The sequence below is a fragment of the Abramis brama genome, assembly GCF_963993115.1.
Source record: "Abramis brama genome assembly, chromosome: 1".
Taxonomy (NCBI): Eukaryota; Metazoa; Chordata; class Actinopteri; order Cypriniformes; family Leuciscidae; genus Abramis; species Abramis brama.
Genome location: NC_139963.1, coordinates 54,920,164 through 54,992,252, shown reverse-complemented (window position 1 = coordinate 54,992,252; position 72,089 = coordinate 54,920,164). Strand labels below are relative to the sequence as shown.

At 37.3% G+C, this 72,089-nt stretch overlaps 4 protein-coding genes and 1 long non-coding RNA gene across 6 annotated transcripts; 4 read left to right on the top strand and 1 right to left on the bottom strand.

Moving 5' to 3' along the window:
* Nucleotides 1-24,021: 24,021 nt before the first annotated feature.
* Nucleotides 24,022-29,240, top strand: LOC311081720 (uncharacterized protein; the record flags this gene model as incomplete). The annotated part of the gene is made up of 11 exons (XM_084112332.1): nucleotides 24,022-25,440; nucleotides 25,600-25,726; nucleotides 26,049-26,126; nucleotides 26,332-26,721; nucleotides 27,192-27,290; nucleotides 27,527-27,759; nucleotides 27,879-28,057; nucleotides 28,218-28,311; nucleotides 28,417-28,526; nucleotides 28,861-28,986; nucleotides 29,129-29,240. The coding sequence occupies exons 1-11, from the start codon at nucleotides 25,342-25,344 to the stop codon at nucleotides 29,238-29,240; spliced, it is 1,647 nt and encodes a 548-aa protein (XP_083968458.1). The 5' UTR covers nucleotides 24,022-25,341.
* Nucleotides 29,237-31,442, top strand: LOC311081705 (uncharacterized protein; the record flags this gene model as incomplete). Its single annotated transcript, XM_084112329.1, has 7 exons — nucleotides 29,237-29,242; nucleotides 29,576-29,638; nucleotides 29,963-30,017; nucleotides 30,280-30,371; nucleotides 30,778-30,895; nucleotides 31,052-31,153; nucleotides 31,249-31,442. The coding sequence occupies 7 exons, from the start codon at nucleotides 29,237-29,239 to the stop codon at nucleotides 31,440-31,442; spliced, it is 630 nt and encodes a 209-aa protein (XP_083968455.1).
* A 206-nt stretch (nucleotides 31,443-31,648) lies between these two features.
* On the bottom strand, nucleotides 31,649-47,132 carry LOC311079281 (uncharacterized protein). Its single transcript, XM_084108539.1, has 3 exons — nucleotides 46,825-47,132; nucleotides 37,221-37,401; nucleotides 31,649-33,133 (listed from the first exon to the last, which is right to left on the bottom strand). Exons 1-3 carry the CDS (start codon nucleotides 46,828-46,830, stop codon nucleotides 32,337-32,339), a joined length of 984 nt encoding a protein of 327 aa, XP_083964665.1. The 5' UTR covers nucleotides 46,831-47,132; the 3' UTR covers nucleotides 31,649-32,336.
* A 39-nt stretch (nucleotides 47,133-47,171) lies between these two features.
* On the top strand, nucleotides 47,172-51,541 carry LOC311068060 (uncharacterized protein). 2 transcript variants are annotated; one of them, XM_084090260.1, is made up of 7 exons: nucleotides 47,172-47,491; nucleotides 47,665-47,825; nucleotides 48,036-48,132; nucleotides 48,388-48,741; nucleotides 49,300-49,441; nucleotides 49,585-49,709; nucleotides 50,470-51,541. In XM_084090260.1, exons 1-7 carry the CDS (start codon nucleotides 47,486-47,488, stop codon nucleotides 50,797-50,799), a joined length of 1,215 nt encoding a protein of 404 aa, XP_083946386.1. In that variant the 5' UTR covers nucleotides 47,172-47,485; the 3' UTR covers nucleotides 50,800-51,541. The 2 variants fall into 2 exon arrangements, with proteins under 2 accessions (XP_083946386.1, XP_083946387.1); XM_084090261.1 differs by lacking the exon at nucleotides 47,665-47,825.
* Nucleotides 51,542-56,014: 4,473 nt separating this feature from the next.
* On the top strand, nucleotides 56,015-60,251 carry LOC311067211. Its single transcript, XR_014603192.1, has 3 exons — nucleotides 56,015-56,123; nucleotides 59,757-59,853; nucleotides 59,929-60,251. It is a non-coding gene; the product is annotated as an uncharacterized lncRNA (long non-coding RNA).
* The last annotated feature ends 11,838 nt before the right edge of the window (nucleotides 60,252-72,089 follow it).

The following is a 72,089-nucleotide window of genomic DNA, read 5'->3' as shown; positions in this document are numbered from 1 at the left end:
AGCCGACCCCCACCTGCTGTTAGCATTCCATTGACTCCCATTCATTTTGGCGTCACTTTGACAGCGAATAACTTTACATCTGAGGCGTTTAAAGACTCCATTTGTCCATTATTTATTTCTAAAGAAACACGAAAATGTATAAAAGGCTCCATTACCTTTTATCTTACGTTATGGCCCCGTAGAAGCAGTTTTTGTAAAAATAGGCTAGCGATTGCGTCATAACCACGCGACTCTCTGTCGCACAGTAGAGAAATTACTGTATGGACAGGAGGAGAAGCTCGCGGGCAATCGGGGGGATGTGGAGGCAAAATGACAAAATAATTAATCAGAATACTTAGCAAAAGTTTCTCCTGCTCCTAGCTCATGGACACCTCCTACTCACGCTCTCCGTCTCTGCAAGATTCGGAAGGGAATGATTCAGATTCTACTCACACTCACACTCTCCGTCTCTGCAAGATTCGGAAGGGAATGATTCAGATTCTACTCACACTCACACTCTCCGTCTCTGCAAGTTCATGAGGAAGTGAGAGCTTCTAATTGACTTCTCTATTGAATCCAATGGGGTCGCTGTGTCCAGTTTATATACTGTCTATGGGCATAATCCTATGTCACCATGATGGTGTTTTGTATTTGTGTGTATGACACTGTGCAACTTCATTATATTAATTTCTCAGCTTGTGGAAAACTAATGGTGGTGAGCTTTTTATAATACAAAGGTATAAAGCAGATTTTAATACTTAAGTGAAATTTAATAATGGCGTTTATTGTTAATGAAATATAAGGCTTGTCCTGAAAAATTAAAAGGTTATTATTGTATTTTTTGTGGTAAAGTACTGGGAACCAAAGCTGATGTTTTTTCACCGCACACCGCACAAGTCCTGCTAATGTTTATTTATTTATTTTTTGCCATAAATTTAAGTCCAAAGTAAGGTTGCTACCATATTTTTTGCAGTAAAATACTGGCAACCAAGCTGACGTTTTTTTACCATAAATTTCACAGGGGGTTTTTTACATTTTTTTTTTTTTTTGCCCGTAAATTCCTGTTAAACAAAAAAAGGTTGCCACCATATTTTTTTACAGTAAAATACTGGCAACCACAGCTGCCGGTTTTTACCGTAAATTTAACAGGTTTTTTTAACAGTTTGTGTGTGCAGTGCCATCTTTTTTTGATGAATATCAGTTAAATATTACTTTCATTTTATTTAGGCCTGTTTATGGTTTGGAGCATCTCTTTACTTAAATCCTATAAAAGGCTATCTGTATTTTCATTGTATCAATCAAGTCTCAGAAACTGAAAACAGACAGAAACTGGGTAAGGTACTACCCACTAAGCAAAATGATGTCCAAAACACGGCTTTTCAACGTCTTTGTCACAAAAGTCGGACGTTGAAAAGACGTCCACTGAGGAGCCAGAATGAAAGTTTTTATGACGTCTTTTTTTGACGTGTTCTGCACGTCCGATATAGACGTTCATCGAACCTTCGTACAAGCTTAAAACTAGTTCAGATGTGGCCATTGTGGACATATTTTCAGCATCATTTATGGTCTCATTTATACATAATTACTTTGACTATTGCTGTCAGATGATCTTAGTGAGAATTAACAGAGGTTTAGATGTTGATATTTGTTTAAATTTGAAGTGTCACCATTGTGGTGATCAGTGTTTGCTTTAGTTGGGCTCTTGGTCCCCTTTCCTTTTACTTTAGCTTTTATTTGACTGCTTCAACTGTGTGTTTGTAAAACACAATTGTTGTGGCAGAGAAAGCCAATAATAAGTAAGATCAGGTGTTTTCATCTTATTGATGATCATGAAATCATTACAAAACAAGCATCTAATGTTGTCAGATGCTTTGGCATTCATAACCACCAACTTTCTGCAATATTGGTGCCTAAAGCATTAAAATGATCACTTATTTGAAGGTGTATAAAAAGAATGTGCACATGATGTTTTGAGCAAGTGTATCACATAGTCACACACAGACATCAAGATTTTGGATATGAATCACAACAACGGTGACAATCAAAACAAAAAAGCTTGGGAATTAAGGAGGAGTTTTGTACTATGAAAGCTACCCATCATGCATTGCAGCATGAAGGTTTTTTTTTTTTTTTAAATTGTCACCACTGTTGTGAATCATATGCAAAATCTTGATGTCTGTATGTGACTATATGATACATTTGCTCAAAACATCATGTGCACATGCTTTTTATACACCTTCAGATAAGTGATAATTTTAATGCTTTTGGCACCAATAATACAGTTCCACAAGGTTGGTGGTTATTAATGCCAAATATAAACACAAAACTTTAAACACATTATTAGATGCCCATTGAGCTGATAACACCTCATACTTGTTCTAGGCTTTCTTTGCCACAACAATTGTGTTACACAAACACACTGTCACAGCAGCCAAAAAAAAGTTAAAGTAAAAACAAAGGGGACCAAGAGCCCAACTAAAGCAAACACTGATCACCACAATGGTGACACTTCAAATTAAACAAATATCAACGTCTAAACCTCTGTTAATTCTCACTAAGAGCATCTGACAGCAATAGTCAAAGTAATTATGTCTAAATGAGACCATAAATGATGCTGAAAATATCCACAATGGCCACATCTGAACTAGTTTTAACCTTATAAGAAGGTTCGATGAACATCTAGATATCGGATGTGCAGAACACGTCAAAAAAAGACGTCATAAAAACTTTCATTCTGGCTCCTCAGTGGACGTCTTTTCAACGTCCGACTTTTGTGACAAAGACGTTGAAAAGACGTGTTTTGGACATCATTTTGCTTAGTGGGTAACCCTGAACCTACCCCTAAACCCAACCTTAACCCATGTAGTTACCTTATTTTACCCAGTAATTTCTTAGGTAAGTACACAGTAAGTACACATAAGTTCATGTACTATAAAATAAAGACCTAAAATTCAATTGAGTTTTCAATATTTGTTGAATGAACTTCTACGGAGCCCCTAAAGGGACGTGGTTGGTGGAATTTTTTTTAGGTTGGGAGATTTTTTTTTTTTTTTTTAATCTTTTGCGTTCCCTCGCAAAACTTTTGCGTTCCCCCGAGAAACTTTGCGTTCCCACGCAAAACTTGTGCGTTCCCTCGCAAAGTTATTTGCGTTCCCACGCAAAACTTTTGCGTTCCCTCGCAAAGATATTTGCGTTCCCACGCAAAACCTGTTTTGAGCTTGGACAGACACTTCCTGTTGAAATGTCCCGCTGGCAGTGTTTCAGAGCTCCGTACGTTAATGGATCGTTTCATAGTGTTTGAACTTGGACTCAAATATAAAGAAATGCGATCAGTGCTTATAAGGAGTTCAGTGAAGTTGGCAATATTCACATAGGCTATTCGAACTTCCCTATTCTTGAGCTAAACGTTGTTAAAACACAAACGACACCTATTTACAATCACAGTAACCTAGACAACGAGCTACAACCCGATTCTCATCAAAACAAGCTTTATAATATAGGCTAAATTGATCTCTATGAGCAGGCGGCTGAGAGACTAGTTCAAAGGGACCGTCTGCAAAGTGCAATATAACCCAAAAACGACTACAGCATCAACTCACAGTCAAATAGTCATTAACTTCAATGTTACAAACTGTAGTGCCACCCAATTCAGTTTACACATCAATGGTGACCCACTGGTCATACTACACTACTTTTGCACATTTTATATTATGAAAAAATTCAATAACTTCACTGTAACACACCAAATTTAGTTCACACATGACACATCACTGCTCTAATGTTGCAACAGTTAGTTAGGGAAGTAATTACACATAAAAAGTAGGTAAGTAATAATAATAAGTAGGCCTATTCTTTACACAAATGATATTGGTACTGTAGGCTACGCAGCTTTTGCATTATATTTGCTTACTGAATTTGATGGCATTACACTGTACACCAGGGATAGGCAACTCCGGTCCTGGAGGGCCACTGTCCTGCAGAGTTTAGCTCCAACCCTAATTAAACACACCTGAACAAGGCAATCAGTGTTTTCGGGATTACTAGATAGATACAGGCAGGTGAGTTTTTATGAGGGCTGAAGCTAAACTCTGCAGGATAGTGGCCCTCCAGGACCGGAGTTGCCTATCCCTGCTGTACACTGTATGTAAGCCTACACTTCACACAGTGTGAAGTTATTTAATATTTATTTCTAAAAAGATATTGCTTTTATTTCATAATAAATAATCATAAAAATTCTGCATTTTTTATAAGTAATGTAGGCCTAGTATAACCAGCAGGAGAGCAGTGATGTGTGAACTGAATTTGGTGACAATTCTCCACATTTTATATTATTAAACATATTCAGTAGCTTCACTGTGACACACTGTACTAACAGTCCTACAGTGTGTCACAGTGAAGCACAGTGAAGCTACTGAATATGTTTAATAATAGGCTATAAAATGTGCAGAAGGGTTTTGAGATTTGCACTTTACAGACGGACCCTTATTCGTCTGGTTAGAGAAATTAATATTAGCCTATAAAGCTCGTCTTGATGAGAATTGGGTTGTAGCTCGTTGTCTAGGTTACTGTGGTTGTAAATAGGTGTTGTTTGTGTTTTAACAACGTTTAGCTCAAGAATAGGGAAGTTCGAATAGCCTATGTGAACATTGCCAACTTCACTGAACTCCTTATACACTGACCGCATTTCTTTATATTTGAGTCCAAGTTCAAACACTATGAAACGCTCCATTAACGTACGGAGCTCTGAAACACTGCCAGCGGGACATTTCAACAGGAAGTGTCTGTCCGAGCTCAAAACAGGTTTTGCGTGGGAACGCAAAAGATTTAAAAAAAAATAAAATATTCCATCCTAAAAAAAAATCCACCACCACGTCCCTTTAGGGGCTCCGTAAACTTCAAAGTACTCGAGGAAGGAAGTTAATTGTGGGCATTTCTTTAAGTTTCTTTTCATTTTCACTTTCTTAATGAGAACAATGAGAACAAATGTCCTTTCTTGTGTAATGTAGGGTCATTTCTTATCATACAGCACACATTGTCTCAGAATATGCACACATACACAACAAAATCCCCAGTGTTAAATTGACACTCCTCAGTGTACATATGTGTCCACACTACAGTGTTAAAAGTAACTTTATTACTTCATTATTAAAGACACCTGATGATAACAATTTAAGGCAAGTCACCTTTTTTATATAGCACTTTATACGCTTTTTAAGTTTACTTCGACTCATGTTTAAAAGATTAAAACTAACTTTAAAATACTTATGCTTAATAAAATCTTATTTTATATAATCACTTTTTATATGTTTAATTTATCAGCAATGCTTCTTATTTATTAAACTCATTTGTACCATTTCAATATCACACACACATTATGAATGGATGCCATGCAATCTGAAAGCAAAGCCTCTGCCATATCTCTTTTGATCATAAATTCAACGACCTGGGGTCGTTAACCAGATAGAGACAAAAAAGACATCCTGGAAAAACATTCATTCACAACATAGGGGGTCATAAACACACAAACACTCCGGAAACGGAAGGTCAAAAGGTCACAAAGGCACACCTGTTGCTCAAAAAATGCCATAAATATAGGGGAATAAATCATTTTTGATATTGTGTATCTTGTATAGACTACTGACTAGTCTTGTCCTGTCTAAGAAGAGTGAACTAAAACCTACAGAGCAGAGCACCAAATAACAACTGAAGAGGGCAAGCTGTTTTAGGTAAAACAATTATATTTTATCCTTAATCCTAATTATATTTCATTCTGCATTTTTTTATTGGTAACAAGTGTATCCAAGTTTATCTTGAAAACAGCATCTGCTAAATGCCTTCAATGTAAACTTATCTACGTGAGCTGTTTATATTATGCGATGTGTGAAGATTCACACATATCTAGAGATATTCTAGTTACATACAGTGCACACAATTTTAATGTTAGCTACTAGACATAATAATGCTAAGCATTTTGAAGACCACAGAGAGTTTTTTTTTTTTTTATTTATTTTTTAACAAGACCCTTTTTTAATATGATATCCTTTAAATATGACTTTGTACAGGTCCATTTCAATTCCAATAACTGTTCTCAAGAATGTCCAACACCGCACCAGCAGGACCATCTGTGCCTGTTAATGTTCAGCGGGTGCTGAGAGAGGTGCTTCAGAAAAGCCAAACAAAAGCACTTGGGGTGAGACACTTTTCAAAAACCCTAACAATTTTATCAGTATGTGTATCTAAAAAAATGTGTATTGACTTGTTCCCTTGGTGACAAAACAGAAAAGACACCAATTTGAGACTTACCTTAAAAATTATACAGAATGTAAGGTTTATAATTTATACATTTATACTGCTGACAACTGTCATGCACAGCAATTCCCCCCAAACATTTTTATATCCCTGTTTTAAATACACTTTGATACTTTTTTTACTTGGAATAAAAAAAAAAAAAGACTTGTTGTGTTGTTCTTGTTCTACATAGACTGTCCAGTTAATGATAGGTTTGCTGACTTTACTGTTTGGCACTGTTTTAACATCGAATGGAAGCTCTGCCGCTGTCTTAAGTGGTGTTTATTACTGGTCATCTCTCATCGTAAGTCTATTTACACAGTTGTATAATTGTATTGTGTCATATATACACTGTTAACCCTTGCTGTAAAAAAAGGCGTAATTCAGACAGTATCATACCATTTTCCATTAAAACAGTAATATACCGTAGAAAACAAAAATAGCCTACAGGAATATACTGTAAATGAACAGTGCTCAAAATCGACACTCAGAGGCTGTTTTCCCAATCACACCCTATACCCTCATTCACTATTCCCTACATTAGTTCACTAATATAGTCCCCTTGACAGAGTGAATGAAAAGAAGAGAGTGAATTGAGACACTGATGAACACCTGATAAGCAGAATCACTGAAGGACAGAGAAAAAAGAACAGAAAAAAGAGAAACACAAGAACTACAACTGACTTCCAGCTACACTGAGTGTGAAACCAGTTTACAAACCAGTTTACGATTATTTCTTTCATACATGTACAAAAGTTCTTGTTGAGAATTAACAGAGATTTAGTTAATAATAAAATTTGTTGTCACCATGATGGAGATCAGTATTTGCTTTAGTTGGTCTCTTGTCCCTTGACTTCTTACCATTCATCTCCCTCTGACTGCTGTAACAGTGAGTTTATAAAACACATTTGATGTGGCATGAAAAAGTCAAGAGGAAGTTGATCAGATTGTTTTTGTTCTTTAGTGATGATGTCACAATCATCTTGGACATGTCTGATTTTCAGATATTTCCTGTATATATTAATTGAAATGATGGGTATGTCATATTTAGCATAAATCTGTGTAAAATGAAATCAATATTTCTATAATCAGGTCTTCTGAAAAATAACAATCATATAGTTCATTCAATTTTATTTTACTCCTGCTTGGTTCAGACACAGATATCAACAATCAGCATATGAATCTCAACAATGGTGAAAAGTTTCATGTCGCAGTGCATGCTGGGTTCCAGGATAATATAAAACTCCCAGCATGCACTGCTGCATAAATAATAATAATAAAAAAAAGAAATATTGCCACCATTGTTGAGATTAATGTGCTAAATTGTGATATCTCTGTGTTTCTAAAACATAGTGTAGCTCTGGGTTTTTTTTTTGGTTTATGCATGATGTGTTAAAAAAAAAATGAGTCATAGTAATTTATTGCTGTAGTTTCACAGTGGTGGTAATGTAACACTTTTGATCGAGGATAAAACTCTGAATGAATAAGAATTAATTCCTTAGTGAATGAACAGGCAATATGATGATTTTGTCATCATAAGCATTACAACCGCAATCATTCATAAACTGTGTGTGCACAAGTGTGACTTGCAAAAACACAGCTCAAGCAGCAAAAGAAAGATGAATGTTTTAGCATCAGCATCCCAACTAAAGCAAGCACTGATCTCTGTAATGGTCACTTCAAACAAACATTTTCAATAACAACTTCTGTATGACAGAAATAAAGTCATACTGGTTAATAATAAGTGTAATAATGTGTAATGGCTGGAAGTCAGTTGTAGTTCTTGTGTTTCTCTATTTTCTGTTCTAACAGCAGATGTTCATCACTAATGCTCAACAATCACTTACATATTCACTTAATTATCTCACTGCAACACTGTCTCAATGTTACTTTTTACTCTTTGTAGTGTGGATTTCCTGTGGGGTTGAAAGGGTTAACAGTGTAAGATAAAAAGACACACCCACAAAATGTATTTTAACAGTAATAAACTGTAAGTTATAAAACAGGTTTATACTGGCAACACTGTTGCCAGTAGTTTACTGTAAAATGTCGTTTTTTGGGTCACCATTGTGCAGAAGAGTAGAGCCTGTGCTTCAGTCCAGGAGAAGATCTACAAACATTGATGATATGCTGCATGTTGCTTTATTTAACAGGCGGTGACTGTGTAGTTGCTGATCCAGTGGAAATCTCTTTATTTACAAAAGTTTTGTTGTGGTTTCAAATGAAATAAGTTCACAGTAATACTTTGCTCACGTTATTAATGCATTATACATTTTAGTTTAATACATTTAAATGACAGTTGGTCAATTTAAGGTTTCTGCAAGTGAAATTAGTTAACTCGAGTTTTAGTGCATTTTACAGTAACATACTGTAGATTACGGTAAAGAACTGCACAATTAACAGTAAATTACTGGCAACACTGTTGCCAGTATTTTACTGTAAAAAAACCCGGTAAGGTCTAACAGTGTATATATATATATATATATATATTCATGTCTATTATATGTAAGCTAAATGTTCTAATGGAACCCTCATTTTTTGCCGTTCTCCTCTCAGTACATCATTGCTGGCTCACTTTGCATTGCAGCAGAAAACAAACTTAATTCAACATCTAGTGTGTGTTTGGTATGTGTAATTTGTTTTTACCATGTTCCATATTCTTTGTCATTTTCTGCTTTAAGGAAAACTAAAGTTGTTTATGTATTACCTGTTTCCCCCTTGTCTTTAGATGAGAGGTTCATATGGAATGAATACTGCTAGTGCTGTGACCGCAGGGATTGCCATGATTATAATTTTAGTGGATGTGGCTATATATACAAGCAGCCAATGTTCTGTATGTTACTTACTTCGCTACTCAATTTGATGTATTCTTTTTTTTTAAAATAATGTCACTGTGTGGTTACTGGATCTGTCTAAGTAATGCTACAATTACATTTTCAACTTTTTCCATTTTATGTCCACTCTTTTGCCCACCATTTCAGAATTAGCAGTTTAAAGTGGCTACTACAGCTGTGTCTACTATTATTTTATACTACAATTATTGGTTTTAGCAAAGATTGCTAGACCTAGAATTTTGATATAGATTATACGGTTCATACTAGACTACTGTATAATTGTAATTTATGTAGTTGTTTTTATTTGTGTCAATGACTTATAATTATTTTTAAATGATTTTTAATTATAATCTTTTTCTGAAACTTTTCAAGGGCATTGTTGGCGTATTGTTCGTGTTCACCCTTCTCGAGTTTGTTGTTTCTATATATCTGTCAGCATCCACCTGCAATGCCAATGGCTGCTGTACCCCTCAGGTGAGTAGTGTGGTAATAAATAGCATATTAGTAGTATGATAAAAAGGTTTCTACATTGGTACATGGGTATGTTTACATGACAACACTGTTAAAAAAAAACTGAACGTTTTTTTCTTTGTACAGATGACGATGCATTTTTTAACCCCTTACCTGTCACCCCCCTTTTTGAGAATGGACATTAAAATGCACTATTCAAGCTTAAATGGTTGTAATTCAAGAATGCTTTGGAGTATAGACCCAAGTTTGGTCTTGTTTTAAAGGGAAAAAATAGTAGATTATTACTGAAGTGAAAGCACTTAAAAAAAAATTAAAGTATGAAAAAGTTATGGAAGTTTAAATTTACATTAAATCAAATATAATTTATTTAATATTTTTCTTTTATATAAAATATATATTTTACAAAATATGTTTTACAAAAAAAAAATACTATAAAATCAAAGCCATATATCTAACCAAGTTGTGTTCCAAATTTGAAGTTGATATCACAAAAATTGAAGTTCCCATGAGATTTTGTTTAGGCGTATTACCAAAAATAGCCACCGGGTGTCATTGAATTCCATTGAATTTAACTGTATGCATTCTACCATAACAAATTAAAAAATTTCTGTCCAAATATCACTTCTGTCACAAAATATGGAACCTTGAGACTCAGACCTCTCTGACAATATGTGTTTTGTCAAGATTAGAAAATATTTTGATCATAAATTATGAAACATGACGACGCCCAAAAGGGGAGGAGCCTGATAAAATAATTTAGAGTACCGTTTCTATGGTAACACAATGTCCAATTTCAAAACAGTTTTCACAGGATGAATTCTGAGATCATACGCTTTCAAATGATACCTAATTTATGATAACTACTAAAATATGTGATGTAATAAAAAAAGGCAATAAAAAAGATAATATTATATTTTAGAGGATAATATGTATATTATACTTTTTAGAGGATAATATATATATTTATTTATTTTTAGTGACAAATACTAGATTAAATGTTTTATTATGAACTTTTAGCATGAAAACCAAAGTTTCAATTATTAAAAGTGTGTGCGTCGACTTTTTGTGACAAACGCCAGAAACGCCTGTTATGATGTAGATTTTTTGAGGTGCGCTCTTGTCATAAATTCATCTATTTCTGTTCCTGCATAAATTGTAACAAAAAACAGTGCTGAAATATCTATTAAGGAGTCTTAGACCTTTCCAACAATATATAGTTTGTCATGATTAAATTAGGATTTAATTGTAATATAGTGAAGTAAATTTAGGTTGCCCGTATACGGGCAGGTGACAGTTAACGCTACGCTCCTGCGCACATACGCAATCTTTCACAGAGCACGCATGCCAAACGCGCATGCCTATAGACTGAACATGTAATACACGTCACCGTTTTCAAAAATCCGCGATTTTGTTGTTTACACTGAGATGATAATAGTCTATTTTCACAAACTTGCACTTTCAAAAGTTTGTGTTCTAAGGCCTCCAAAATGCTGTTGTTGTGTAAATGAACGGCCAAAACGCATAAAAAGATTTCTGTTTTTAGTTAAAAATGGTGTCTTGTACATAGCCCCTCAGTTCCCTTTTAGTCAGTCACGTTCAATGTACTGACGTGAGAGTCCCAATCCTCTTTGAGTGTAAACAGAATGAGCCAATGCAAATTGGCGTGTAAGATTTGCATCTCGCGCTCTGCAGCGCAGATATAAATAAGGAAGCGGATGCAAGCACCAGTTGTCTTTCACTTAAGAGCCGAACACTTCAACTGTATGCAGTCTCTGAGAGTGGTGAATTCAACGAGTGTGTAGAGCGCTCTTCACACAGCAAAATCCCCAGTGTTAAATTAACACTCCTCAGTGTTTATATATGTGTCCACACTACAGGGTGTTAAAAATTAACACTGAAGCAGTGTTGAAGTTAATGAGTTAATTAAGTTAACACTGAAGCAGTGTTGAAGTTAATGAGATAATTAAGTGATTAATTAAGTGATGATTGGCCATTAGTGGTGACACCTGATGATAACAAGCAGACTCACTGAAGGAAAGAGAAACAAGAACAGAAAAAAGAGAAACACAAGAACTACTGACTTCGAGCCATTATTGCACTTATTATTTGACCAGTTTGACTTTATTTCTGTCATACACCTACACACGGTCTTATTTAGATTTAACAGAAGTTTAGATGGTAATGTTTTATGGAATGTTTCGTTTCATGTCACCGTTATGGTGGTCAGTGGTTGCTTTAGTTGGGCTCTTGACCCTTTACTTTTTAACATTAGTATTTCTCTGGCTGCTCCAACTCTGTGCTTATAGAGCATATGTGTTGTGGCAAGAGAAACTATGATTTGGGCTGTGTTTCCTGAAAACATCGCAAGCCTAATTTGATCGTATAGACCATTTGTTGCAGTTGGTCTGCAATCAAGTAAGGCTTAAGATGCTTTTGGAAATTCAGCCCTGGTTATGATTTGATGATGAAATTACTAGTGACCTGATTCAATGATGTCACCCAGCATTATAAACTGGTTATCTAATTGTTTTATTAATTTCTCACTACAGTAGTTACTTCCAGCAATGTTTTAAAGATCTGAAGGATTTAAAATCACACACTGACATCAAGAATCTACATATGAATCTCAACAATGGTGACAATCAAACAAATGCTTAATGTTGCAGTGCATGATGGGAGCCACCAATCAGAATGCATCAATGGCTGACATCATGCATTGCAGCATGAATAAATTATGCAGCTGAATTGTCCTGTAATTTTCATTGTTTTTTCTGTTGGCTTTTATTTTGCTATTGTTTTGTTCTGACTTTAGTAGCTTGTTTTGTGATGTTCAGAGTTGATCTGTTTGTCGCTGGTTTGTTTATTGTCACCATTGTTGAGACTCATATGCTGATTCTTGATGTCTGTGCGTTTAAACACAATAACTTTTTTGCTCAAAGTATTTTCAATTTTTTTGATATTGCTGTTGGATCTCAAACTGTAAAATCTCAGAGCTACAATCACCAATACTAAAACAAGACATCAAGCATATAGTTAAAAAATTTAGACTCTCACATCAGTGAATCAGGACACTACATGATGATAATGTTTTTATCATCAAAACATATTGTGAGCAGGTCATGTTTTCTCTTGCAGTAACAATTGTGCTTTATAAACACAGAGTTGTAGCAACCAGAGAAAAACTAATTTTAAAAAATGAAAAGTGTCAAGAGCCCAACTAAAGAAAACACTGACCACCATAATGGTAACTTGAAAAGAAAAATCCCATAAAATATTACCGTCTAAACTTCTGTTGACTCTCAAGAACTTCTGTCGATGTATGGCAGAAATAAAGTCAAACTGGTAATAATAAATGCAACAATGTGTAATGACTCAAAGTCAGTAGTTCTTGTGTTTCTCTTTTTTCTGTTCTTGTTTCTCTTTCCGTCAATGATTCTGCTTATTAACATCAGGTGTCACCACTAATGGCCAATCATCACTTAATTAATCACTTAATTATTGCATTAACTTCAACACTGCTTCAGTGTTAACTTAATTATCTCATTAACTTCAACACTGCTTCAGTGTTAATTTTAACACCCTGTAGTGTGGACACATATAAACACTGAGGAGTGTTAATTTAACACTGGGGATTTTGCTGTGCAGGAAGAAACCCCTCCAGGTGTTGGTGTGACAACGCGCAGCAGTGGTCGCAAGCTCACAGATCTCAACTGTTGTTTTCACAACACTTTGGTTGTTTCGAGGGTGTCTTCAAAGAGATTGAGTGAGTCAGTGAGTGCTCACTGTAGCAGGCTGCACCATTCCCTGCCAGTGTTGACGCGGCTATTTCCCCAGTGTGCTTCAGCACTAAGAGAGAGCTAATTCCTGAAAGAGCAATCACAGGTGTAACTGTGTCTTTTTCAACATGTCATTTCACCCGTGTGTTTCTGGATGTGGTCGTTCCCTGGCGCAGGCTGACAGTCACAATCACTATCACGTGCCTGGGCATTCAGCACGCTCTTATGTTCCCTCTGTGGGCAATGTAGAGTCCCCTTACCAATGCCTTGATCTATTTCTTCTTCTGGTCATCCCCAGAAAGGGCTACTTTAACGAATAGCCAAGGTGATTAGAGGATCACAGTGAGGGCTTCCCTCACCCGGTACCCAATCCCTGTGGGCCCCTCACTCCTCTCAAACACTGCAAGCTGTGGAGCTTCCGGCTGACCGTACTGGCTCCTTCCATGAGTGGCCAATTGGCCTTCTTCCCTGAAGTGCGTGAGGAGGTTACCGGGTTGTGGACGGCACCTTTTTCTGCCCGAAACAGAGCTGGTACCTCCTCCCCCCTCACTACCCTTGACGGTGGAGTGGCCAAGGGATACGTGGGTATTCCTCCGGTTAAGCGGCCTGTCCTGATGCAACTGTGTCAGGCGACCGGCACTTCCTGGAGGGATAATCCGCACCATCCATCCAAGGCCTGTAAGTTCTCGTCCATTCTCAAGGGCAAGGCTTACAGAACCTGTGGACAGGCTGCTTCCTCCCTGCATGCCATGGTGCTGCTTCAGGTCCATCAGGCCAAAGCACTCATGGACATGCACAACGGTAGCCCTGACCGTGAGCTCATGGGTGAGCTCCGTGCGGCAACTGACCCCGCTTTCCGGGCGACAAATGTTCCTGCACGTTCAGTTGGTCAGGTGGTGTCCACTTGAGAACGACTAGCAGCAAGAATTGCTTTGATTTCCAAATACCTGCAGTTCTCCCACAAGAAAAAAAGTGTTAGTCTGCTTGGACCCTGATGTGGCGCTAAGTAGGCTACTTTTCCATGTCAACAATCGTTTTTATAAATATGAATGTTGGCATGGATTTTAGTGTATGCACACTCTAGGATCAAATCCGTCTATAGGCATGTTTTATGAGGCCCCAGGACATTCCAGAAGGACATTTCTTTTCATCTAACGTTTAGTGATAAATGCGTTATGCATCTGTGGCATCCTACAGTGTATATATTTGGATTTTGTGTATGGTGTGTCTGTTCCATGAGCAAGGAAGTTTGCCATGACCCCATTTGTTTGTTTGGCAGATATTTGTCATCAGCAACTCCTCCATGCCTCAGCAGTCAGCAGACAATCCCTCACAGCGAAGAGACATAAAGGTGAATGAAGACAACAGAGTTGTGGTCTAGAATTTGCACTGTGATGCTTGTGTGGGATGTGTTGCCTCTCCCAATTATTTCCTGTCCCTTTGCTATACTGTCCTTTAAATAAAAAAAGTTTCGGCTATATTCCAGATTCTGTCCGTCAATGTTTGAACTGCAGCGATTATTATTATTACTAGTGCATGAGCTTCATTTATCTGAGAATCAAACTCATTTCAGCAGCATATAGATGAGATTTATATATCTCAGCATATAGCTGTGATTGTCTCTGAATAGGACTGGTAAGTGGACAGTGAGGAAGAACAAGGAAATGTGCTGGTATCTACTTACATTGAGCAATTTTACTGGCTTTGTATTGGAAGTGACCATGACCATCTTTCTACTCCTAAACATCAATGAAAACATGCAGAAAATCAAGTTTAACACAGAACAGACATATCTCTCACTATAATATGTAGAATAACACAAAAGCTTTCAGTAAATCACAGAACAAACATAATGTTTGATGATTACTCACCGCCGAGCTGTTGCTGAAGCACATAGTAAGCCCTGACATGGGCTTCAATGCACATACCATGCTGCTGTCTAAAATTATGATAACATGGCAAGTGGTATTTTATTGATTCAGATTTAAGTCTATTTAAATCTCACAAAATATCTCTCTCGCTCATAATTTTCATATTCTTTTAAACACAAACTGTGGCTTTTTTCCCTTTACTTTATTTAATTAAAGTTTTTACACAGTTTAATTTAGTTTATTTCAAAATAAATCAGTTTAGCTGGTTTATGTCAAATTTATTTAGGGGAGAGCGGGGCACAAAGTAACGCTTTTTGACTTTCTCAGTTTGTGTAAATCTACTTATGGTATAGTATTTATTTTTTCCCACATTAATTTCCCACATGTCTACTACAATTATGTGGTTCTGTTTTATTAATACATTATATACTTTTTTCTTGATATACCCCGAAAGAATGGAAGTGAAATGTGACAACATGCCCCATCGGTGGGGCACATTGTAACATGACATATGACAGCTTAAAATGTTATCTGATCTAATAAAAAAAATAAAAATACAAAATAAAATAAAATATTTTCTAAAGAAAATACAATTAAAAAATATATAATATTTTTCATATAAAATAATGGCAATTTTTAATAATTAAATATATACTCATTTTTGAGTTTTGACTACGAACACAGGAAAACACAGCTATACAACATAGTTCAAAACAAATAAATAATTAGTCATTTCTGAACATTGACTCTCAGTCTTTATTCACCTTTTTCTCACGTTTTCTCAATAAAATTAATAAAAGTATAGAATATAATAGCATATTTCTAATAGGGGCACATTGTAACGCAGTGTTACAACATGCCCTCGCCTGCACAACTGGGATTTAAACCCTGCTAGTGTCTTCTGCTAGTTAGCAAAGCATTAAATAACTATCTCAACTGTTAAATAACATCTTGGAGATTAAAATAATATCAGATTTGTCTTATTTTAAATAAACAAAAAAAATAGAGATGAAAAATTAACTTAAGTAAGAAATTTACTTTTGCTATGGTTTAAAAAATGTCTATGGATAACTTCCAAAAAAAAAAAAAAAAAAAAATTTGGCGCATTTTTTCTCTTTATAGTGTTGATATGGCAACTAGTAAATACACAAAGTTTCGTCATCCAAGCATGTGCGGAAGTATTCAAAACAAGCGTGTTACAACTAGCCCCGCTAGTATTTTAACTTAACTACTTAGTTAACGTCAGAGAAAGCAACAGATATGAGCTGCATTTTATTAATAATCAGCTAATTTCAAATTCAAAGACTGCAATAGAAGAGAGCGGCAACAGCTGTGTTAAGATCATTTCGTTTCTTTACTTTTAATGATTCTGTTAATGATGATACGACTTACTTTCACTTTGATTTGCAATAGTTTGCACGTTGGATCTATGAATAGATGCTCAGCTGCTCATCTGCAGTAGCGCCATCATATCTGGCTATAACATGACATATAGGGCCCTATCTTGCACCCAGTGCAATTGACTTTGTACACTGATGCATGTATCATTCCTATTTTGCACCCGACGCACAGACTTTTCCCTCCACAGATGCACATCGGTAAATTAGGGAATGAACTTGTTCTCCCGGAGGCGGTTCAGCAAAAAGAGGAGGCGTGTTCCAGCGCAAATGTTCCCTGGTGCTATTTTGCGGTTTCAGAAAACAATTACGCCACAGACCAGGAAAAACCTAGTCTAAAGTCAATGGCGTGTTATTCAGATGTTATTTTAAGGGCACATGCTTGGCCATAATGTAGCGTGTGCACAACGACTTCGATTATCTACTCTACACAGACGCAGCAGTTACACAATACTAATACTAATAATGTAATACAATTTGGGTGGGTTTGTCCCATCCCCATACAATGTCACTTCTCTGTCTTTTACGGCCCTGATGAGAACGTCGGTCTCCTCGACTCTGAACCGCTCCTGGTGTGCATCTGGCAAATCCGCTGTTATAATAGCAATCCGCCATAGAACAAGCGCACCTGCTCTTAAAGGGAATGTGAGATGACGCTCTGATTGGTTTATTTCACGTTACGCCCAAACCGCACCTATGAATAATGAAGCTACTTCAGACCAACCCATTTTAGATTTGCGAGATCCGCCCACAAAGTTACCTGCGTTTCACATTCGATACTTGCGTTTCAGATCGTTAAAATAGGGCCCATAGCCTTTAACACGCTCTCACACATTTATTTTTTTGCATTGTTGGGGGGAGTAAAATTGGAGATGCAAAAACCAGAGGCATTTATACTTGTCCAGTTTTGACTGGAATGCGTCTTAGAGCTCCTCCTGAAGTGGTTTGAGCGATTGGATTTAAATCCGTCTCAAATGCGTTTCGGAGAGCATTTACACCTGGTCTTTTCACAATCGCAATCAAACAGCTCCAGTAAACAGCTCCTAAATGTCCAGCATATCTGAAGATCTTTGCCTTTACTGAAAAACACATAAAATAACACTTAATCCCTAAATTTACTATCATAATGCAGTCCCTTGCATACATGCCCTCCATTTCCTGTCAAGTTTAACTTTAATCCTTATCATCCTTTTTACTAATGACTAATCACTTTACTAATGACAGGCAAGTGTGCTGGATCTAAGCTCTGCAGGACCCCTGCCCTATAGAGCACTATCAGTGTTTTACTGCATCAGTCAAAGGTCTTAAAACTGGAAAATGTGTGAAGGCCGTCTTTTTTGATGAATATCAGTTAAAGATTATTCACTTTACTTTCATTTTTAGTTAGGCCTATATATTGTTTGTGTAGCGGGGCGCTCTCTTCGACACGTAGGGAGCGGCTAAATGCACACTACCTCTGGCTTAAACATGACTACGCCACCCTGTTTACCAGGGAAATATTAATATTATGGATCTAAAATGTTACCCAAGACACACAAGAACGTTATTCATAAAGAAGGGCTAGAGACGTGAATACCAAAAATACAAAAGCTTTATTTAAATACACAATCATTTAAAAGATTTAAGAGCTGGGTCATTCACAATGCAAAAGGAGGCCGAGGCTTAACGGCAGATGCATAAACTCAGTAAGCATAAGGCTTCTATATCACTCTCAGCACCCTGTGTACAAGCATCAGCACACACACTGCAATAAAGTCAAGAAATAGCCCCACAGCACTCTGTGACGAGCCCTCCACCACCACGTAAGGACCTACTAGTGGCCTGCCCTGAAGCCTCGGCTCCTGTAACGAGAGCAGAAATATTACTACAGGTCTCACGATGCAATAACACTCACTCCAAACATACACAAATACTCAACATTTAAATTGGTCAATCAGAAAAACAATACTACAAACAAAAAGAGAAAAATCAAGGTTTTAGTGCCAACGCTGGGTATTACCCTCACTGACCTTCTACCAGCACATTTGAAGTAAATCACAAATCGAATAGATACAGTACAACACTGCAACACACTCAAAAGTAAACCAATCAGAACAGTCAGTAGCACAAAACAATGATAAATAATATACTGGAAAAATGAGAAACAAATAAATACCAAAAAAACAAAACACATACAAAACAGTTTGAGAGTATAATGGGTAAGAGACTCAGCGATCACGGTGACTCATACTGGAGAACGAGCAGGCGTCACACAAGACGCGTCGGCTGCACACACACACACACGTGTGTTGGAAGAAAGTTTGTTATCGAGATAATCTTGAGATATGAAAGCAGCAGCGTCAAATCAGCGTTGCCCACCAGGCGTCTCAGAACATATATTCTCCTTTAAAATACAAACATAAACATATACTTACAATATATAAAAAAATGAGCGCTATACAAAGGGGACGTTTCACGTACCTTTAATTCATAAACCCATCGCCCATCCACGCATACACAGAAACAGGACACAACATCCCCGAAGCACGGGAATGCAAAGGGAGAGCAGCAGCCACTCAAAACTCAAACCGCGGGCCATCCACGCAGCTATGAATCACACAGTCATTACGACAAATCACATACCTGGGTACTAACCAAGCAGCCAACGCACACACATAAGGTTACCTCAAAGCATATGAGACACGGGACTGCAAGAGGCATGTAACGTGAGAGCCGGAGCCGCCAACAGCCGCGGGCCATCCACGCAGCTATAAACAAAACAAGCGTTTACACAAAATCCCACATCTGTTTTTACGACCTAGCTCAAACCATAGACAGTATATAAACTGGACACAGCGACCCCATAGGTTTCAACGGAGAGAAAGTGAAGCACATTAGAAGCCCTCATTTCCTGATTGCCAAGCGTACTGCGCAGACTCAAACTGAACTTGACGACGTGGATGTGACGTGAGCAGCCTGCCTGACAGTTGTAAGTTTTCTAGTAGCTGTGCCAAACGAAATCTGAACCATTCCCTTCCGAATCTTGCAGAGATGGAAAGCGTGAGTAGGATCTGTCCATGAGCTAGGAGCAGGAGCAACGTCATTACTCTCTATGGCCTTCTCCCTTGACTTTATCGGACTTTATGCCTCCACGTCCCCCCGATTGCATGCGAGCTTCTCTTCCTGTCTCTACGGTAATTTCCAGAGAGTCGCGTGGTTATGACGCAATCGTTAGCCTACTTTTACAAAAACTGCTTCTACGGGGGCATAACGTAAGATACAAGGTAATGGAGCCTTTTATACATTGTCGTGTTTCTTTAAAAATAAACCATGGACAAATGGAGTCTTTAAACGCCTCAGATGTAAAGTTATTCGCTGTCAAAGTGACGCCAAAATGAATGGGAGTCAATGGGATGCTAACAGCAGGTGAAGGCTTGTTAGCCAATGGCGGCTCCCGGGGGTACCTTCAAAGTAATATGAAACCCTTACCCACTGGCTCAAACGCACCTACCTCAAAGCGGAAGCGCTGCAGAAACAAGGGGCGGGCCCACGGGCAATGACGCGACGCTCAAACGCCAAGCACACGCAGGACAACCTGATCTCACAGAATTACGTGAAATGAACACGACCCCTTAACCCCGATTTGCGTGGTGGTGGCACGTAATGTGTTACAATTACGTGTCGGCACCACGCAAACAACACCCATACAAAGTCAATGAGGCTCATTTGTCGTGGTGGACACACGGATTCCCTGGTTCAACAGTGGGCAGCGGTAAATGTTGTTTTCTAGTTTACGAAACGTCCTCCTTTTATAATTTATTGTAGTGTATTAGTTCAGTGGCGGTTCTAGAGGGGGGCCAGGGAGGGCCAGGGGGGGCCAGTGCCCCTGTGACAACAAGCTTGGACCCCCTTGTGGCCCCCCTAAATGTGGAGTGTGAAATAATTTTTTACAAAACTATTTTTTGCTATCATTGTTTTTCACATCCGTTATTAGACAGTGGCAACACGGAACACAAATGTAACCCTAGAGGGAATGCTTAAAGGTCCCGTTGCATGCGATTCCATGTTTCAAAGTTTAGTTAGTGTGTAATGTTGTTGTTAGAGTATAAATAATATCTGTAAAATTATAACGCTCAAAGTTCAATGCCAAGCGAGATATTTTATTTAACAGAAGTTGACTACAAAAAACGGCTCGATTGGACTACACCCCTCTACATCCTGCATTAGTGACATCACCAGAACCGTGTTTAGACTAACATCCGCCCACAGGAATGCTCCCTCAACTCTACTGGCTTGCGCACTTCTTATAACTTAGGCTACTGTGTTTACTCAGCTCTTACGGTGATTTTCTGAAGTAAAACTGACGCTTCATCTTTTGTGTGATGTACAATAAACTTTATTAAACTCATCAGTACATGTTTGATCATCATTCGGACCTGGTCCGAAACAGCAGACTTGTAGGCTGTTAATAAATAATGGATACATACAAGCAGATGACAAATACGTTATAATAACCGTAATTAAACTACTAAACCATACCTGTTTCATCTCTATACAGCACTCTGACTTTGTAGGCATTATTGTCCGACTCGAAATGAACGCCGTTAAGCTGCGTTCACACTACACGCGACCAAGCGACGCGATACCATTCATTTTCAATGGGGAGCGGGCGACTTCCGGCGACACGCGCGGTCGCTACCGTTGGCGACTGGATGGGGCGTGTCTGGCGACGCGACAAAGTTGAGAAATGTTTAACTTTATGCAAATGAAGAGCGACTTTCGCGAGCGACAACCAATAGGAGTGAAGTCAGTGGAGCACACGTGATCCGTCACTCTTCAGTGCAGCGTCTGACCGAGGCAAGATGAATGATAAGTTTATTTTAGCAGTCAGAAACTGTCCAATAATTTATGATATATCTCTGTGTACAGTAGTACTCGTCGTGCTGACTTCGAGCCCGAATGGTTTCGTGAACTCAGAAAGACCAGTATTTGCCCATTTTCTGCAGTTAAATAGCCGCGATAGCACAGGGCACTCGCTGTTTCTCATTCATCTTTAATATTATGCATTTTATGTACTGATCCCATTTATATTTATACTTTTCCTTCCAAAATGTTAGCTTGTAGCGGCAAGAAAACAGATTTGTTGTCTACAACACGTAACATTCGTGAATGTCACTCACAAACATTACCTAGGCAACCAGAAGTGAGAACGCCCACTAACGACCTCATCGCCAGCCACTGGCGACATGCAGCGATAAAGTCGCTTGTAGTGTGAACGGGGCTTTACTGAGAGTTTCTGATATTATCATCATTCCGTGAGATGTCCTGACAGACTGAGCGCGAGCTCATGAAGCTCCGCCCCCTGGGTCGTCCAGCAGCAGCTCATTTGCATTTAAAGGGCACACAATGAAACGGCTCGTTTTTCTGAGCCCCAAAAAATGTCAATTTAAACATGCTGTAAAAAATGATCTGTTGGGTATTTTGAGCTCAAACTTCACATACACACTCTGGGGACATCAGAGACTTATTTTACATCTTGTGAAAAGGGGCATATAACGGGACCTTTAAATCGGATCTGCAGGTTTTTTTCTATTCAGAAGTTGGTGGACATTTTGCGCGAATATTATAGTTAAAGCAAAGAAGGAAAGAGGTGACTGTGAGTAAAGTTGTTTGTTAATATGTTGTATTTGTATTAAATGCATTACAGAAGTGTAACGTTAGATCAGCTAATCTTAACCTGGCCGTTTGTTAGTTTGTGGCAGTTTGAAAAAGTATGTGACTATATGATACATTTGCTCAAAACATCATGTGCACATGCTTTTTATACACCTTCAGATAAGTGATAATTTTAATGCTTTTGGCACCAATAATGCAGTTCCACAAGGTTGGTGGTTATTAATGCCAAATATAAACACAAAACTTTAAACACATTATTAGATGCCCATTGAGCTGATAACACCTCATACTTGTTCTAGGCTTTCTTTGCCACAACAATTGTGTTACACAAACACACTGTCACAGCAGCCAAAAAAAAGTTAAAGTAAAAACAAAGGGGACCAAGAGCCCAACTAAAGCAAACACTGATCACCACAATGGTGACACTTCAAATTAAACAAATATCAACGTCTAAACCTCTGTTAATTCTCACTAAGAGCATCTGACAGCAATAGTCAAAGTAATTATGTCTAAATGAGACCATAAATGATGCTGAAAATATGTCCACAATGGCCACATCTGAACTAGTTTTAAGCTTGTACGAAGGTTCGATGAACGTCTATATCGGACGTGCAGAACACGTCAAAAAAAGACGTCATAAAAACTTTCATTCTGGCTCCTCAGTGGACGTCTTTTCAACGTCCGACTTTTGTGACAAAGATGTTGAAAAGACGTGTTTTGGACATCATTTTGCTTAGTGGGTCAGTATTCAAACAGCGCTCGCGCCTCGTCTGGTTACAGCAGGATGCACGGTAAAACTCTCTCCAATATGATATATTCACATTATAATGCATGATCTGTAGATAAAAGGCTGTGGATTTGCATAAATGACTATTTGGTGTATTTGTATTTTATGTTTGTTGCCGTTTTAAAACGACTCGCTACCGTGTGCCTGTTCACACCACAAGGACTATGAATCGGCATCAAACGCACAATAACTGGAATTTAAAACTTCACTATGTGAAGAAACACATTATTAATAAACTGTTGGACAGATATAGGCTACACTAGGATTTGTGCGCTCAACATTTCTTCGCTTTGTGCCGTGAACTTTTAAATGCGCACTTGTGCAGCGCAGCGCTGAACACTGTGACTCCACGTTGCTTTGAGCACATCATTCTGCACCCGCGATGCGCATACGCGCTTTGTGCGCTCTGTTTTGAAGCGTTTCATATTATCATGGTTTTTCCTATATTTTTTTATACCTAGCCTGCACAATACATTTAAAATAAGCATAATTTAATTGTATATTATATTGTATGCACTAAAGCTGGTGAAAACCTATCTCAGGTCCACAATGTCAGATGACAGATTAAGCAATTTAGGTGTTCTAAGTATTGAGTCAAGGAGGGCAAAGGCCTTATCTAGATGAATTTGCTGATCTTTTTGCAAAAAAACACAAACATCGTAGAATACAGTTAATGTGACTGATTCTGAATATGTAATGCAAATCTAAAAAATATAATGAAAATGCAAATACATTGTTGAATGATTGTAAACATGGTATTTTGCCTGTTAATGCCTACAGTGCAGTGCAGAAAATGATATGACAACAATAAGGTATAAATGTAACTGGCCCCTCTAACAGTACAACTGGACCCAGCTTGGCCCCCCCAGTTGAAATGGTCTAGAACCGCCACTGTATTAGTTCCGATTTTTGTTGTCTAAATAACAGTAAATTGTTTGTGATATAACTATCCATTTATAGATGGAGTAGTTTTAAAGAATGGCCCGAGGCTGTGTTAAATAAATTGTTCCCTTTACTTTATTAAACCATTTACGATATTTTATTCTTTTCAATTGTATTGTCTGTCATAGCAGCGAATATTATTAATAATTATTATTATGAATCAGAAGACTTTCAGTCGTTACCACGGCAACGATACGTCACGTTACGCACGCTTCTTACCCATAATCACCGCGCTTTTACCACTCATTTCTCCCGCCACATGACTACAGTAAGTATCTCAACCCAAGGGGTGTTTGTTTGTTAAAAAGCACGCAAAACCTTTGCTGTTATTTCTTTAGTTGTTGCTGGATTTAATCATCCCTGGAGTTTAGGTTGAATTTGTTAGTGTTGCATTATCATTTACACGGCTGCCCGCCGAAGTAGTTACGTTAGCTAGCCAGCCAAATGACAGCTGTCCCGTCCCCGGCACAGTAGGAATGTGGCACTTCCACAACAAAAATCAGTTTAAACTCATGTATTTGTCCATGCGTTGTGAGGACAACAATTAACAACGTGTTGTTGCAGTGGTTAAAGTTTTATTCAAAGTGCAAAGTAAATGTCAGAAGTGTAACTAAGGAGAATTACCGCAATCGGGGATGGACTAGAATAAAAAAGTGGACCGGGAGTCTTTCCAGAGGATTTGACTGCTCAGTGCGACTCAATGTCAATGACCGTTCATACCTGATATAATTAATGCATAATTAACTTGTAATTAACATAATTATCCTGTAACACTTTGGTGCCATACTTTTGTAAGACTTTGCCATTTTAGAAGACACTGAAATCATCATAATTGTTACTTTAGTTATTTGTGACATTGAGAAGAGAGAGCAGTAAGTTAGATATTATGAGAAGCGTTTTATGCAACAGGACAGAAAAAGACCACCTTTTCCATTATTTGTAGGCCTAAATAAAAATAGATTTGTGTTGGTACTTGCTTGTGTCAAGTGAATGTGGTACAAATCTGATATTTGTACAGTAAGGATTGATTTGTATTGTACGTAGTGGTTGTGATTGATACATATTCAATTAATAAGTACAATTACTCTGTCCTAACAATTAAGAAATGCTCATTTACTACAAATGCTATTCTAATAATCTTTTGCTTTTTTCTTGTTTTACAGCTATATTGCAACACTTTGACTCCACCAACACACACATATACACACACGCACACAAATCAAACCAACGGCACTTTTAAGAGCCACTCTCTCTCTTTCTCACTTGTCTCTTTCGATCTCTCTCTCTTTCTCTCTTTCTTCATTTTGTGTATTGTTTTTATATTGTTTGTATTTGTATGTGATGTCCCTCATTTCTGACATGAGGGTCTTTGATGATCCCAATGATGCCAGGATCCACATGGCAGCATTAATTAGTGATGCTTATCTCCATGAGGCCAGGGTAAGGCTTGTCATGATAAGCAAATAGTGCCTAAGTCTTAAAATAATAATTGCTATTGCTTTTATAGATCTGATGTAAATGGTTAGTAAGACCCTTTTATGCAACTACTGAATAATGCTCAATTATAAGTGCTGCTGATATAAGTGCTCTGCAATATAGGCTGCCATGGCCATGGAAACTGCCTTTCGTAAAAAAAAAACGAGGAAAAGCAGGAAGAGATCCCTCACTAATCCACTGGTCACAGGCAGGCGTGAGAAACGTCGGGAAACACACTGCCCTGAATCATGTTTGTTCTTTACTAAAACATGATTACTGTATCTAAGAATAAAGATAATTCATTAAATAGTGTTTTGGTGGTTACACGTATTATAAAATGAGAGTCAGATACCACTTTGACAAAATGGTGTTGCAATGTTTGTGAAAAATGTTCTTCTCACTAATATATAAGATAGTTAAAGAGCATGCGACTGATAATCCTTACTTGTGTTGTGTATTAATAATTTATATAGTTTCCCTCCCTCCAGTCCTTATGGAATATTTTCATTTGGAAATGAATTGGTTTCATGTTATATTGATCAAAGGGTTAAGCAAAATGACTGTCTCTGCAGCTGCTTCTCAATCCAGAAGAAGGGATCCTGTGCATGAGGAAGGCTTTCAGATAGAAGATCAAGAGTTGGCAAGTCTTGGTGAGAATACTGAGTGATACAGTAGTACAGTAGTGTAGTTACACTACACAACAGTTTTTCCAATTTCCACCATTTATTTAAATTAAGCATTATGTTTTGTCTATGCTTCCACTACAGACTCACAGTATAACTGAAATATACTTGTGATCATAATCATGAGTATAGACCTTTTAAGGACAAGTGAATGTATATTTTTGTTTTTTAGAAACAAGACTCCAAGAGTTAAGGGACACCATAACTGCAGTCCAGGTTCCAGAGGGAACAGACAGAATGGTTTCTGCTTGGGAACAAAGGCAGCTTCTCACAGATGTGAGAATGAAAACTGCTAGGCCTATACTTTTGGATGCAAAGCTCTCAGCCGAGAGAGTATTCATCCAAAATTGTCACAGATGCTGTGCTGTAGAAGCTGTGATTAGGTGCCTTGACTGTGTACCACTGGACATGGAGTTCCTCTGTGCTACCTGTGACATGGAGGCCCACAAGAAAAATGTCTTCCATGACAGAGAGGCTGTGTTCCATGGATTTCTTGAGCCCATTCCCCCTACAACTGCTGTGGTGGTGAATGAAAATGGCCAGCCTCAGTTTTGTGAACAAAGTATGTTAAAATTAGCATTATATCAAATTGTCTCATACTTATAGTGTAATTGTCCAAATGTTGTTGTAGATAGTGCACATGTTTATATTTAACAGTGTTTCTAAATGGCTTAGACATTTTTTTTTTTAAATGCTAATCTCATTCTAAGCTTATTCTAAAAACTCTAAAGTGCAAGTGTGAAATTTAATTGCTGAATAACAAAAGTATGATTGGTTTTGACAGTTCTGTCCAGCATATCTTTGACCAGCTAAGTCAATTGCGTCTTAATATTTTTCAAAATGTGCTTAAGCATTTACATGTTGTTTCAACATAATGACAATTACAGGTGGAATAGTGGTGTGGCCAGTTTGGATTAATTGTTGGGTTTTAAAGCACTATTTTAAAAATGAGGTTAGCGTTTTGGGAAATGCATCTAAGGGACTGAGGAGAAGCTGTAAATACACCCTTCATAACTTCTTTCTGTTTTGCAGTATGTCAACTGCCTGTTCCTGCACCAAGGTCAATTTGTGAATGCACTCACGACCTCACAATCACTCCAGGGAAGCTAATTTCTGTCGTCACCATCAATGGTATGTTGTTCTGAAAGCCCTCCTTTTTGTGCAAGTATTATTGTACTAGAACTTTACCACTGTGTGCAACGCAAAGCTTTTTATCACCATGTCATTTTCAGGCAATGCCCAAATGCCATGTCAAATAGCTAATATATCATATATTTGTATCTCTGTATAGAAGGCAATCTGTTGCAATTTGATTACTGAAATTATTTTAGTCTTGACTACAGTACAGTATATTCACTTGTTCACAGGACGATACAATGTCTGCTTGCCTCGGAAATCCTGTCCATCATGCTCTGCAGAATGGACTCCCGAGGTGAAGGACCTGCTTGTTTATCGGTACTGGCCAGCTAGCACCAGCTGCCAGACCCTATACAAGTTTGATGTCTTCACCTCGTTTGAGCATATGAAGGTGACTGCACCAGCCATGTCCAGGCAGGCCTTCCTGAAAATGTTGGAGCACAGATCTGTTCAAGCTGGAATGGTAAATCTGCCTGAATATCATTGAAACATATAACAAACAAAATTATATTACTGTATACCTTATATTTAATTGTGGCCATTGCTTCAAAAAATTCTAACCAATCATTTCTTAATATGCAGACAGGTAGTATCTGTGCTGATACATTTCAGCGGAGCTTTTTTGAGTTTACCTTCTGTGAATACAAAGAAGAGGATATGTGCCAGGTCCATCATTTTGAGTGTCCAGCATGTTCTCCAGAAATGTTGGCTGTCTGCTCTGATGGGAACCGAAAGCATTACCGCTTCAGCAAGTCAAAAGGGTAGGTATAGGTATTTTTCAGAAGTTTATTTTAGACTTGTCTAACACAAATAGTAGTCCTTCGGGTTGTCTTTGAGTGATCATAACTTATATTTTAACAAATAGTAAATGTAGTACTTGTGATTTTTTATTACTGACACATGTTATCTTATCATGGACAGGACTGAGAAGCCACCCATATATGAGGGCTTGTTCCTGGCCAAGGACGAGGAAGTTGCTACCTTTGTTGATCTTGTCAGAGGCAACATGAGAAGTGTATGAACATTTGATTATTATTTTTTTTAATAATAGTTGTTTATACAGATATTTTAGTTTTGTGTTTTTATGCATCTTAAAATGTGTTATAAACTGACTTTATAGACAAATGACAGTGCTGTCTGCGGTATTGCCAAGTTCACCGCTGGCAGAGAGATGTCCAAAAAGTCTGGTGCTCAGATAGATGAGGAGGGCATTCAAGTTGCAGTTTGCAGGTGTGTGTGTGTGTGTGTGTGTGTGTGTGTGTGTGTGTGTGTGTGTGTGTGTGTGTGTGTGTGTGTGTGTGTGTGTGTGTGTGTCTGTGTGTGTGTGTGTGTGTCTGTGTGTGTGATCCTGGAATCTGATATTTGAGTTTTAATGGCAATCCAAGTCTTTCACACGTTTGCTTGCTTGCAGAGTGGTATTTATCTATCCTTTGTAGTAGCCAGCCAAGTATTATATTTATCATATATTTTGTTATAGGCACTCAGTTGACGGAGATGTGTGCTTAAGCCAGGCCTTACTGGGTCAATTGTTTCTTAACCACTAGATTTTCTTCTGATTTATCAGACATGGGTTTCTTTTACGAGGACTGAACCATTACCGTGGAGAAATATTTGCTTACCCGATGTTTCTTCAAAGAGAGATGTCAAAGAAGGCAAATGTTACCTTCTTCTGTATGGATGTTACATGCAGGTAATCCTCATTGTCATATTGCAAATCCTACTCCATGATTAAAATGTCTTGTTTCTCAGCTTTACAGTGATGTTAGTCATTTTAGATTTCAATTAAAAATGGATCTTTGTTACACTCACATGATGCTGCTCCTGCTTTTTAGGTACTGGCCCTACCTTAACAAAGTAGCAGAGGGTTTACCAGAGCTTCTGCCATTGACAGAAATGAGGCCATTCCTGAGCGTCATGCATACCAAAGCCCATACAGCAAAATGAAGGTACATGCAATAACTTTAAGTCTGGTATGGCTGTAGCTATAGGGAAATAATGGGTCGGATAATAGAACGTGCTGTGTGTTATCTTTCACTAACTGCTTTTCAGCTGCTTTTTCATATTTGTAGGACAGAGATTTTGTTTTTCCCCACCAAATAAAAAGCTTGTGTCATGAGATGTTTTAGAGATAATTGTATGCATTAATGTATATATAACATTCAAGCAATCTTCAATGCAAAGGATTAGTTTTACATTTGTGCATGCTATGCCTGATTGGATGATGTTATATCAAAAATTCTGAAGTACTGCTACATAACACTTCTCACTCTGTGTTGCAGGTGAGATGGGGTGGCAGAAGCCAGGATGGAGCAGGAAACACAGTGGGAGAGGAAGTGGAGCAGGTATGGTATTGTTGTCAGTATTTTAACTATGGCTACAAAGAGTCTTAATAGAAACCATAACACCAAAAGGCACTTATTTGTCATCTAAGTAAAACACCTGGTGTGAGGGATAAAGTACATCCTTTATGTATGAGTTAAAATAAAGAACAGGCAGTTCAGTTGTTTTTAGCAATTCAAAATGCATGCATGCATACGGGGTCCCAAATTCCTAGGATAATACAGTACACATGTTTTCTATTAAACCACAGGTTTAAGATCTATGGTGTGTAGGTAATATTTTTATGTAATGGAGACCAAAATTTAATTGTATTATTTTCTTTATAGGTGAACAGCTTTCTCTCCAGGGCAGCACTTGTCACAAAATACATGACAAAGGCTGGTTGGTGTTACACTTACATTACATGCTCTGGTAGCCTAAATAAATAATAATAAATACTTAATAGTGTTTTTACAGGGAATTAAAAAAACAAAGTTTCTCTGTTCTGTTCTTACGAAAGTTATCATTGTATTACTTCAAGGTAATTACCAGTTCAACTAACTTTTAGTGATAGGGTTTAGGCATGTCTGTTGGGTTTCTCTTATTGCCTTTTGAATGTGAAATCTTACTTTTTGGCTTGTGGGTGCCTTATTGTTTTCATCAGGAAGAGTGAACATGCTAACGCGACAGGCCATGGGTTGGAACAGAAGAAAGAGGGACAACCTTCATCAAGTGTTAGCCCACAGATATGTCAAAGTAAGGGTAAATTATAATTGAGATCCTAAGCACTGCCCCTTTCCCTCAATGCACCAACTACAGCTAGATCTGAAACTATTTGTTGATTAATTGTTTAATCATGTTATGGAAAAAAATATTTGACTATTTTGATAATAATCATGTTTTATTTAAGTAACTGAGGGGAGGGTAGTGCTTAGGATTGGTCAGTTATCTTCTAAAATTGTAACCTCACTGTTGTACAGACATTTTTCTCCTATTTACAAGTCTGCTTGCTAGTATACACAGATATTTAATGTGTTATTTAATGTTACACCTGTCCTGATGAATGTCTTGTACCGAAAGCTCAAGTAAAATTGGTGGTTTTTGCATTGTGGTGGTGCATAGAGCTTTTTTCTGACATTTTGTTATTTTTTCTATTTAAAAGATTACAGAGAGGGCAAAGGTGGAAGCTGCCAGCCTTAGCAACATCAAGAAGGAGCACAACCTTGATCAGGAGACAATACAGCAGTGGGTGTGTGATGTTAGACAATGGGCGGTCACAGGTAAAACATGTAAAGTACACTATGTATGTGTGTATATACACACCCACACACACACATCTGTTAATGACTGTACCTTTATACAAATAATAAAAGGTGGCTATATTTTGAAAATGTCACTAATTGTGTCTCGTCAATTGTTTTGTTTCACCTATTTAGAGAGAGTCTACACTCCAGGTTGTACTGAAGAGCTAAGGGCTGACATTGAGAACATCACTGTAACCCTTTTGCGCAAGAAGCAAGATCTGTATCGTCAGCATGGTTTGTTGTCAAATCAAGTTATTTAAATGAATAACACTTAAAAAAACAATAATAATCTGGGATTATGACAGTTTTCTTTTCATTTCGATTTGCAGATAGCAACCAGGCAAGACAAAGAAAGAGAAAGAAAATGACAGAGTTGAAGAAGAAGCTTCGCGAAAAGGTCTTGCAATACAACACCGTAGTGGAAGGAGATCCGATTGACGAGGAGTTGGCTTGCAGTCTGACAGAGGGATACATCCTACCATGGGAGAGACACGAAGATGGTATGATATGTATGAATTGCTAGTTTAGCTTGTTGTTCTTTTAGTTGATTTCCATAGTATAAGCCTATGGCATCACTCTACATTGGCTTTACAAAATTTATTCCATTTTCCACATTTCCATATTTACCATTGTCCTTTTTGTTACTTGTCATGCAACAATACAGGAATGGGATGATACATTGAAATAAAAAATATCATGAATACCAAAATATGGAAATATTAATCACGGAGCATAAACATTGAATGGTGAGATCAACACCATGTTATTCTGCTGTAGTAATCACAAATAAAATGCTTGACCATCACAATTTCACAAGCTCTCAATTTGAATGGAGAATTATATAATTCAAATTATATTATTGTGACTTTTATTCATATTTTGAAATTGTTTATATTCTACAGAAACAATGCTGTCGCTAAAAAGATTTCTCAGAAATAACATAATTCTGTTATACTTATATAATAATATAATAATAAACATTCCTTGTCCACTATTCCATTACTTTCCCCAACCAAAGGCAACACCTTCAGGTTGAAGAGATCTATCTTCGACCAGGTAATGCTGCTGAAACGCTTGGAGGAGGAGCAGAGCATCCTGGTAAAGGAGATGTCTCAGCACATCAAGTACCTTCTGAAGCAAGTGCAAGAAGTGGAGTTACTCAGAGGACAGACATTGGAGCGCATCAAAACCAGCAGTATGTACAAGATCTTTAGATTTTAGTATCATGTATTTATTTATTTATAATATATATAGATAGACAGACAGACAGATAGACAGATAGATAGATAGATAGATAGATAGATAGAGTTGTGATCAGGCACTGAGCTGACCAGCTATTTGGCACCAGTGTGCACAATGTAAAAGTTGTAAATACAGCAAATATAATGACTAAAAAGCTAATGTTGAAGTTGCAAATTCAGCATTGTAAAATGCAAAAATAGTTACAAATGTCATGTTTTGCTTGATGTGTCATCTTTCTGATGGATGGAGCCAGGTGTGCTGGTTGCTGGATGGATGGAGCCAGGTGTGGTGGTGTGTGGCTGGAAAGACCCAGGTGTGCTGGTTGCTGGATGGATGGAGACAGGTGTGCTGGTTGCTGGATGGATGGAGCCAGGTGTGCTGGTTGCTGGATGGATGGAGCCAGGTGTGCTGGTTGCTGGATGGATGGAGCCAGGTGTGCTGGTTCCTGGATGGATGGAGCCAGGTGTGCTGGTTGCTGGATGGATAGAGCCAGGTGTGCTGGTTGCTGGATGGATGGAGACAGGTGTGCTGGTTGCTGGATGGATGGAGACAGGTGTGCTGGTTGCTGGATGGATGGCGCAAGGTGTGCTGGTTGCTGGATGGATGGAGCCAGGTGTGCTGGTTGCTGGATGGATGGAGACAGGTGTGCTGGTTGCTGGATGGATGGAGCCAGGTGTGCTGGTTGCTGGATGGATGGAGACAGGTGTGCTGGTTGCTGGATGGATGGAGCCAGGTGTGCTGGTTTGTAGATGGATGGAGCAGGGTGCGGTGATGTGTGGGGTGACGTGCAGACGGATGTAGTCTGGGTTGCTGGTGTGCCAATGGATGGAGCCTGGTTTTGTGATGCTGTGGCTGGTGTTTCCTGTTGTGGTGACTGGATATGGGTGGTAGGGGTTAAGTCACACGTCACCAAATGTAGGACGAAGTTCTCCTCTTCTTGAGGTAGTTGGTCTGGGTTGAGTCTTGTCCAGCCTATAAATGGACATGGAGAACACACAAATATAATATATAATTTGCAAACGCCGGTGCTGACCGGTAGGATGCTACTGCCAGTGATGCATGCACTCGTCGGGAGAGTGGCATTAAGCAAAGTTGAATCTTCTGTAAAAACACTGAATACTGCTCTTATTAATACATGTGCAGAAAAAACATTAGTTCAAAAATCGGGGTTGACTTGCTTTATTGTTTTATTTTTCATTATTTTGTTGGGAAACGTTATATGTTTTGTAAAAAAAAACATACTCCACCCTGCTCTTATCAATATGCTATTAGTTAAATAGCATTAGATAGCTATTACCGATGTTGGGAGAAACTGTTTATTATTTTTTAAATATGCACATCGCTTCTCTGTATAGCATCACCTGGTCGGAGAGGCAGCAATGTGTAAAGTTTGGCTGATTGTTGACTCCTAATGTTAATTATTGTTGTTCCAGTAAAGTGGATTCATTTCTAAAATAAGCGGACTAAACAGGTTATCTGTCACTTTTTAGAAAGGGGCAGGGCGCGGGATAGTAAAAGTAATATAGTAACATGACGAGTAATGTAACTAGTAACTTTTAATTCCCTGTAATAAGTAAAGTAATATTATAACTTTTACAGGAGGAGTAACAATTCCCTGAGTAAATTGCCCAACACCGGTTGTGGTCTCAGTGACTTTCATGCCGTTAGGTACTTTTTTGCACATCCAATCTCTATTCACAGTGGCACAAGTAGTAGATTTACTTTGACTATGTTTTAAAAAAATATATTAACATTAACACAAGTTAATCTTAAAGGGTAAAATTAGTAGGATTGTCTCTTGCTGTTTGTAAACACATGATTCAAAGTTGGCCCATGCAGAGAGAGCGGCGATTGAGCGAGCTCCAAACGAGAGTGAGCAGTGTTAGCAAGAACAAAGCAGTGAATCAGAGAAATAAAAGGTCTTCTGATTGTTTCATTTCGGTTACATTCTAAAGCACAAATAAACATGACCCCACCTCCACAGAACCCTGTTGGAAAGAGCGACTTTGGCAGATGTTGTGTGAATACAGCCGAAGCCACCGTCAGCCTTTAATGTTTTTTAACCTGCACTGTTAGACCTTACCGGTTTTTTTTACAGTAAAATACTGGCAACACTGTTGCCAGTAAAATACTGTTAATTGTACAGTTCTTTACTGTAATCTAGTTTGTTTCTGTAAAAATGCACTAAATTATAGTTAACTAATTACACTTGCAGAAACCGACTGCCTTAAATTGACCAACTGTCATTTAAATGTATTAACTAAAATTTATAATGCATTAATAATGTGAACAAAGTATTACTGTGAACTTCTTTCATTTGAGACCACTAAAAAACTATTGTACATAAAAAGATTTTCACTGGATCAGCAACTACACAGACACCGTCTGTTAAATAAAGCAACATACAGCATATCATCAATGTTTGTAGATCTTCTCCTGGACTGAAGCACAGGCTCTACTCTTCAGCACAATGGTGACCCAAAAAATTAATTTTACAGTAAACTACTGGCAACAGTGTTGCCAGTATAAACCTGTTTTATAACTTACAGTTTATTACTGTTAAAATACATTTTGTGGGTGTGTCTTTTTTATCTTACACAGTTAACCCTTTCAACCCCTCAGGGAAATCCACAGTACGAGTAAAAAGTAACGATGCAGTGAGATAATTAAGGGAATATGTAAGTGATTGTAAGCAGAATCACTGAAGAAAAGAGAAACACAAGAACAGAAAATAGAGAAACACAATAACTACGACTGACTTCCAGCCATTACACATTATTACACTTATTATTAACCAGTATGACTTTATTTCTGTCATACAGAAGTTGTTATTGAGATGTTTAATTGAAAATGTTTGGTTTGAAGTTACCATTATAGAGATCAGTGCTTGCTTTAGTTGGGATGCTGATGCTAAAACATTAATTTTTCTTTTGCTGCTTGAGCTGTGTTTTTGCAAGTCACACTTGTGCACACACAGTTTATGAATGACTGCAGTTATAATGATTATGATGACAAAATCATCATATTGCCTGTTCATTCACTAAGGAATTCATTCTCACTTATTCAAAGTTTAATCCTTAATCAAAAGTGTTGCATTACCACCACTGTGAAAACGCAGCAATAAGATACAATGACTCTTTTTTTTTTTAACACATGATGCATAGCCAGAGAAACAGAGCTACACTGTGTTTTAGAAACACTGAGATATCACAATTTAGCACATTAATCTCAACAATGGTGGCAATATTTCTTTATTATTATTATTATTCATGCAGCAGTGCATGCTGGGAGTTTTATATTATCCTGGAACCCAGCATGCATTGCGACATGAAACTTTTCACCATTGTTGAGATTCATATGCTGATTGTTGATATCTGTGTGTGTCTCAGTAAAGCAGGAGTAAAATAAAATTGAATGCACTATATGATTACAATATTCTTCAGAAGACCTGATTACAGAAATATTGATTTCATTTTGTAGATTCACAGATATATGCTAAATATGAGATAACTATAATTTCAATGACTATATACAAGAAAAAACTGAAAATCAGGCATGTCCAAGATGATTGTGACATCATCACAAAAGAATAAAAACACCTGGTCATCTTCCTCTTGACTTTTTCTTTCCATAACAAATGTGTTTTATAAACTCACCGTTACAGCAGTCAGAGGGAGAGATGAAAGGTAAGAAATCCAGGGACAAGAGACCAACTAAAGCAAATACTGATCTCCATCATGGTGACAACAAATTTTATTAATAACTAAATCTCTGTTAATTCTCAACAAGAACTTTTGTACATGTATGAAAGAAATAATCGTAAACTGGTTTGTAAACTGGTTTCACACTCAGTGTAGCTGGAAGTCAGTTGTAGTTTTTGTGTTTCTCTTTTTTCTGTTCTTGTTTCTCTGTCCTTCAGTGATTCTGCTTATCAGGTGTTCATCAGTGTCTCAGTTCACTCACTTCTTTTCATTCAAGGGGACTATATTAGTGAACTAATGTAGGGAATAGTGAATGAGGGTATAGGGTGTGATTGTGAAAACAGCCTCTGAGTGTCGACTTTGAGCGCTGTTAATTCACAGTATATTCCTGTAGGCTACTTTTATTTTCTACGGTATATTACTGTTTTAATGAAAAATGGTATAATATTGTCAGAATTTTACAGCAAGGGTTAACAGTGTGCTATAAGTGTGTGTGTAGCTCAGACACACAGACCTGTATGATGGAGAGAGAACACAGAGGAAAGAGATGGAGACTGCAATGTAACCTGATTGCTACGTTACTATAGAGTCAGAGTCCTGGGCCCGTATTCTTAAAGATTCTAAGAATCCTCTCAGAAAACTCCTAATTTAGCTTAAAAACTTTTACATAGGAGTCTTAGCTTAAGAGTGATTCTGAGAGCAACTCTTGAGCAAGGAAAAAACAAAAACTTTTATCTTAGTGAGGAGGCGGGCCTGACCCCGTTGCTATGTGTGACAAAATCTTTTGAAGACTGTGATTGGTTGGTTGTCCACGAAGGAAAACAATTTTTATGTATAGGGTCTATTCTAAGCCTTCACATTGAAATTACATGCGTAATCTGGCGCTATAGCATTTATGTTCTGTAACGGAGATGTTAGCGTGTCTTTAATAAGATCGGTCACTAAACATGATCTCTGCATTATCTAATCTATAGCGTCTTATAGGCTAACTCACTGTCCATTGTCTGCAACACATTTCTTCTCCCTCTTCATCTTTCTGCCACTTCCGGCTGTAAACGCCCACATTTCTAAGAATTTTCCTAGAATTTTGTCACTAGGAGCTACTCTTTGCATTAAGATTTTTTATGAATACGGGCCCTGGCTTTAATTTTATGAGAAACCACAGGAAGTCCTATTTCCCATTTTTTTCCGCAATACCAGCTCTTTAAAATGACTCTAGGTGGCAGCTAGGCTACAGCCAGATCAGAATTTCTAGTCTTTGCTGTTTGTAAATGTACAGGACAACACCAACAATTGTACAACGGATAGTGAATACATGCATGCGTATGCATTTCAAGGTTAAATAAATGCAATCTCACCTTCAACCATCAATTTATAGATGGCATCCACATTATCAAGGCATTTCTTAGCGGATGTGCTAAGGTGGGCATGCATTGGCAGCATTAGTTTTGTTTTAGTATGGCACGTCCCTGTCACCACCTTAGGAGGATGGGCAATTAGCAGCAGGGGCTTCATGCCAAGGGCATACAACTTCTCAAGCTGAAACAGAGAGGTAGAGAGAGCAATTAGATACACAAAACTGTAGTTTACAGCTGAATTTTACAGTTTACACTGGGGTGGCAGTGGCTCAGTGGTTCATGTAGGTTGTCTATAAATCGGAAGATTGGTGGTTCAATCCCCGGTTCCATTGAATCAAGTGTCGAGGTGTCTATGAGCAGGACACCTAACCCCAACTTCCAATGAAGTTACATCAATGCTAGAAAACATCTACAAACAATGATTTTTACATAATTTTTGGAGAGATAAATGTGAGGATTTGTATGAGTTTCAACTCCCTAGATATAATAGTAGGAAAAAACAGTAAACATGAATTATATTCTTATTAATAGTGTGGATGTAAGGCAATATATTAAACTAGTCAATTTATTTGCTTATGTCAAAATAATAAAACACTTTTGGTGAATGAGATGATCAAAAAACTACATACCAGAATGGCAGCATCATCAAGAACGTGGGACTTATTTTATTTTTTTTTTCATAGATGCCAACCACTGCTTCTGCTGATTTTTAAATTTTTCCAGCTTTTTTTGGAGTCTTACGTTTTGGGGTTGTGGATGGTTGCAAAATGAAAAAATTTTAAGTCCACAATATATTTTTTCCCCGCAGTTTGGGCAGGTCTTTTTTTGTGACCCTCCAGCCATTTCTGAACAGAAATACATGGAAGTGAGAGAGATAGATAGATTGAAAGAGTGATTAAAAGAGAGACAATAACAGAAAGAGAGAGATCGAAAGAGACAAGTGAGAAAGAGAGAGAGTGGCTCTTAAAAGTGCCGTTGGTTTGATTTGTGTGCGTGTGTGTGTATATGTGTGTGTTGGTGGAGTCAAAGTGTTGCAATATAGCTGTAAAACAAGAAAAAAGCAAAAGATTATTAGAATAGCATTTGTAGTAAATGAGCATTTCTTAATTGTTAGGACAGAGTAATTGTACTTATTAATTGAATATGTATCAATCACAACCACTACGTATAATACAAATCAATCCTTACTGTACAAATATCAGATTTGTACCACATTCACTTGACACAAGCAAGTACCAACACAAATCTATTTTTATTTAGGCCTACAAATAATGGAAAAGGTGGTCTTTTTCTGTCCTGTTGCATAAAACGCTTCTCATAATATCTAACTTACTGCTCTCTCTTCTCAATGTCACAAATAACTAAAGTAACAATTATGATGATTTCAGTGTCTTCTAAAATGGCAAAGTCTTACAAAAGTATGGCACCAAAGTGTTACAGGATAATTATGTTAATTACAAGTTAATTATGCATTAATTATATCAGGTATGAACGGTCATTGACATTGAGTCGCACTGAGCAGTCAAATCCTCTGGAAAGACTCCCGGTCCACTTTTTTATTCTAGTCCATCCCCGATTGCGGTAATTCTCCTTAGTTACACTTCTGACATTTACTTTGCACTTTGAATAAAACTTTAACCACTGCAACAACACGTTGTTAATTGTTGTCCTCACAACGCATGGACAAATACATGAGTTTAAACTGATTTTTGTTGTGGAAGTGCCACATTCCTACTGTGCCGGGGACGGGACAGCTGTCATTTGGCTGGCTAGCTAACGTAACTACTTCGGCGGGCAGCCGTGTAAATGATAATGCAACACTAACAAATTCAACCTAAACTCCAGGGATGATTAAATCCAGCAACAACTAAAGAAATAACAGCAAAGGTTTTGCGTGCTTTTTAACAAACAAACACCCCTTGGGTTGAGATACTTACTGTAGTCATGTGGCGGGAGAAATGAGTGGTAAAAGCGCGGTGATTATGGGTAAGAAGCGTGCGTAACGTGACGTATCATTGCCGTGGTAACGACTGAAAGTCTTCTGATTCATAATAATAATTATTAATAATATTCGCTGCTATGACAGACAATACAATTGAAAAGAATAAAATATTGTAAATGGTTTAATAAAGTAAAGGGAACAATTTATTTAACACAGCCTCGGGCCATTCTTTAAAACTACTCCATCTATAAATGGATAGTTATATCACAAACAATTTACTGTTATTTAGACAACAAAAATCGGAACTAATACACTACAATAAATTATAAAAGGAGGACGTTTCGTAAACTAGAAAACAACATTTACCGCTGCCCACTGTTGAACCAGGGAATCCGTGTGTCCACCACGACAAATGAGCCTCATTGACTTTGTATGGGTGTTGTTTGCGTGGTGCCGACACGTAATTGTAACACATTACGTGCCACCACCACGCAAATCGGGGTTAAGGGGTCGTGTTCATTTCACGTAATTCTGTGAGATCAGGTTGGTTGAAAACAACAAGGCTAGCCTACGTGATGAGTTTGCCAGGGATTTAGAGATCGCCAAAAATGCCCGGGATTCGGCTTTTGCGTTCTACAGTCGCCATTCATTCATTATGTTTACTGTGGCGAGCAGGACGAGGCTGACGGCCGCGGGAGAACGGCGCGAGGCCGATGGCGTCATTACTGAGACGCGCCGGGTCTAGCATCTCTCATGGAGGAGCAGGAATTTTCTTAGCAATGTGAACGCACATCAACCGATCACTTGTTTAGCGTTCATGTAAACACTACATTCAGATTCACCAATCAGAATGAATTCAGTTAGATTGAAACAAAAGGTGTGCATGTAAACAATGAATGGCGACCGCAGAAAGCAAAAGCTGAATCCCGGACATTTTGAACGATCTCGCCCGCCGGACAAGTCCGGGAAAAGGAGGATGGTAACCCCTACTTACTCAGCTTTCTCCTACTATTCAGCTTTCTCCACAGAACAAGAGCCTGCTAGCTTAGCTTCCAAAGAAAGACGGCTGACACTGTGTGTACATTCTGTGAGTGAGATCCTACCCTCTATGGGCGGGTTGAAAACATGCGGGACAGCTCCTTCTACTGGCTGTAGTCTTTAGCCTCTGGCCAGAAAATCCTTCGATGACGCAAAATGACGATTTTTGCGTCATCGGAGGATTTTTTCCAGACAAAAAATACATAAATCTCTTGTCTCAGGGGGATATGAGGGTGGAAAGCACGGTAATTCGAAAATACTACAGGTTTTCTACTAATACAAAGCTTAATGCTAAATCCTGAAGTATCCCTTTAATTGTCCTTACTTAAAAAGCAGCAAAGAAGAAGCTGTTGTTTTAACTATAACTTTTACTCTAACATTCAGACACACAGACATCAAGAATCAGCATATTAAAGGTTTCATGCTACAATGCATGCTGGGTACCAGCACAAGACAAAACCCACCCACGACTCCCAGCATGCATTGCAGCATGAATAATTTTATCACCATTGTGGAGATTCAAAGTGAAGTATCCCTTTAAGATGTCAGTTCCTCTTCTTTAACCACATGTGTTTCTCTAATAACATGTGTGGTTAAACTAACTGAGTTCTCACACTCAGCAGAAACATGTTTCCAAACCTCAGTGGGAGGGGAAGGAGAGTATTAAAACTGCAACCATCATCAGAGCCGTGTTGGTGGTGGCTTGACTGTGTGCAACAGCTTTGAGGGCTCATCTTCAACCCCAGACTTGATGTTTTGTTGAAGCCAGTAGTTGATAGTGTATCTCCACCTCATGTTGTGTTCTACTTATTGAAGTAGAGTCTCTCTCTCCTTAGTCTCTTTTTGATCACACTATGATTTTAGACTTAAAAGACAGAAGTGTGTTAACTTTAATGATGATTTATTGCAGTGGCGGTTCTACATTGAATTACACCCTGGGCGAGACCCCCTTCGAGACCCCCTTCAATCCCCCCCACCCACCAACCCCCAAAAATGTGCGTTATTTGGAAGAAAGTCGAGGTGTGACTGACTTAGATAACTATATGGATCCCCCGCCCAAATTAAAAGTTTGTAATATACTTTAATTATAAATTCTCATTAGTATTGTAAGAAAACACTAATTTTACCTGGTCAAAAACAGCTGTTTTCAGCACACCGTTTAAGTGCATGTGTCTTTAAATGATAATGAGCTTTGCTCACCCCGCCCCTCTGTTCTGTGCGTACACCGTAACACAATAATACAATAACCATAACGCGTTGTTCATTATAAACGTAGGATTATAAATTATATTGAGAATGTCGTACATAGAAAACATGCCGTAATGTACCCTGAGTGTAAACCGCATTCATCGTGAAGCGTGCAGCAAGCGATTTGCAAAGATTAAAGCTGCTGTCGGCAACATTTTTTTTGATCATATTCAGTGAAATTGACACTATAATCCAACAGAACAACATAAATAAGGTGGTTTTAGAAAAAAAACCGAGCTTCTAACTCCACCTGGAGCGTGTTATTTGTTTTGCAAAATCATCGGGTCCAATCAGCGCAGGGGGGTGTGAGATCTGACTGTCAATCACAGGTCGTGCACACGCCACAGATCCCCCCTCCCTCGCGCACGTTACAATATCACATGCACACGACATGCCTGAAGTTTGCCTGAAGATTGCATGAAGCGTGATGGCGGCGAGAAAATCTACTAACAAGCTTCCAATTCCTCGGTTATTGCTATCTATGGATAGATTAGCCAGGGCAGCCTACCTCCGAGTCCATGGTGTTGATCGATTCTGAAGAGACGGACGTGTTCACAGAAAATCAGGTACACACGCACAGTGAAGCACTGACGAGCACAACCTCAATGGGAGGGTGCTTGCTGGTAGTGGGGGAGGGGCATGAGAGTTGTAAACATTCAACATTTTGGCTAAGTCGACCCAATCTGGCAGACTTGCCGACTGCAGCTTTAATATAAAGGTTAATAAAACGTTACACTCACTTCTTCTTCTGGAGGTGCAGCAGGAACACGAATAGTTGGCACCAATCCTTTTTTCAGGAGCAGCTTCTTAGCAAAACCAGCTTTATACTGACCCTTGTTTATAAAGCAGTCTGGTGTGAAAAGATTTGCGCAAACATGAAAGCATTGACGTTGGGAATGCGTGGGGAATATTCCCTTCGAAAACAAAACTCAGCCACTGCGTCTTCAGCGGTTCGGATTTAGGAACATCAAAATGACTGCTGTGTTCGTTATTACACCCAAGAACAGAACACCACAATCGCTTAGACGACATTCTGCTCCAGCGTATCAACAATGACCGTGCGGGCTATGATTGACAGCTCGCTCACGAGCGAGGGCGGGTCTGTGTTGAAACGCTGCTGTCAATCAACAATCGTGGGAGGGGCGTCGATTTTGTGACGTCACACGGTCAGACGGCTCAATTTGAGAGAGTGGAAAACATATAAGAAGATTAAAAAAAAAACACTGGATGGATTTTTATCATTTTATGATGGTTGTGTACAGGCACTGCCAACACACATTTCAGTACAATCAACTTGTAAAAGTGCATGTACCATTATATGACCCCTTTAATAAGCCTGTTAAAGGGGCATTCCACCCATTTGAACATTGTTTTTTATTTAAAGTGGGTCATATATGTAGTCGAAATGTAAAATAAATTTTGAATTTGGTGCCTTCGTGACCGAGGAAAGACAAAAAATAACTTCAGGACGCATTTGTATGAAAGACAACAACTCCCACCATGCACCACATTGCACAGCTCCGCAAGCCACTCCCACTAATCCAGAAAGCGCATATCTGCCTATAAGAGAAATCACTCTTCCGTCTACAAGGCTAGCTACCACCAGAGCTTGAAATTCATTTCACACAAAATGTCTAGTTAGTTGGCGAACTCATTAGTGCATTACTCCTCGTTTGCATTTCTTTCGAAAAGGTGAATTATTGCATGGTACCTGGATGTTCAGTCAGAACATATGCGGTGCGAAACTAGGATAGTTCTCAACACAAACGTCCGTGTCCTCGTCTGATTCAGAGATTTCGTCCAGGAGAAATTGTCATCGTTGAAATTCTTTGCCGCAGACGGACTCTATCTCTGTGTTCGTAGCGGTTCGTAGTTGCATAGTGAGATCACCGGCGCCACCGGTCCGCCCTAACTCGAGCCAGTCCGGGCTCCTCTTCGCTATAATGCGGCTTGTAAAGGTAGCCACAAACACCTGATTCAAGCATCAGACTTCCGAAATCCTCTTCTTCTATATCATATTAAGCACTCTCCTCCGCTATTGTCATAACTGTACATCTGTCTCCTCTCCACAGCGCCTGTTAGCTTAGCTTCAAACAAGATGGAGGATATTGCTTTCAGTTTCAGAGAGTAAAGTCCCACCCACTGATCTGTAATAGGTCTGTAGCGTGAGCGGTTCCCGCCCCCTGGGAAAGATGAGGAAAGTGTCTGTAGTCTTAACAGAAATCCCCCCCTCTTACACTTCCTCCTACAATGACGCAAAATGACGATTTTTGCGTCATTGTAGGAGGAAGTGTAAGAGGTAAATAACGGATTTCTCCCGTCTCAGGGGAAAATGAGAGGGTATTGCACGACCATTCAATAGTATGACTGGGTTTCTAACAATGCAAAGCTTAATGCAAATGGGTGGAGTGTCCCTTTAACAAGCAAAATCAAAAAAAGAAAAAGAAGAAAGAGAACAGAAAAAGAGATGAGCAGAAACAAAAGAACTACAACTGACTTCAGACACAGCCTTAGATGAAATCAACTGAAGAGAAAAGAAGACATTACATGTCTGAAGATCTCAGCAGAGGAGGATAGTTTTGTCTGCAGCAGTGCAGCCGGAATACCACACAACAATAAGTCATGATGCTTTTTATTGTGCAGCGGTATAGAAGCTGATCAGCAGTCTGGGGTTGTGTCTGATAGAAATATAGCAGTTGTAGAATTTGAAAAGTACTGTATTACAAAATATAAAGTGATTTGTAAAGGCCCACTGCATCATTTGGCTTCCAGATATTATGAGGTTATGTATTACCAGAAACCTCTATATGACTCAAAGACTTATTTACATGCCAAGTTAAAAAGTGTGTTGTGCAGTCAGAAAGTCAATTTGAATGTCATACTTGCAAAATAAGCTTGAATCTCTAGAAGCATGATGCAAGCTTGCTTTGCAACTGAGGTGTTTGTGGTTTCCTTAAACGGACAGTATGGAATTTTTCTCCACTAGGGGTCGCTAACCTCTTTACAATAACAAAGGCGTAGTTTGATGACGCAACATTTGCTAAGAACTATGGATCTTGTCTTCAACGTCAAGCCAACTGATCTAATAATGTTTATGGATGAGTGAATACATCGATGCTTTTATCACACTCTCAAAAAGGATGTGTTAATTAATAACACATTTTTTGTGTTATGGCTATTTTAACACATTTTGTGTAATTTTAAGTTGATCATGTGTAAAAATAAAAAGAAAGAGAGAGCGAGAAACAACACAGTGTGTCCAACACAATATGTGTTAACTATCATCCAATCACATTGCTGCAACGTCACTCAGCGCCTCAAGAAGCAACTGCAGCAAGTTCGCGCCTCTTTTTTCATCGATGGATAACTTGGATGCACACGTCAGGTATTTGGATTTATGTTTTATTTGAAATTGTCAAATATAAATGATCAAATGTATTTTATTATTGTTGTTTTTTTAGACGGTCAAATGTGCATTTAGTTAGCGACCTCAACTGTGTATGGGTATTTTCCGTAGACGCAACAGGCAGTTGAGGCCTTGAGGCAGCAACCGCATCTGATAGTTAACGTTAGTGCTTCACAAATGATTTTTATTTCTCCTCATATAACTTACTTTGGTAGGTTTGTCCCTCACTTTCTAGAGAGAACTCATTTTTAACGAGCTTTGTTTTTCTTTGTTTGATTTGTTGCAAATGGCATGATGTCTGATAAAACGCTGCAGCTGCGCAGCTCGTTAACGAGTTTGATAAAGTGGTAAAGCTACCACTTTCATTGCTATCTGTCGCCTCTCTTTCATTAAACAACAGAATGTATTGATGTTTTGTTAAATGCCCTTAAATAATAACATGATTTATCAAGGTAACGGTAAAAATTTGATTGACTTCGACAATCGAGGCGCCATCTCAAAAAGGATGTGTTAATTTGACTATTTTAACACAGTTTGCGCATTTCGTGTACGTAATTGACACAAATTGTGTAATAATAACACACTGGTGTGTATAAAATTAGCAGGAATAACAAATTGTTGAGTTAAAAGTAACACAAAATGTGTTGTTTTCAACGTCCTTTTAAGAGAAGCGCCAATCCCGGGGGTGCTCATGGTCTCGCGCACCCCCGGGATTGGCACTTCTCTTAAAAGATAAAAAAATAAATAAAAATTGAGAGTACATTGTATTATACAAGACAAACAGATTCAGAATTCGGAACCGCGTACTAGCACACTACTTTTATTTATTTATTTTTTTTAACCATAATATATGGCAGAAATAGTAAAAGTAGTATGAAGTAACGTACCAAATTTAAAATGGACGACTGGTTTTCGGAGATTAAAAGATTGCTTTAGGTTTATCTCGGAAGTTTATTATGCTAGCTTGATGTTTTCGTAAATAAATAGATAGTTCATTCTAACACTGCTTGTTAACTACTCTTTAACATTATGAATGTGAATACTATGCTTAATCAGTACATAACAGATTGGTGTTTTTGTATGCCTTTTTGCAGCTTCAAATGGAGGACACTCCGAAAACACTAGTAGCTGTACTACTTGATGAAAAGGAGATATGCAAAAAATTGCAGCATCTCAAGAGTGCAGCAGAAATAATTGATGCTTCCAAATGTCTCCTCCCCTGTGCTGCTGAGTACCACCGAATTTTAAAATTTAGCGCTGATTTTAATGAATTTATTGACACCGACCTAACTGAGAAAGTGGAAGCCTTGGACAAGTTTCAAGTTTTGTTTAAGTCGATTAAGAGAAGTGGATCACATGCATTGGTATGTAATTTCCCTTTTCAGTAACATAACTTATAATAAGTGACCTGTGTGTCATGCACTATTCAGACCAGAAACGGACAACTTTATAAATTAAACTTATCCATTGATAAAATGATGACTTTAACCTTTTTGTGCATAACATAAGAGTAAATGCAGTTTAATTTTATTTCAAATCTTTATTATTGTACTTCTCCTTGTTACATGTTGTCCTTTGAGGATGAAAGATTGAATGTAGATGCAGCCAGTCCAATTCATCAACAGAATGTATGTTCATGGAGGACTTGCGTATACATAATTACAAGTAATATACTTGAACATATTTTAACTGCCTTTTTCTTTTTTTTTTTTCTTTTTTTTTTGAAGGTTGCACCAAAGAACACACATGAAGCTGGTCCAAGTAGTCAACAGACGGTTTGTATAATTGAGTGCTGAAATAACAGCACTCTTTTCATTATTTGTATCACTCTGTTTGAATTTGTTTGCCCATTCCACGGAAACTAAGTCTGTACACTTGTACAGTACATCTGTACGTTTTGCCAGATGTTGACTGTCTTTATTAAAGGGTTAGTTCACCCAAAAATGAAAATTATGTCATTAATGACTCACCCTCATGTCGTTCCAAGCCCGTAAGACCTCCGTTCATCTTCGGAACACAGTTTAAGATATTTTAGATTTAGTCCGAGAGCTTTCTGTTCCTCCATTAAAGTCAATGGACATGTCACTGTTCACGTCCAGAAAGGCAATACAGACATCATCAAAGTAGTCCATGTGACATCAGTGGCTCAATCTTAAGTTTATCAAGCGTCGAGAATACTTTTTGTGCGCAAAAACAAACAAAAATAACGACTTTATTCCACTATTCATTTCCTTCTCTCTGGGCCTCGTAGTGTTTTTGCGCAGTGTTGCACGTCATCACGCATCACACATGACCAGCGTCGGCCAATAGTGAGCCTACGTGGTGACGTGCAACACAGACACGCTGCGCAAAAACACTACGAGGCCCAGAGAGAAGGAAATGAATAGTGGAATAAAGTCGTTATTTTTGTTTGTTTTTGCGCACAAAAAGTATTCTCGACGCTTGATAAACTTAAGATTGAGCCACTGATGTCACATGGACTACTTTGATGATGTCTGTATTGCCTTTCTGGACGTGAACAGTGACACGTCCATTGACTTTAATGGAGGAACAGAAAGCTCTCGGACTAAATCTAAAATATCTTAAACTGTGTTCCGAAGATGAACGGAGGTCTTACGGGCTTGGAACGACATGAGGGTGAGTCATTAATGACATAATTTTCATTTTTGGGTGAACTAACCCTTTAATGAGTGAATCATTCATCAGTTCATTCAAAACTGCTGATTCATTCAGGAGCAAGTGAGTGACTTTGAGTAACTGAATCACTAACTCATCTAATAAGAACTACTTTGTGCTTTTTATATTTCCAGCATCAACGTAATATAATTGATGTAGACGCATTACGAGCACTAATTGAAAGCAAAGGTCTGAGTATATATAAGGATTATGAAGCTTCAGGAATGCTTTCAGAGACATCAAGAAAGCTCCTTGTGAAGATAGGAGTCAGTGCGCTGGTGGAACAAAGTGGATTGTAAGTTTACAGTTGAGAAATTAACTAAAACAACTGTGAATGCGATAACGTATAAAGATGTTGAATACTTTGAAAACACACTGATTACTTCTAATAGTTTGAACATAATTGGGGAAAACTGACTGAATTTGGTTCCTGTATTTTATTTTAATGTATTATGTATGAGTTGAATTGGGTCATTTTTCCATGTTATGTCTTTATTTTGCTTAGTTACCCTTGTACCGAAGAGAAACGGATGTTGGCAGAAAGTGTGGTAACACTGTTTCCTTCTCTGAAGATCAAGATGGGAGAAGAGAATGAAGGATTTGTAAGTTGCACTTATTAAAACACACAAAGCCCACTTTAAATAAATGCAAATTGGAATAGTAAGTATGTGTAGTATGTTAATTAGTTAACAGGTTACAAATCAATTGAAAATTTAGTGACTAATTTTTTTTTATTTTTTTTTAATAAATATTACAGTTACAATAACACCAAAAGTACATCCACTCTGCTGGTTTGCTCGTCAGACATCATGGGTTCTTGTAAAAGTTACAATTGTTATCCTCCCCCTTTCATCCAGGAACATTTCTATGACCCAGTTTCCCACAGTGGATTTATTGAGATGCGACTTCGGAATCTACGGAGGAAACTTCATGATGATCAGCGTCGCTACCAGCGCAAACGTAGTCGAATCAGTGATTCCTCTGGAGTGTCTATCACTTTGGAAATAACTGCTGAAGGGGAGGAGGAGGAGTCCTCTCGGGAGTGGACGACTGTGATCAAAAGGATGAAACCATCTCCAGAAAACCTCAATACCATCAAAACTGGCATGGAGAAAACATACAGTAATCGCAGGTTATGGGTCGCAAACAAGTCCCCAACAGTGAAAGAGATTTGTGAACAATATCCTCGATTTGTAGACATGCCATACTTGGTAAGGACTTGTGTTTTGCATGGCTTTTCCTTATAGCAAGGTATGAATAGACTTGTTAGCAAAGGGACATGGCTGGTAGATATTAAGTCCATGAATTTAAAAAGTTTTTTTTTACTTTGTTAGTGCACAATACTAGTCTTATGGTGAAAAATGAATTATGCAATTTATATATTTATAAAAAAAAGTTTGTCTTTGTTAATCTTTAGTCATAATCTGGAATTTTGCTTTCCCTCTGGAATGCTGTTCCTTCTCTTACAATATCCTTTAAAAATCTTTTAACCACTCCCCTCCAATCATCAGTCTGCTGCAAGCTAGAGATTAAGGTGCACTAAAATCAAGCCCCACCACTTGATTTTCTTCATTCAGTTTAATTCAAATCATAATACTGCTGTATATACTGTATATAATATATGTACTGTTATTCATAACCTGGAATGGCCCACAATGCCTCTCTGAAGTTAAGATTGCATAAACTTGACTCGAAAAGACTCCATATTTTGTGAACATACTGAGGAAACACAGTAGTGTTGTAATTGTGTATTCTATCCTGTGTTGTAGCTTGACACTGAGTTTGGAAAAATGTTTCCTGGGAAAGCTGACCTCTTTCTTCGAAAATGGGAAGGAAATATTGTTCCAAAATTGCAAAAGGTGTCCACAGAGAAAAATCCTCTGGTCATGCCAACTGATAATGAGAGTGAAGGTAAGCTACTTTGCTCGTTCTGTCAAAATGTTGTTTTTCTTTCAGTGGACAGTAGTTTTAGTAGTTCAAAGAGTTTAAAGTTAAGCCATTATACCAGCCATGAAAAATGTCATTATATTTTGTGTTTTTCTATCATACTACAGATTCATGTTACAGAGCTCTTCAAATTCTTATTACATTGCTTCCCCCTACTGCGTCAGGAAGGAGCAAAGGGTGGGCCAAATGCAGTACAAAGTCAGCCCTTGCTTATCTCTTGGACATTAAGCCGGTAAGCAACTTAATTGTCCTTTTATGTTAGCTTTATTTTTTTTTGTCAGTTTTCTGTACAAGCACTTTGTGATGTTATTAAATTATATGACTCTGATTTGCATAAAATTATATTGTTTTAATTTTGTTTTGTTGTTAGGTATGCATGATATTAGATTTTTGCAGATATTTTTAAACTCATTTTGGCCAAGTGTCTTAAGGTTATTTGTGTATTTTCATTTTATTTATTACCGAATGGGCATTAAGGACCCAGGGGAGGCTGTTTTTCCTTCTCACGGTAGTGACTGTTTACTCTATCATGCTGGATGTTTCATTCTGTATGTACATTCTCAAATTAAATGCAGTGATCCAAAACTATGGAGGTAAAATCAGTAGCTTAACTCGAGAGGTTGAAAATCTGAATGTGAGAAGAGAACTTGTCATTTTAACATTCGTATTTGTAAGTTGAAATTTACACACAGCTCTGATGTGAAAAGCTGAATCTTTCAATTTTCACACACAAACAATGATCAAAACATCCGTGTTTTGAATTGAAAGTTGTATATTAAATCACAAATGTGTAAAATGACATACACAAATGTTTACGACATTTACTTTTGCACTTTACTTCAGTTTCGCTGCACAATGTCAAGTCGGCACTTACAACCTCTCAGATCTGGCAGTACAAGTTCAAATCCTATGCGCTCTGACTTTTGCTACTCCATTTGCGGTATTCCTGTTGCAAAAAATGGAATTTATAAAATGTACTTTTATTTTTACAGGCTGGAACCAGCATCTCCAGCCTCCTGGATAATTCCCAGACAATGGTGGAAAGCCATCAACCCCACATTGTCTGCTTGGGAGCCCCAAGTTCTACAGCGCAATACATCATTGTGGCCGAGAATGACAAAGTCACCATTCCACTTGAGGATAACAGTCTGACGTGTGCCATCGACAAGCTGTTTAAAATGTATTGGGTTTGCAATGTAGAATATCCTGTCCAACTTGCATCTGTCTTCAATTTCTTTGAAAATGTGTATGACATTCCTTTCTCTGGTGGGAAGAGATCTAAAGTTGTGGAGCTTATTTCAAAGCTTCAAGCACTTTCCTAAATTGTACCGCCATGTACATATGTCCGAAGTGCAAAAAATCAACTTCAAAAGACATCCGGAAACTTTTAAGTCATCTTAGGCATGTCCATGCACTTTCTGATGGACAGGATTATACAATTGTTTGTAGTCAAAACAACTGTCAACAAACATGCTAAACATCTAAATAGAGACCATGCTCAAGCTGCAAACCCAGTACATCTAGAACAAGACTCTGACACTAGCATGAGTGAGAACTTCTCTGCTGCATCTTGCTCTGCTGCTGTTAATGTTCTAGAGACTAATTTTGATGGCTCCAGTAACTGCAGCACTTCTGACTACCAAAGCTGTGCAGCAGCATTTGTTGCAAAAATGTACTCCTCTTCAAATTGTACCCTGACCGATGTGCAAAGAAGCATCACATGCACAAAAGAACTACTCTGTGAAACCCTGGACTGTTTGCAAGAGAGAACCACATCTCTGCTTAATCATTACTCTATACCCAATGATGAATTGCAGACCTTGATGAAAGATTTTGAAAGAGGACGAAATATGTTTGAGGAAGTTGATACCCCCTACAAAATGACCAAGTATTTTGCTGAAAACCACTCTTTTATCAAGCCAACAGAAATCTTCCTTGGAAACAGAGGTGACACTGCAAGAAAGCATGGTAAATTAACTCAAGTGTTAATAGCAGATACATGTCAGTACATCTCTATTATTGATACCCTGAAGTTTCTTTTTGACAATGAACAAATGCAAAAGCTCTTTGTGGATTCAACCGAAATTGATGGTAAATTGCGTGACTACTGTGATGGCTCACATTTTAAAAATCACAAATTGTACAGTAGATTTCCTCAAGCTTTACAAATGCAACTTTATTTTGATGATTTTCTCTAAAACCAAAGTTCACAAAATGGGAGCAGTTTATTTTTGTTTGAGGAATTTACCTGCTAGATTTAACTCGTCTCTTGAAAACATCCACTTATGTTTGCTGTTTAATTCCATTGACAAAGAAGTTTATGGTTTCAACAAAATATTTGAGCCATTGTTGGATGATATTAAATTTCTTGAAACCAGAGGGCTAGAAGTTAAGATAAATGGCCAAAGTTCAGTGTTATTTGGCACAATATGCTTATTTACTGCTGATAATCTGGCCTGCCATTCACTTGGAGGGTATTTGGAGAGTTTTGCAGCCAACAAATTCTGTCATTTGTGTCTAATTGACAAACATGAGATGCAGGGTATATTTGATGACGATTGTTTGGAGTTGCGCAATGAAGTTAATTACAATGAACATGTCATGCTTAAAAATCCTAGTTTAACAGGCATAAAAGCAGACTCTTGCCTAAACTCTCTAGAGTACTTTCATATTACTGATAATGTCTGTGTTGACATTATGCATGACATTTTAGAGGGTGTGGCTCCACTCGAGATCAAACTAATGTTACAACATTTCATCTATGAGCAAAAACTTTTCACTTTAGATCAGTTGAATGACCGAATGATTAGCTTTGACTATGGTGTGACAAACGAGAAAAACAAGCCTAGTGCCATTCATAATTTAAGAACATCAGAGAACCCCATTAAGCAAAATGCCAGTCAAATGTGGTGTCTCATACTTTTTTTGCCTTTCCTGATTGGAAATTTTATAAGTGAAGGTGATAGTCACTGGAAATTGTTCCTTCTCCTTAAAGAAATTTGTAGTATCATTTTTGCACCAGTTGTCACCAAAGGATTAGCTGTATTTTTAAAGCAGCTAGTTATTGATCACCATAATTTGTTTAAGACTCTATATCCAAACAAATCACTAATACCAAAGCATCATTTTATGACTCATTACTGGCGAATGATGCTAAAATTTGGCCCACTCTCTAAATTTTGGTGCATGAGATTTGAGGGAAAGCATGGTCCTCTAAAAAGACAAGCACAAGTTGTATGTCATTTTGTAAATATAAGCAAGACATTAGCCTACAAGAGTCAGGTTCAGACTATGTTTCATTGGCAACTGGGAAGTCCATTAACAGAAAAAAATACTGTCCCAAATGTTTTTCCAGTCATGGTTGGATCTTTGGAAAAAAGTGTTCTGTTTGTTGAAAACATGAGAGACTTTGGCTATGAACTTGACGCATGTAGCACAGTTCATGTTTCTCACTCTGTTGGTGTATTCGGTCAGACTTTTCAGACTGGTTGTGTACTTGCTTTAAACTGTGACTTAAGAGAAGAGCGTCTCTTTGGTGAAGTTTTACACATAGTTCCACAATGTGAAAAACAAATTGTTTTAGTTTTTCTTAGAGTTCTATCACAAATGTACTTTCACCCACACTTGTATGCGTATGCAGTCCAAAGAACAAATGAGTACAAAGTGATTAATTTGAGCAATGCTGCTGATGTAAAACCTCTTCACATGATTTCCTACAAAGAAAACCTTTTTGTAAATCCAAGATATAAAATTGTTTAAAAATGTCTTTATGAAATTCAAATGACATGTGAATGTTGACGTTGTGAAAATGTAGCAGTTAAGTTTTAATAAATTTTTTTTTTTTTAAAAAATACTTTTTTGTTTTGCGTTCATTTTAACTGGTCACAAATAGCACATCTATGACACATATTGTGTGATTTAGTACACATTAGTGTGTTAAATATTTTAACACACTCCCTGTGTTAAGAACAATAACACACTGGTTGAGTTAAAAGTAACACAAAATGTGTTGTCCTTAACTAGACACACAGGTGTGTTAAGATATAACACAGGTTGTGTTGTTTTTAACACATCCGTTTTAAGAGTGCATGACTGTGATATGAAGTAGTTCGGGATTGCTAAGAGACCTGGTTTGTCTCCTGGTTTGAAAGTTGTTGGAAACAGTCGGGATAATGTAAGTACACAACTAACAAAATACATATAAAATAGTTATAGTGATTTGTGCTATTTTGAAAGCAAAAAAATTACATATTGTGCCTTTAAATCTATCTGAATAGACTCAGCTCACAGGTGTTAAAACGACATGCCTGCTGATTTGACCTTTTCTATGTTTAAAAGGGGGGGGGTGAAACACTCAGTTTCAGTCAATCTCATGTTAATCTTGAGTACCTATAGAGTAGTATTGCATCCTTCATATCTCCAAAAAGTCTTTAGTTTTATTATATTTATAAAAGAAAGATGGGCTGTACCGAGTCTTTCCGGAAAAAAACGAGCGGCTGGAGGCGTGCTGTGTGGGCGGTGCTTACGCGCCGATAGCTAACAACACACAGACATTTGAAGCAGTTTGTCTATGAGTTTTACTCACCGCCTGCGGTTCCAACGCACGACCGTGAACCTTTATCGTTGGGACTGCTAATACCGGCGTCGAACTGGGCCTTGTTTATAAAACAATCATCATCGAAATGCAGGGAACAAACAAAGTCCTGTGACTGCAGCGAGCACAGAGCTTTGATGGGCGTAGCTGCTACTGCTTTCGCTCTCTTGCTCTGGTCTCAGGTGCGCGCGCGCCCTTCCGGGAGAAGAGCCCTTAGGACCTTATAAGGAAATTCCACCCCATCTGACGTCACACATGCCCATACTAGAAAAAAACTTTCCAAAACTTGTGACAAACCGGAAGGAGTATTTTTGGTACAGAAATACTCCATCAAACGTACAACTTAATTTTTTAAACTTTGTCCATGTTTAGCATGGGAATCCAACTCTTTAACAGTGTAAAAAACTCAGTATGCATGTCACCCCCCCTTTAACAAGACGTGTGGCCCCTAACCACCAGAGAGAGCAGCTGGCCATGAGGAGGCAGGATGTGGTTTTAACAACTGCAAGTGAAAGAACAGTTAAATGTACATTAAAGGGTTAGTTCGCCCATTTAAGACATGAAGTTGTATGCAATCCTTACCAGCACTATAGTGCATACACACTGATCCACTCTGTGGTCACCTCCCTGGTCAGAGTTCTGGCCGCTCAAAGTTTTTCTAGAAAGTATTCCCGGTTAGTTTCCGGGGCCTCAAAACTGTGCGTTTTTACGTGAAAAAATTATATGCGTTTCAAAGCTTGATTAATTTACATCACAAAAAACACTCCGGGCAAAATTCATACCTCAGTTTTAATCGGCACTATTTTCTTTCCATTTCTATCAATCTGCGCTGCTGTCAACGTCAACAGTGCACACGTTCCGATCAGCTGTTCCATAGTGTTTACACAATCGAATGACAACGACTTAAAAAGTACAAAATTAACAATGGTGCGAACTTGTAAATTCCCAGGTTGTGACCACAAGAAAGTGCCGGGATCACCGTTCAGATTCCATCGTTTTCCTGTTTCGGATATAGCTATGAGACAGCTTTGGCTGGTTGCCATGGCTACTCTGCGGGAACTAAAATATCCAGAATAAAGGATTTTCGTGTGTGCAGTGCTCACTTCAGCGAAGACGATTACATCCCCAACCAAGGAGGAAAAATAAAATAAAAGATTTTAAAGAGTTTTGCTGTACCAGTATCACAGGTAAGCTCTATTTGCTAACTTTATAATCCCATGTCTAAACTGTACGGTAAACAAGCTGATGTTTAGACTCCAGTGGAAATCACGTGAAAAGAGGTCTAATATAAAAACAATTTATAGGGATATAGGTACAATTTTGCGGGTAAGCTCTATTTACTAACTTTATGATCCCATGTCTAAACTGTACGGTAAACAAGCTGATGTTTAGACTCCAGTGGAAATCACGTGAAAAGAGGTCTAATATTAAAACAGTATATAGGGATATAACGATGGAATCTGAACGGTGATCCCGGCACATCGGAACGTGTGCACTGTTAACGTTGACAGCAGCGCGGATTGATAGAAATGGAAAGAAAATAGTGCCGATTAAAACTGAGGTATGAATTTTGCCCGGAGTGTTTTTTGTGATGTAAATTAATCAAGCTTTGAAACGCATATAATTTTTTCACGTAAAAACGCACAGTTTTGAGGCCCCGGAAACTAACCGGGAATACTTTCTAGAAAAACTTCGAGCGGCCAGAACTCTGACCAGGGAGGTGACCACAGAGTGGGTCAGTGTGTATGCACTATAGTGCTGGTAAGGATTGCATACAACTTCATGTCTTAAATGGGCGAACTAACCCTTTAAGCTTTATAGCGTAGGTGGTGAAAGATGAGATATGTGTCCTTGTAAGGGATTGCTGCATTATAAGGACAGCCCTAAACTCTTAAGACGGCCCCAATCAAACCATATAAAAGGTTTTGTTTCCCGTTGCTCGGGGCCACAATTCGGGTGAAGACATATACGCATTTCTGTTATTTTTTCCTTTTTGAATTATTGTCTTTGTTTTATTCTGAAACTTTTTAAGTAAAACAAAACCATTCTTTGGTGAGTATTTTTCATACAGTATATTTTTCTGTTTTCTTAAATTACATAAAAATGTATGTAAAATTACTGTTATTTTACAGGTATTTCCTGAAATATTACAATCATATATCTTCATTATATAAATTAAAGTAAAATATGCTTATTTAAATGAATTGATATTTGATGTCACTATGATGGAGTTCAGTGTTTGCTTTAGTTGGGCTCATGATCCTTGAGTTATCATCATGAGTTTTTCTCTGGCTGCTATTACTGTGTTTTTGATACACATTTGTTAAAGCAATAAATGCAGGAGATGAGAAGAATCTCATCATATGATGTTGGTCTTTTATTGATGATGATAAAAGCATCACATGTTGACCTGATTCAATGATATGACTTTGAGTCAATTCTCTGAATATATTAGCTGAGGTTACATAATATCCAGAGAGACTTTAGTTTTTTACAAAGTCTATATTAATGTCATACTTTATACACACGACCCTAATTACATTGTGGCAGTATTATAACATTCTGATATTTAAAATAAATATATACAGTACAGAAAATGTTTTGGGCTGGTTTATTTATTTAGGAGTATAGAGACATGAAGGATCAACATATGATTCTCAACAATGGTGACAATCAGCAAAGCTTTTTAGTGACTTTAGAAGTTTGTATTGTGACAAGGTCAGAGTTGATCAGATATTTTTCATTGTTGCGATTCATTCGCTGATTCTTGATGTCTGAGTGAGTCTATATGATCCTGTCAAAACATTTTCTTTAAAATGGCTTCATAAACTCTATCAGAGTATCACAGCACTGCAGGATTTTCTGCACCAGTATTGGCATGCAAACTTAACAACTAATATTTTACACATTAATCAGATATTAGACATCACGTGGTAGCAATAAATCACATGATAACTATCACCAGTGAAAAAGTAACCAAGTTCATCTGATCTGAGTTTCACTTCCTTGATTCCCACAATAACAAATATGTATCAGAGACTCAGTTAAAGAAACCAGAAATAATCTAATGTTAAAAACTGAAGGGTCAAGAGCCCAACTAAAGCAAACACTGATCACCATAATGATGATTATTTTCAATAAAACATCAACTTCTAAACCTCGGTTAATAACAGTGTTTCTGTATGGTTTTTTGTGTGTCACCGTTGTGTTGAAGAGTAGAGCCTGAGCTTCAGTCCAGGATGAGCAAAGAAACACTGATGATATGTTTTATACGTTGCTTTATTTCGCAGACAGTAACTGTGTAGTTGCTGATGCAGTGAAGTATAGTCACAGAAAATCATGTATGTAATTCACTGCAAGTGATGCACTTTTTACTAGTGATGGTAAAATGAAGCTTTGTGAAGCACTGAGGCTTTCCCTCTTGACTGTATTGTAAAATGGTTCATTACTCAAAGCTTTTCAACATGTTGCACACTATCGACATCTTGTGGTCAAAAGGTGGAAAAGCTGCCTTTCTGTCCCAGAAGAGACATCCATTTTTTTATTGTTTTGTTTAATAAATATCTTTGTGCTCTGTAAACCACAAAGCAGTACAATTAATCCTCATAATTCATGTGTTAGTGTTAATGTAGTTCTTACACAATGTATGAACAAACAACTGTATGAGTGAATTCATTAAAAAATAAAAAAATAAATGGGACTAATTACCTTGTACAGAACAGTTCTTATGAATCTGCTTTGATCAACAAATCGTCGCTGTCGGGCGGAAACCTTGTATGTCCAAATTTGGTCAATTTCATATTTTTCCACAAATCGATGCTATTGGTCAGTCCCCACATGGTTCTGTTATTTTTACAAATTATTAACCAATCTAAAGTGTTGAAAATAGCTTGAGAGCAAATCTCGTAACTCCATTGGACACTTAAACTGTCTAAGAATCCTCATAACTCCACCTCTTCTTCACTCCGCGGCAGGAGTTTACGCGGCATAATCCAGCATTTTGTCTCCTCAGGATTGAAAGTCGCAACGATAAGAAATCCTCGTCGAGTAACACGTAAAGCAAGCCTTAACTTTGATTTTATCTGTGTTAAACTATGAGTTATTGATATATTTTAAATGTCTACGTATATAGGCTTATTATTACTAGGCTTATTATACGTGTGCATTGTTTTAAAATGTATCTAATATAATACTTGAATTGAAATAAATGTTTTGGATACCAGCATTAAATTATTGTTTTTATGATTATTTTACTGACTCGAAGTTGGCACTGTGCATGTAAAATACCCCAAGTAGCAGGTTTTATTTATGGGAGAAAAAGGGTCTGTCTAACGTTAACGTTTCTGGCGCCAGTAGCAGCTAAGCCTATCATTGCATAACTCTGTCTGTTTTTTTAGACAATAACGAGTGAAAATAGTTAGGTTAGGTTAGATACATTTGAGTAAGCTTGTTTTGTTAAAAATCGATTGCCTGTAATGCTTTGGTGCAGAAGGAAGCCCGTGAGCCACGGTAAGTTTGTGTGCAGATTAGGCAAATTTCCGCCTATTAGACAGCCTAGTTACCTCATCGTTTTTTGTTCTGCTTCACGTATAGCTCTTAAACCTTTAAAATAGAGTTTAGGAAGATGTATGTAACCACAGTCGTTAGCTTTGGTTAACTATTGAAGCCTTTTCTCTTGTCAAGAGGCTCAACGCGACCGCCGACTTTGCGTGCAGATTAATTTCCGCCTATTTTAGACAGCCTAGTATTTTGGTATTGCATCACTCATATCTCTTAAACGTTTAAAATAGAGTTTAGGAAGATGTATGTAACCACAATCATTAGATTTGAATAGCTCTTAAAGCCTTATCTCTTGTCAAAAGGCTCAATGCGACCGCAGACTTTGATGAACACTGCTTTCTAATTCTTCTAATTCTTTCTGATTCTAATCAATGACAGCGTAACCTCGTATCTCCCTGCTCCCAAGTCATAAAGCTTGTATCTCCGATTAAACATGATTTTGGGGAAATGTTGTGTTAATGTTGGTATACAACAGTATATGATAGCAATATAAGTTATAATACCAACTTTAACGATACAATGTTTAATAACTCAAAAAATATGCAGTTTTTTTAATTTCCTGAAAAATAATGGTTTTGGAGATACGAGGATTCCGCCCGACAGCGACGAAATGCAGCCTTATTCACATAAACTTTAGCCTCAGTCCTAATCCTACGAGTTCAGGCAAGGCTCATGTAGGCATATATAATCAAAATAAAAGAATATTAATGTAGAATGGTGAAGTGTGAACTGGGTAGTGAAAGTGCTTGTGAACTGGGGAGCTGACATTGTATTTTGTGGGTAATTTAATAAATTAATGTTTTTTATTAAGGAACAGGACTTGTTCAACAGTGTGAGGGCTAAGTCTATTTTTTATTTTTTTTGTATTTACTAATACCGAAGGGCATAACACTCGAAACCTGCTCAAGGGGTTCGCGCTATTTCTGAATCTGAATATGAAGCAGTCACATGACTGTGTGTGGAAACGAAGCTTCGGACGTTACATCATTACTTTTTACAGTGAATGTGTTGTTTAGTAAAAATTCAGGAAATATATGTGAAATGACCGTGTTTCTGTTAAAATATTTAATGAAGATGTCTTGTATGTGTGAAACCCGGTTGTTTTTTGTCTGTGCTTCACAATAGCTTCACTAGATCTACTGGATCATCTGAGGGATTCGACTGAATCAAGATGCTGTTGATCATTGAAGCTCTTCTTCTCATTTCAGCTGTTCTAGGACAGGTGAGCCTGTGTTTGAGTACGAATATTACAGACATAAATACTGATGACTGATCATTATGATTCCTGTCACTGCAGGATCACAGACATGCTGCTGAAGGAGAGATATATCCACTGGATATGGAAGATTCATTTAATTACCTATATGATTATTTTAACATAAGTAGTTACATGGACTATGAAGTAGCAAGCAGTGGAAACCAAGTTGCTTTTTTAAATGCTTTATTAATTTTAATAGTTTTTTGCTCTGTGTTTAGCTACTAATCAGATAAACACTGCATGTTTCTTGTTATTAAACATCAAATTAATTGTCATGCTTTATTGAATCAAATATTCATGCGCTGGTTTTTATTATGATTTTTATTATGTACTTTGTTATTAAAATGAAACCATTGAAAGTGGTGATTCGTAAAGCTTCTCTATAACAAGTCTCAGAGTGATTTTCTTCTGAAAACTATTATCTGAACCTGGACAAAAATCCCACCGAGCCTCTAGAGCACGAACATCCACACTGTAAAAAAGAATACATTGATTTTATTGATATCTAATTAATAAAAATGAGGCAACAGATTACAAGCAATATTATTAATTAAATTTAACAAATTAGAATTGAGTAATATTTAATCAAATGAATTCCTTAAAAGTTAACCATTTAAAATGAGTAAAATTTACAAAATATCTTTTATTGCCAACATTGAAGACACCTGGTGTTAACAAGCAGAATCACTGAAGGAGAAAACCATAATTAAAGTCACCATTGTGGAGATCAGTGTGTGTTTTAGTTGGGCTCTTGACCTTAAATTATTAACTTTAAGTTTTGTTTGGCTGCTGTACATGAGTCATAACAGCCAGATGAACAAATAGAAAAGGTGATGTAATGGAGTTGGTTGTGTTTTAACATAATCATTATTTCACAATCATTTGACCTGAATCACTGAACTCATAGAGTCCAATTTATGAATTAGGTTTACTTTATTAATTATAGCAGCACTGGCCTTGTACGGCATAATATTTTTTTAACTTTTACAATGTAAGGCAAATAATTTCTAAAAAGTTTCTCTTACATAAAAAGGAGACACACAGACATCAATAATCAGCCTGTGAATCTCAACAATGGTGACATTTATAAAGCATGTTGCAGTGCATTCTGGGTTCCACCAATCAAAACTCATTCATGGCTCCCATCATGCATTGCTGCATGAATAAATAATGAGCTTATGTTCAGAGGTGATCTGTTCGTCACCATTGCTGAGATTCATACACAAAATCTTGATGTGTGTTTGTGCCTAAAAAAAATTAATAAAAAAAAATAAATATATATATTTTTTATTATTGATTTGATCATTTGGATTTCATTGAAAAGGCTAAAAATATTATACTGCTGTAATTAATAAAGTTAACTTATCTCATAAATTGGACTCTATTCAGTGATTCAGGTCTAATGATTGTGAAATAATGATTATGTTAAAACACAACCAACACCATCAGATCACCTTTTCTATTTGTTCATCTGGCTGTTATAACTCATGTACAGCAGCCGAACAAAACTTAAAGTAAATGATTTAAGGTTCAAGAGCCCAACTAAAACACACACTGATCTCCACAATGGTGACTTTAATTATGGTTTTCTCCTTCAGTGATTCTGCTTGTTAACACCAGGTGTCTTCAATGTTGGCAATAAAAGATATTTTGTACATTTTACTCATTTTAAATGGTTAACTTTTAAGGAATTCATTTGATTAATTATTACTCAATTCTAATTTGTTAAATTTAATTAATAATATTGCTTGTAATCTGTTGCCTCATTTTTATTAATTAGATATTAATAAAATCAATGTATTCTTTTTTACAGTGCAGACTGAGTTTGGCACAGACTCCCCTTGGGAATTTCTAACCAGCGGACAGCGCTGATTTGTAGTTCCAAATCTTTTTGGGTACTATACTGTTATCTGGACCACACGTGACCACACCAGACCACACGTAAATAATTTATCCGGACCACACGTGACCACATGTAAATAATTATCAAAATGGCGCCAAAACCATTTTTAAATTCCCTCCAAAACTTTTTCACGCTCATGCGATCTCCTTGCCTCTCATCTCCCTCAATACCACACAGCTCCCCATCACTCACAACAAGAAGATGAATCTCTGGAGCCTATCAACAACCGAAGAGGAAGCCGTGGAATTCTTCAAGGATCGAGGCCTGCTGCCCATGGAACGACGATGCCGCAACAACCACTTGATGGCGCTCTATTTCGGGACTGCAGTGGCAACTGGTTCTCCAATTCTTGCCTTCCATTCGTGACCATTGTGTGTTTCATCTACCTCTTGGCCTGGGAAATGACATCAGGCAAACTGTCCAAACGAGAGCTGCGCATTGACAAGGAGACCACCGTCGACTGGAGCAATTACATGAGGCAAGCGTGCGTGGAGGCTCTTCTCTTCTTCTTCTGGCGAGGGCATGATAGTGGAAATTGACGAGTCCCTCTTTACCAAGCGCAAGAACAACGCCGGCCGGGTACTACCTCAACAGTGGATCTTCGGAGGGATTTGCCGCGACCAAGGAGAGTTTTCTGGTGGAGGTGCCGAACAGGAACGCTGCAACTCTGCTGGCCGCCATTCAAGAGAACATCACAGAGGGGACCACCATCTACTCGGTCAGCTGGAGAGGATACACGATGCGTGAGCTGGAGGCGGCAGGATTCGAGCACTTCAAGGTCAATCATCACTACAACTTTGTGGATCCAGAAACTGGCACTCACACCCAAACCGTGGAAAGGATGTGGGGATCGGCAAAGTGGCGAAACAAGAAACACCGGTGCACCGATCGGCAGTTTCTCAAGTTTCTCAGTTTTTCAAGTCGTACCTGGCTGAGTTCATGTGGAGGAGCACTATTGGCAAAGAGGACCCGTTCGATGCTATTCTGAGGGAAGTGAAGACACGCTGGCCGCCTACTGTTCGAGGATGGCGGAACAAGAGTTCTGAATAAACTTTGTTTAAAAAAATCTGAAATATTTTGAATAAAGAAATAGGTGTGTGGTCACGTGTGGTCCGGATAAATTATTTACGTGTTGTCCGGATAACTGTATAGTACCATATTTTTTCCACACTTTTTGGGCTAAGCCTGTTTCTTTTCTTTTTTTTCCTTTTTTTTTTGCTCACAACCTCTCCACATTTAGAGAAAATGTGTTCAGATGTTTTTATACAGACTTGAGACAGCTATTATATAGGCTACTGATAGGTACAGTTCTATAACTCTACTTGTAGCCTAATATTTAATAATAATATTTAACAGCCAGCACACATACCTTATCAGGAGTGATCAGAATAAAGTTTTCTCACATGTCAGAACAACCTCTCTTCCTAGATGCTTCCATATAGGATTAGTGGCTCAAACTATCTTTTAATGCTATATTGTTAATAAAACTGCCATTTCCCTACACATATGTCCATTACGTTTCATCCTTTTAATATTGTCTATAAAATGGGTATGTTTAGGTGTGGGAGTAGGGTTAAGGGATCTTACATTTATAATCTATAAAATGGTAAAAGGGGAAATATACAGATATCTTTATGATATGAAATATTCGTAAATAGTTTATGTTTTTGAGCTGTAAAAACGTAATAATGTTACGTTTAAACGTTGCAGATACGTCCATATTATACGTTTCAGCATCTATCCAAACGTACAAAAAAGTATGTTTTCTATCTTTGAAAATTACGTATTAATACCTACGTATTAACAATGAGACCAAGCTGAATATACCTATCATTTTTTTCATAAACACAAACTCTCCTCCACCCAGTGCTACTCTATCCAGAGTTACATTTTAACACACATTGTGTGTTAAAAATATACACAACATGTGTCAAAATACCATCAACACATGCTGTGTGTTGTTTTTTAACACATCTCTTTTTAGAGTGTAGATATTTAGATATCATTTTATATGATTATATGATATGTCAGATATAATAGAGAGTTCTCTGACTCTCTACCAGCTAACAGACTTTTGTTAACGTTCTCCAAATATTCAGTGTTGGTTCTGGGAATGTAAAAAATGTTATCACGTTATAGAGGAACGTGTTTTAAAAGGTATAATGTTCCTCAAACGTTCTTTCAACTTAATTTTGATTTAAAATTCAACATTATAGGAACGTTGATTTCTAACATTCCAAGAACATAAAAATATCCAGTTTCTTTAATGTTACTAGAATGTTATTTAAAGGTTAGAATGATGTTCCTGAAACACTCTTTCAATCATCTTTCGAAAGAGTAATAAGAACACAAACTACAACTTTATTCAGACACAGCCTTCGATGAACTGAAGATAAAAGACATTAACTCTCTCAAGATCTGATTAAACAACTCCACAAACAGCATTACCAGCTTCACTTATTACTAACCAGACTGACTTTATTTCTGTCACACGTCTACAGAAGATCTTATTGAGAATTAACAGAGGTTTAGATGTTGACGTCTTATTGAAAATGTTTGGTTTGAGGTCACCATTATGGGGATCAGTGTTTGCTTTAGTTGGGCTCTTGACCCTTGACTTTCATTAAGTTGATGCTTTATCAGCAGTTGTAGGTGTTTATGGAGAATATTTCTGCATTAACATTTGAGGAACATTATACATTTTAAAACATGTTCCCCTAATGTCAAGAAAACTGGACATTTTTTACATTGCCAGAACCAACACTGAATATTTGGAGAACATTCCTATAACTAAAGTCTGTTAGCTGGGAAGTTCCATCTCCATTTATATTCATCCAGTTCCAGACAAGACTGGCGAAGGACTTCATTTTCTTTCATGAGGTTAGTAATTGTGTTCTCCAGAGATAAAACTCTATTTGTAACATCTTCAATTTCCTTGCCAAATAATTCCCTGGATGAGGAGAAGGTGCCAAGAGAAGCAGTGTTTTCTTGAACAGACAAAAAGATTGAATCCTCGCCAAAGACTCCTCTTGGAGTTTGCCTATTTTAATAACGGCCAAAATAACAGAGTTTGTTTATCTTAGTTCACTGTTACACATGATGGGCGTTTATCAGGAGTTTCGGGTAGTGGTATGTCAAGAGTAGAAAATGAATTGAGAGATATAGACTGTGTTTTTATAAAGTTTGTTTGTTATGGCAAGAGAAAAAAATTATCAGGTGTTTTTAGATGATGATACAATTATCAAGTACTGATCTGAAGTTTTTGAGTATATGGATGATGTGCATCTGTTTATTTATTGCTATTAGTTATTACAGTCTTGTGAAACTGCTTGTTACTCATGTTATCCAGCAGTACAGAATGATTGCCGCAATGCATGCTGGGAGTCATGGATGAGTCACGCACACATCCCAGATAGCAACATTGTTTCGGCCCAGATCCAGCCCACATCTGGCACTTGTGGAATGCGGATCTGGCCCACATGCAGCGTGGAATGACGGCACTTGAGTGGACCGCTCCTGTTTGCCAGATCTGGGCCACAAGCAGGCCATAGCAATGCCACATGTCAGCCAAGAGCAAAGAAATAAACCTGAACTGGACCTTATTGGAGCCAGAAAATCTGTGTACATTAAATATGGAGTCATCTCATCCTTAATAAGCCTGTTAACAAGCAGAATCACTGAAAGAAAGAAGAGAACAGAAAAAGAGACGAGCAGAAACACAAGAACTACAACTGACTGATTAAACAACTCCACAAACAACATTACCAGCTTCACTTATTACTAACCAGACTGACTTTATTTCTGTCAGACGTCTACAAAAGTTTTATTGAGAATTAACAGAGGTTTAACTCTGTGTTTCATGTGAAGTCACCATAGCAGTGATTAGTGTTTCCATTAGTTGGGCTCTTAACTCTGATTATATCTTTTGTCTTTTATGGCTGCTGTGACAGTGTGTTTGTTAAACACATTTGCAGCAGCAAAGAAAGCTAAAGTGAAATGAGATCAGGTGATGATGGTTTCCTGTTGATGGTTTTATAATCATCATGATATATACTGAATCACTGAGGTTTTTGGAATCTAACAATTGTGTTGTTCCATTAATATTTTCAAGAACTTATCTTTCAAATCTTTTGCTCATCTCATCCTGCTCTACAAAAAGGAGGAAATCAAATGCATTTGTTTCTACATTAACTCCATTTTAAGTAATGCAAGATCTTTCCAAGCCGCATTCAAGCATCTTTATATGGCATTAACGCAAATGGTATTTATTTGAAACCGGTAAATATCAATATCAAAAACACGTTCATCTCCTGGAGAAATATCATTCTGAAAGTGATTCCAACAATATCGCTTCTCTATGCCTATTTTCATTGTGGTGTGAACTCTACTATCTTTAATATTTAGAACAATCTAAAGAACTATATCTTTATCGTTATCTTAATAGTTATCGTCCTTGGTGTGAACGGGCCTTTATACTGTTATTTCTCACAATATGTACCCAGATATTACCCAGAATTCATTGTTTTATAGGGTATCTACACGGTTCATTAATCTCATTACAGTATTTATGGAAAATGGTATTGAATTTGAATTTCGTCAGAATTTGGCCGTTTGTTTTACAGCAAGGTTTTACAGTGTCCATATTTGCTGATGACCGCAACAATCCTCCATTCATTCCAGGTGAACAAAGAATGAATAGATGAATAATAAACATTTATTCTGTATTCATAGATCACACATAAAACAATAATGGTATTATAACAGAAGTGGCTGAAGTACAAACTATACAAAAACATTGTTTGTACAGAAAGTGAGAACATGAGCATGTGATGGATGATGCTGATAAACACACTCCCCTCCAGTATAAACCAGGGCTCCGCTCCACAACGCAATATCCAACCGTTGATATTGATCTACTGGACTGGTTCGTGTCACAAAAATACAAAACTTTGTAATAATTATTTCTGTATAATTCTGTTTCAGTATTCTTTGAGAAACAATGGCGGTCTGGACTGTCTACCTGTCTCTCTGTCTTCTCATAGCTTTGAGAGCTTCAGGTAAGAGCATTATTCAACGTTTCACATCATAACTGTTATTTTAACATTAATAGTACACAGTAAATTCCTCTGTGTTAAATCAACACCGCTCGGTGTTCATATGGGAACCACCAGCAGGGTGTTAAAAGTAACACTGAAGCAGTGTTAGAGTTAATTAGATAATTAAGTGATTAATTGAGTGATGATTGTTCGATTATTGAAGACACCTGATGATAACAAGCAGAATCACTGAAGAAAAGAGAAACACAAGAACTACAACTGACTTCTGGACACATCCTTAGATGAAATCAACTGAGAAGACATGAAATCTCTCTTATTACAAACCAGTTTGACCTTATTTCTGTCATTCGTCTACAGAAGTTCTTTTTGAGAATGAACAAATTTAGATGTTGATGTTTTATTGAAAATGTTTCATTATGGTGATCAGTGTTTCCTTTAGTTGGATGGTTTGACTCTTTATACTTTTTATGTTAGTTGTTTTTGTAACAGTGTTTACGAAAACACATAATTTGTTGCAAAGGAAACAATAAACAAAGATGATCAGGTGATATATATTTCATCATCATAAAGAAAAATGATTGACAAATGTCATCATTGACCAAAAGAGGTTACTTTTTCATTAACAAATTTTTTCCTATAGTATCAATACTTTTTTTTCCCCAAAGATCAAACATTCTGAATTTTAATTTCTAAATATATTGCGAGAAAAGCACACACACACCTACATCAAGATTCAGCTTATGACTCACAACAATGGTGACATGCTTCATGCTGCGATGCATGCTGGGAGCCATTAGTTTTATAATATGGTGGCTCCCAGCATGCATTGCTGCATGAAGTATGTCACCATTGTTGAGATTCATATGCTAATTCTTGATGTCTGTATGTGTCTAAAATAATTTGCTTTACAAGGTATTAAAAAAAATAAAATAAAAAAAATCACAATTCAGAATGTCTGACCTGTGGTCAGAAATGATCGTGGTGAAAAAAAAATAAAATAATAATAAACAATATTTTTTTGCTCAGTTATAAGATTAGTAAATCATTCTAATTCTTGATGAGTCAAATTACATCACATGATCATCTTTGTTTCTGGCTTCCTTTGTATGAACATATGTGTTTTGGTAAACACTGTTACAAAGACCACAAACTTGCATAAAAAGCCAAGAGACAAACTGTCCAACTAAAGGAAACAGTGATCATCATAATGGTGAATTACTAAACATATTATTTCCAATAAAACATCAACATCTACACCTCTATTAATTCTCAATAACTAGTTGGTAATAAGTGAAGCTGGTAATGCTGTTTGTGGAGTTGTTTAATCCTCCTCTGCTGAGATCTTCAGAGATTTAATGTCGTCTTTTATCTTCAGTTGATTCAGAGAACTCCTTTATCATAGTTCTTGTGTTTTTCTTTTCTTCAGTGATTCTGCTTGTTATCATCAGGTTTCTTCAATGCTCAATCATCACTCAATTAATAACTTAATTACCTCATTAACTCTTAACACTGCGTCAGTGTTACTTTTAACATCCTGCTGGTGGTTCCCATATAAACACAGAGCTGTGTTGATTTAAAACCAAGGATTTTACTGTGAGTAGTAGATGTAAAAGTAGAAGTAGAAGTAGAAGTAGAATAGCAGAATAGCAGAATAACAGAATAGCAGAATAACAGTGCCATTACTACTGCTGCTGCTATTAGCAGTTCTGTTTTAAAAATGTAGTATTTCTTTCTTTTTAAGTGGAAGCGAAACCTGTTGGAAGTAAAGATCGTGGCGGTAAGGCTTCTCTTGTCTTCTATTTCTCTTGGCAGTGTGTATACAGTAAACCTTTTGTAAACCTTTGGATTTCTCTATCTTAACAAGTGTGTGTGATACCTAATGATCATGTTCTCCAGCATGCTTTAATTAAGATTCTTAGTGACTGTGCTGAGAAACAATGAACACTTGTCCATTGAGACTCAATTTGTTCAATATAAAAAACAAAACAAAACATAATCGGAATATCTTAACCAGAAAGGCAATCACATTTTAACACAAAAATCAAGATATAAAAGAAGAAAAAGGGCGAGAAATACTTTATACATGCAGCAGTTGAAGAGTAATCACATACTTTTACCTTGTGCGTATGGAAACCACCGACAGGAACATAATTAGTTTTAGTGTCTTATTTTATTTAAGAACAACAGAGGAGAAAAGAGAACGCGAAAGAACTCGTAATAAAACAAGAATCAACATCAGCTTTAGGAGATGGAGGGAACTGAGGGATTTGAAATGTTGTAAAAGCGAAGTGGAGATGATGGTGTTTTTATTACTCAAAGGTGTTTTATTGAACAGATAGACTGTCTAACAGAGTTCACTGTAAAGCATCTATTGTGAAGCGTCACCTTCATCTGCACTGTCATGCAAAGCCGAAGCACGACCACAACAATGTCGCATGCCTTTTTGTGTTTTAACCGGTAAAGGGACAAAAGTTACATACTGTACCTTAAAATGAAAGTTGCTAATTTAATTACATGAAATGTCATTAATGGTAAAAACATAACACACAAAACTTCCCTTTAACAGTCTGTCCGGAAGGATGGTCTGCCTATGGATGCAGATGCTTCAAGTTTTTCAATGACGCTCACATGTGGATTGATGCCGAGGTATGATGCATTCATCTTCTAATATGACATAACAATCATATAAGTTGCTTAAATACAACTTAAACATCTGACATCTGTCAATTATCACAGGAAAATAATTTCAACTTGTTCCTCAGTTTAAATATGTTAACAGTAAAGAAATTACAATGGAGCTCTAGGGGGCGAACATGCATCATTGTGATAATAAAACATCTATGAAAATACAGACACAACACATTTCATGTTATCATGAGAGGATCACTTAAAAACTTTATATATGTGAAGTTATATCTAATCTATATCTACAGTATAACCAGAACCTGTTCTAGAAAAAATGTCCTACCTCAAATGGCAGATTTTAGACTTGACCGAAACAAAAAAATAAACAGCACAAGGAACAATAATGGCAAGGAGGCATGTCACAGTTTTTGGAACATTAATCTAAAATTATACATTGTTTTTTTTATAAATAGTGGTGTTTGCTCATGTCTCTACCTCTACAGAATATCTGTTTGGGCCATGATGGGAACCTTGCTTCTGTGCACAGCCATGAGGAGTACACTTTTATACAGGACCTTGTTAGATACACAACTAACACCTCAACTAATGCCTGGATCGGAGGGAGTGATGCTGTTCATGTATGCAATTATTTTTTTGATCATTCTTTTTGTGCTACTGGGCAAACAGTTACATTTACATTAAAAATTCAAAAACATATTTAAAATTTTTATAATTTTTTTGATCCTCAGAATAGTTAGTTTAGGGCATTGGCAACCATGAGATGGGCGCCACTGACCATGATCATGACACACTCAAGTGTTTGTATTGTGAAACTTGATGTGAAATAGATGCTGATATGATAATCAAGCAATTTACACAGCAAAATCCCCAGTGTTAAATTAACAATGCTCAGTGTTTATACAAGTCCACACTCAGATAAGTAACACTGAAGCAGTGTTAAAGTTAATGAGATAATTAAGTGATTAATTGAGTGATGATTGAGCATTATTGAAGACACCTGATGTTAACAAGCAGAATCACTGAAGGAGAAAATCACAAATCAGTGTCTGCTTTAGTTGGGCTCTTGGCCCATACATTTTTAAGAGAAAAAGTGATCTGGTGGTGTTGGTTGTGTTTTAACATAATACTTATTTGACCTGAATCACTGAACTCATTTAGAGTCTAATCTCCAGAGGTGGGAGTAAGTCACACATGAACAAGTCACAAGTCTCAAGTCTTAACCTTCAAGTCTCAAGCAAGTCCAAGTCAATTTTGTGAAAAGCAAGTCAAGTCAAGTCAAGTCACTGCTTTATGTCAAGCAAGTCAAGTCAAGTCGTAGCTTGGGTCACAAGTCACTGGCAAGTCATACAAACGTTTGATGATTTCACTGAATTTATATATTAAAATAAGTTAAAACTACATAAGTTGTGGACTATGGTTTTATTTGAAACATTTTTTTTTTAAAATATGCATTTCCACATGCTGAGTGGTTAAAAATCTAAAAAAGAAAAAAATAAATAAAATTTCAAACTACATAGCCTAAAATGTAAATGTAATTGAAATTAGGCCAACATTAAAGCATGAAAAATAAATATGCCTCAAACATTGCAGTAGACCATTAAAAGATATTAAATAATTCACAATTCAAGTATAATTGTTCCTATGCCACCAAATGGCATTCTTCAAACTGGCATCCCCTTTATGGAACATGAACACATCCTTAACAACAAGTTAGATCTTTCCTTTTTAACAAAAGAATAACAAGAAAAAAAAAAACAGTAATAATTTAATTGACACAAAACTTACACCTGTCAATCAGGTGGATTGACTATTGTACATTATTAATCTGTGTGAGTGAGTGATTTATTAATATTTGTGAATGATGTGTGTGCATGTGTACACAGCAAAAACTCCAGTGTTAAATTAACACTCCTGGTAGTGTATACGAGTCCACACTCAAGAGTGTAAAAGTGTTAAAATATGAGTGTTAAATTAACACTCAAGAGTGTTAAAGTTAATGATATAATTAAGTGATTAATTGAGTGATGATTGAGCATTATTGAAGACACCTGATGATAACAAGCAGAATCACTGAAGGAGAAAATCACAAATTGTAAGTTACCATTATGGCGATTTGTGTTTGCTTTAGTTGGGCTCTTGGCCCTTATATGTTTACTTTAAATTTTGTTTGTCTGCTGTTATTGATTTATAACAGTCAAATGAACAAAGAAAAGTGTGATCTGATAGTGTTGGTTATGTTTTGACATAATCATGTTGTGAACCTTAAAAACGAAATTTATTGAGGTATCTTAACTTGATAATTACAGCAGCTCTGCGATTCTACAGCATATGATTATCAGTATTTTTCATATAATTCAAAATATTTAATAAACATTGTTCTGATCAAAACACTTTCAAATGAATTTATTTAGAAACACAGATATCAATAATCTGCCTGTGAATCTCAACAATGGTGACAATAATAAAGCATGTTGCAGTGGCTGCCACCAATCACAACTCATTAATGGCTCCCATCATGCATTGCGGTATGAATAAATTATGATCTGAATTGTCTATGTAATTTACTTTTCCTAATTGAATATTCTGCTCGTCAC

Excerpts from the sequence above, each read along its gene's own strand:
- LOC311079281 (XM_084108539.1), bottom strand. Across the intron at positions 33,134-37,220 it reads CTATAAATTGATGGTTGAAG|GCTGGACAAGACTCAACCCA; the intron begins GTGAGATTGCAT and ends GTCCATTTATAG.
- LOC311068060 (XM_084090260.1), top strand. Across the intron at positions 47,826-48,035 it reads CTGGTGGAACAAAGTGGATT|TTACCCTTGTACCGAAGAGA; the intron begins GTAAGTTTACAG and ends TATTTTGCTTAG. Across the intron at positions 48,742-49,299 it reads TTGTAGACATGCCATACTTG|CTTGACACTGAGTTTGGAAA; the intron begins GTAAGGACTTGT and ends CCTGTGTTGTAG.